The sequence below is a fragment of the Suricata suricatta genome, chromosome 17 (genome assembly GCF_006229205.1).
Source record: "Suricata suricatta isolate VVHF042 chromosome 17, meerkat_22Aug2017_6uvM2_HiC, whole genome shotgun sequence".
NCBI lineage: Eukaryota > Metazoa > Chordata > Mammalia > Carnivora > Herpestidae > Suricata > Suricata suricatta.
The window spans coordinates 39,688,209-39,758,091 of record NC_043716.1 but is presented as its reverse complement, the minus strand read 5'-3'; the positions used below and the strand labels follow the sequence as shown (position 1 = coordinate 39,758,091).

At 50.0% G+C, this 69,883-nt stretch overlaps 2 protein-coding genes across 8 annotated transcripts; one reads left to right on the top strand and one right to left on the bottom strand.

Annotated features, from left to right (window-relative positions):
• Positions 1-8,649: 8,649 nt before the first annotated feature.
• ETV4 (ETS variant 4) lies at positions 8,650-23,508 on the top strand. 7 transcript variants are annotated; one of them, XM_029926895.1, is made up of 13 exons: positions 8,650-8,812; positions 9,384-9,494; positions 9,677-9,770; positions 9,991-10,038; positions 16,928-16,981; positions 18,209-18,335; positions 18,760-18,921; positions 19,162-19,430; positions 21,271-21,345; positions 21,482-21,550; positions 21,700-21,872; positions 22,124-22,225; positions 22,598-23,508. In XM_029926895.1, exons 2-13 carry the CDS (start codon positions 9,435-9,437, stop codon positions 22,820-22,822), a joined length of 1,458 nt encoding a protein of 485 aa, XP_029782755.1. In that variant the 5' UTR covers positions 8,650-8,812; positions 9,384-9,434; the 3' UTR covers positions 22,823-23,508. The 7 variants fall into 7 exon arrangements, with proteins under 7 accessions (XP_029782755.1, XP_029782754.1, XP_029782759.1 ...); XM_029926894.1 differs by having other exon boundaries at positions 9,351-9,494; XM_029926897.1 differs by lacking the exon at positions 8,650-8,812 and adding an exon at positions 9,094-9,259 and having other exon boundaries at positions 18,778-18,921.
• Positions 23,509-25,638: 2,130 nt separating this feature from the next.
• DHX8 (DEAH-box helicase 8) lies at positions 25,639-58,470 on the bottom strand. The gene is made up of 23 exons (XM_029926879.1): positions 58,255-58,470; positions 53,133-53,218; positions 52,507-52,579; positions 52,025-52,110; positions 49,985-50,094; positions 49,229-49,594; positions 48,678-48,822; positions 48,140-48,343; positions 47,420-47,507; positions 45,110-45,207; positions 43,842-43,989; positions 42,237-42,418; positions 40,754-40,948; positions 40,270-40,455; positions 39,939-40,149; positions 39,175-39,356; positions 36,762-36,902; positions 33,130-33,285; positions 30,254-30,391; positions 28,761-28,889; positions 28,383-28,579; positions 27,749-27,928; positions 25,639-27,005 (listed from the first exon to the last, which is right to left on the bottom strand). Exons 1-23 carry the CDS (start codon positions 58,400-58,402, stop codon positions 26,786-26,788), a joined length of 3,669 nt encoding a protein of 1,222 aa, XP_029782739.1. The 5' UTR covers positions 58,403-58,470; the 3' UTR covers positions 25,639-26,785.
• Positions 58,471-69,883: the final 11,413 nt, after the last annotated feature.

The following is a 69,883-nucleotide window of genomic DNA, read 5'->3' as shown; positions in this document are numbered from 1 at the left end:
CCACCCACCACCAGGGTCCTTGACCCCAAAGCTAGCCCACAGGACGTGCTGCCTATCCAACATCAGCCCATGCCCAGAGAGCCCGAAGTGGAGGAGGCAGTGGAGTGAGGGTGTAGGAAAAGGGGGCGGCCCCGTGTGCGCGCGCACAGGCAGGAATGTGCACAGACATACAAGGAGAGACTGGAAAATGGCTTATCCTGTGAACTTGGCATTTACTACACATTATCTCTAGGCCTCACACTCATATAAGGTCATTGAAATCAAGAGCCAAGGGAGATCTTAATATCCCCATTGTACAGATGAGGATACTGAGGTTCAAAGAGATTCCTTGACTCACGCAGATGACGAAGCCAGTCAGAGGCACAACCAGGATTTGGATCTGGGCTTATCTCTTGCCCATGCCGGTAACCCCAGAGTCAGTCCCTGACTGTGCCTAGGGCTCCAGCAAAACAGACGGGCCACATATTTTCCCTTTATGTTTTCTTTTTAATTCTTAATGTTTATTTATTTCTGAGAGAGAGATAGAGTGCGAGTAGGGGAGAGGCAGGGAAGGAGGGAGACACAGAATGTGAAGCAGGCTCCAGGCTCTGGGCTGTCAGCACAGAGCCCGATGCAGGGCTCGAACCCATAAGCCATGAGATCATGACCTGGACTGAAGTCGGACACTTAACCGATTGAGCCACCCAGCCACCCCTCATTTTTTTCTTTTATGCTTTGGTATTAGTGGTCAGAATAAAAATCCAATCTTGTCTGAACTGCCTCTAAATTATTCCCTGCTTTCTATTGGTTGTATTTTTAACTGTTTGGCAGGTGGGACAAGGGACACAAGCCTTGTATCCGAACAATACACGGAGTGACCCCCAGAAGTTCTGGTCCTGATGCACACACACTACTGTTTCTCTGGCTGGGCCAGGCTCTGTGGGGATGAAGTTCTTTTGGCTGGTGACACACTCAGGCCTCCGTACTCACAATTCCACACCACTTGCGCAAACAAAGGAGAGGAGATTAATGTATGTGTGTGAGGTCTGTATTTGCCATATGTCTATATCTGTGTGATCCGGGTCACCAAGAACACACAAGAAAGTGAACACGTTGGCCACCTCTAGGAAGGCAAAATGGTTTGCCAGGACAGTGATGATAAAATCTCACCAGAGAAGGGCACCTGGGTGGCTCAGGTGGTTAGGTTAAGCGTCCGACGACTTCGGCTCAGACCATAATCTCACAGTTCACAGGTTCGAGCCCCACATCAGGCCCTGTGCTGACAGCTCAGAGCCTGGAGCCTGCTTTGGAGTCTGTGTCTCCCTCTCTCTCTGCCCCTCCCCCACTTGTGCTCTGTCTCTCTCTCTGTCTCAAAAATAAATAAAAACATTAAAAAAAACTTTTTTAAATCCCACCAGAGGATATTATGTCTTTGGGATTTTGTACCATATGGATGTCTTACCTATTCAAAGAAATAAATAAATGCTTTACAATGTTTACAACCTCATTTTAGGAGAAAACAACAGAATTCAATAGCTTCTGTTTTCAACTCTGAAGATGTACCTGGGACACACACACACACACACACACACACACACACACACACAAAAACCCCACAAGGGTCTGGTCACTGCCTTGTAGTAATGCAGATGGAAAAATACAGAGAACCAAGTTAAAACCTCACCAAATGAAATTCATGCAGAATGAGGAAGTCAGAAAAGGGAGAAGGAGGGAAGTGGGCAGAGATGAGACCGGGTACCAGCTAGGGAGGCAGGGGAAAGGGGCTCCAGAGAGGCCAAGTCCCTCCCAGCAGGAGTTTGCACAGGGAGGGGGAGGGCTGGGGGGACGGAGATTTAAAGAGAGAGGAGCCCCACAAATGATTCCTGCCCTTGAGATCCACCAGTAAATGGAAACAGAAGAAGGAGGAGCCTCCGAGAACCAGCCCCTCACACATCACTGGGACTTCAGGGGACCCTTCGCCAATCTGGGACTTGGTTTCTTTGTCTATAAAATGAAGGGTTTGGCCCAGAAAGATCTCCAGGTGCCTCGCAGCTCTAATATTCTCTGATTTGATGACTGCAGCCTCTGCAAACATGCATAAAATAGATTAGTTTTAAGCAGTAGTAAAAACAAAACTGAAAATCAGATTTATCATTTTAATTAAATATACTTTACATTCTCAATTTCTAGGGAGCAAAATGCTACCCCCCCCCATCAGTTTTCCCTTTGCAGGAGACATTCATGTCTGATGCGCAATTTAAGAAAATGCCGAACCACCCCCTAAGAAGATCCACAATTAACAAGACCCTAATAGGTATTTCTTTTCAGGACCATGGGACTCGTGGGAGGGGAGGGGAGGGGAGAACATAAAACGGAAATGTCAGGGAGGGGAGGGTCAGGTGGGGTCAGGGTGCGGAGGACTAGGGACCTGCTGCTAAGAACTACTTGCTTTTGTCTCCAGTCTTCTCTCTCTTCTCAGACGCGGTAGCTGCTCTTGGAGCTGGGTGGAGCTTGGATGGAAATCGGGAGCTAGGAGTTTGGCCCCCACCCCTGATGACAAAAGCGAATCGCTCTCTGAACTTTAAAGTGCTCGACTCTAAAATGGACCTAAAAATACCAATTGCAAGGAGTGCTGGGCAAAGGTAAGATAACATGTCTGAGAAGGCTTAGGAAAACAATAAAGTGTAAGGCGTGTGTGCAAACACCATATTTTAGAAATTCAAATCGGAATTCTGAATGTCTGGACCCCCCCCCCGCCCCCCCGTCAGGTATTGTGTCTTCTCAGCAGGCGCCCCCCTACCGTCCTTCCTCTCGCCACATAGTTTCTCCACCCAGGCACTTTGTTCCCACCAAGAGAGAAGAAAGCCTGGCTTCACCCAGAGAGAGGGTCATTTCCTGGGCTCTGGACTCCGTGGTCCCAGACCGTAAATTAACAAATGTGACTGTAAATTGCCAGATAAATCTGGGCTGCGGTCACCGGCTGGCGGGACAGACGAGGATCAACAGGAAAAGTAAATCTACAGCAGGAGCTCCCTGAGTCACAGTGAAGCCATAGGATGCCTCAGGGGCGGCCAGGGGCTGGGGGCAACCGAAGAGTTTCGGTTTCGGAAAATAAGAACACTCAGCAATAAAACCGGGGATCCCTTCCACTCTAACCCCCCAAAACAGTCCAGAATGAGTCGAGGACCCAGGCTTCTTGCCACGCCTTAAGGATTTGGGGCATCCCCTCGGTTGCCCATTATTCCTGATGACAAAGAGCAAATATAGACACTCTGAGAGAGACTAAGTGAAATAAACGATGTTTAATCTTTCAGAGGAGAAACTGCCTTCCTTTGGTAGAGCCCCGCCCAGCAGGAGCTGGGACCATTCATAATTCAAGTCTGCACGTAATTAAAAAGGGGAGCTTTCTGGACTCTGCTCAACTGGCACCATTTCCATTCTAATCCTTCAGGGTGCTGACATTTGTCTGTTTGTCTCTCTGTGACAAAAAGCGGAGTAGAAATCAAAAGAAGAAAAAAAAAATCTTTCCTGAAGCTCTCAGACAGGGCCTGAACTTGAGCTGGGGCATTCAGCCTGTAAGTAGAGGGTTGAAAGCTAAGTTAATGGGGGAAGAGACAGAACAGGACAAGGAAGGTTCTGCATGCCAGGGGAGTCCCAAACGGCCGCAGGGATCAAATAGGAAAAGCTGAAGTACCAGCACCTCTAAAAATAAACATTACTCTCCTAAGGGTACCCTTGGTCTCTCTTGGGCCTTCAGACTCTTCCCAGTATTAGGCTCAAGCTTTCTTCTTGGGATAATATTCCAGATGAAAGGAGCACATGTGTATTCAGCCTTGTTTAAAAATATTGAAATGCTAGGAGCCCCAGGAGGGCTCAGTCGGTTAAGCAGTTAAGGGTCCCACTTGGGCTCAGGTCATGATCTTGTGAATTCAAGCCCTGCATGAGGCTCTTTACCGCCAGTGCAGAGCCTGCTTCGGATCCTTTGTCTCCCACTCTGTCCCTCCCTCCCCTGCTCGCCTATGTGTGTGTGTATGCGCGCTCTCTCACAAATAAATAATAATTTAAAATGATTATTAAAAAGTTAGAAAATAATAATAAAATATTGAAATGCTAGGGGCGCCTGAGTGGCTCAGTCAGTAGAGCACATGACCCTTGATCTCAGGGTTGTGAGCTTGAACCCCACATTGGGTGTAAAGCGTCGAGCTTACTTGAAAATACATTTAAATACGATTCATTGGGTTTCTGACAAGTTCTTATACAGCTGCTTCAAAACGCGGCTTCCCAGGAGGAATCCTAAAATCAGTTCCTCCCAGGGATTGGCTTGGCCCCAAGGAGGTCACTGTGTCCATCCCTCTACTCCTGAGAATATCGCAGCTGCCACACTCAGATGAGGGTCCCGGAGACCTGGAACCTCCCACCTCAGATTCCAGACTTCAGGCTGGCGTTGATCACCTTCTATTTTTTTTCTTAATCTTTATTTTTGAGAGAGACAGAGACAGAGTGTGAGCAGGGGAGGGGCAGAGAGAGAGGGAGACACAGAATCCTGGCTCTGAGCCGGACTCGGAGCTCAAATCCACAAATCTTGAGATCATGACCTGAGTCAAAGTCAGATGCTTAACTGACTGAGCCCCCAGGTGCCCCTCAACCATTTTTAAGGTAACATATATTGACAAGATATTTGTAAAGATATCTACAATGAAAGACATTAACACAATGGTTTTTTTTATGTTTATTTCTGAGAGAGAGAGAGAGAGAGAGAGAGAGAGTGTGTGTGTGTGTGTGTGTGCAAGCATGAGGGAGCAGGGAAGGGCAGAGAGAGATCTGGAGCGGATTCTGCGCTGAGATCAGAGAGTCTGACCTGAGCTCGAACACACGAACCATGAGATAATGACCTGAGCCAAAGTAAGATACTGAATCAACTGAGCTACCCAGGTACCCCAGGTGGCTCTTAACCTGGAGGTGGAGGAGGTGGGGGAACCAGAGACCTGCTCTTTGAGGACCCTGCTGAAAGCCATGGCCCCTCTCAGCAAAGTGCCCCCACACACCCACGCAGCTAGCCGGCCTGGGTGGGTGGCGTGTCCACGGACCACGGCTTTAGAACCCCTGTGCTTTGGAGGGATCAATGTGAGCGCAGGAGAAATGTGAATCAAGGACACAAGGATGCCCACGAGTGGTATTTTGTTTTTGGTGGTCCTGACCCACCAGCCTGTGGGGAAGACGCCATGACTCCCCACTCCTACTGCCTGCCTTTGTTCTCTGGTTCATTCCCCCTGGTGATGGCTCGAGTCTGGGAGACACTAAAGGGACATGGGACACCCGTTGACCTGTTTATCTCATCCATCTGGCCTTACAGAGCTGTCTCCCTGGGTTACCTTCTGAGGTCCACCCCTTATGCCCGTGAGACTCTAACGGAGCTCTTCCAAACACTGAGGAAGCCAGGCCTTTGATAACATTTGTGTCCACCCCTGACAGTCAGGCTGAACAGATCACCCAGCGGCAACCCCCCCAACCCCCCACGACATTCTCTGAATGCCCTGGCTTCTCTGACGGCTCTGGGGCTTCCGGGTCTGAGCCAAGTGCCTCTCTTCTCATTCAGGGTTCAGCCCAGCTCTCGGAACAAGCCCCGGCTGCATGTATATGAACATCTGCAGATCTAAAAAACCCACACTGAACTTTTATAACTTACACTCCTGGGAAACAGGTCAGAGAAAGAAACATTTACCTGGGCAACCCCCTCCCAAGGCGTGTTGGGGGCGTTCCAGGGAGCATGTGGTGCTTTGTCCCCCCAAGAGGGGACTGTGAACATCCTTCAACTGAGTGTGTTCACGTGTCTGTGTCCTGGCTCCGGAGAGTCCTCCCACCAGCCTGTTGTGTGTTCCCCAAAGCATAGTCTCTGTGACAAAGAATCTGTTTTCAGTGTCCTCGGTCTGTGGAGTAGACCCTTTGTGTCGATGTGCGTTTGCAAGGTCTCAAATTCCTCATTTGTAAAAGGGAGAAGGCACCTCACAGGAGCACTGTGAAGGTTGTAGAGTTAATGCAGGTCAAGCACTGGACATGCCCAGGAAACATTGCTTATGGTGATGTGATTTCCAACAGAAACCTCCAGCCCCTCTATTCCTTCCTTTCCCGAACTATCTTAAGCCCTGGAAGAGACTCGAATGCTCCCCTTGGAGTTGTCACTGTTCGGAGCCTGGGTGTTGAAACAAGCCAGGCGACAACAGTGACAACAGCAGTGGTATTTCCTCTCACTAAGTCAGCCTGCTAAGCCAGAGCCAGAGGAAGGGCAGGGGGGTGGGGATGGCTCTCAGCCGGGACCCCAGATGGGGAACAGAAAGAACACACTCACTCTCCAGAGAGCACGGGACCTTCCAGAGAAATGCAAGAGCTCAGAACCAGAGAGCCCCCCTCAGAGAGCCCCTGCCTGGAGTGCCTGCTCTGGGACCCACAGGAATCTTCTTCATTGTCATAGAGACTCCATCAGAGCTGCCTTCCAGGAAGAATCCTCCGTCGTCCTCCTCCCCCACTGCTTTAGGCCCTAAGACACAAACTCCTCCCTAAGCTGGTTCCATCCAGCCCAAAGCTGGGATTTGCTTGGGCTTGTCTCTCCTTCTTTGGCAGGGTTCCTGCTCAGCTCGATTAGTTTGGTCTTGATTGCACCTATTCCCTGAACCAGTATTTCACGGGACTCTCACAAGCATGAAGCAGGCTGGGAGAGGATTTTAAGAGCCTGATGAGACCTCCTCAGGACCTGGGAATAGTTGCTTGGAGAAAACAGAGAGAAGTTTATTTTCATTTGCCCACAATGATCTCCTGGAATGAGTACTAAATAAAATAAGTAGCCCTAGGTGCTAGAGGTTTGGCGTGCTAGTCTGAGTTCTAACCCTGACCAGCCGAAAGAGCTTACAGGTATCACTCCTTTCTCTGAAACTCTATTGCCTCACCTGTAACGTAGGTGTTAAATTAGATGAATTTTGTGGTTTGTTTTAAAGAAACCCTACTGCCAACGTGGGGCTCAAACTCCCAACCCAGAGATCAAGAGCTTCATGCTCTACCTACTGAACCAGCTAAGTCCCCCAGGTAAGATGAATTTTGAAAGCAGACCCAACTGGCCTGGGGTTCAGCTAGTCTCTTGAATATATCACAAATAGGCAGGGGGCAAAAACAGGCACTCCTTTTTTTTTAATTTTTAAAAAATGTTTATATTTTATTAACATTTTTTAACATTAACATTAATATATTTTTTGAGAGAGAGAGAGAGAGACAGAGAGAGAGAGAGAGACGGAGCATGAGCAAGGAAGGGGCAGGGAGAGAGGGAGACCCAGAATCTGAAACAGGCTCCAGGCTTGGAGCTGTCAGCACAGAGCCTGATGTGGGGCTCAAACTCCCAAACCGTGAGATCATGACCTGAGCCAAAGTCAGATACTTAACCAACTGAGCCACCCAGGTGCCCCCCCCTCAGGCACTCCTTAAAGGAATGTATGCTCTGTAAACCCAGAGATTTTCTCAGAAAGAAGGCCTGGGTGGCTTCAAGTCCTGTGTACCCCCAGGGCTATAGCCTAAACAGCCCAGCTCTTAATCAGGAGTGTCTGTCACAGCTGCCTCCCTGGCACCCGGAATTGTGTCTGGCACAATAAAGGTTTATTGAATGAATTGGTGAATGATTAAGGAACAGAGACTATAGCCAGCTTTTTGGCTAAACTGAAACCAGTCCTACCCCCAGGTCATCAGATGTCTTGAGGCTTTTCTCCCTAAAACTCTAGGTTTGCTCTCAGGATAAGGGGAAAGGTAGCTCTAAGGGAACTGCACTCTCCAAAGTCCACGCTTGCGACCTCTGGTTTCTGCTGCAGTCAACAGAAAGTGGGTCACAGAACAGCTCAGCAGAGCAGACCCTTGAGGAAAAGCCCGGATTCCGTGGTAACTTACATTTATTGAGGGCCTACTGTGTATCAGCTGTTGTCACAAAGCTTTAACTCATTTAACGGTGGTCTCAAAACGCTGTACAGGCGAAGGTGGGGATTGGGGGCTGTAAGCCCCAGCTGCACTGAGTGACCGAGGCCAAGTCACCACCCTCACTGAGTTTTCATTCTCAATCTCTGTAAAGTGGAAACAATAGAATCGCTTCGCCAGATTATGGGAATGAAGTGAGCACGTGGAAGCGGAGTGCTTCATAAATGCTCGTTATTACTGTTCCTCTGGGCACATGTCCGCTCGCCTCCCTGCAGGGCGCACACACAGGCATGTTCACACTCCCACGTACACGCAGATGCAGAGACGTGTGCAGACGCCTGCCGGGCCATCCCGAGGAGCTCGCCGAGCCTCACGCCCTGGGACACCGCGGAACCCTGCTGTGAAGCCTTCGGGTCCTCCGCTTCGCTCCCTTTCTCTCGGCTCTTTATGAATGAACTCCGGCCGCTGAGGAGTTTATTTTTTTATGAATGGGAGCCCGGGCCGTGAATGAAGCCGGGAGCCAGCCCCTGCATCCTGATTGGGCCCCGCGTCTGGGAAACTCCGCCCCGCACGGCTCGGCCGGGCGAGTCTCCGGATTGGCGGGCGTGCCCGACCCTGGGGTTTCATTCACAAAAGTCAATGAAACAAAGGGAACGGGGTTGGGGGGGTGGGGGTTGGTGAGAGAGCCGAGGCCGAGGCAAAGGAAATGCACCAATCAGCGGCTCCCCCGGGCTCACAACTGTCGGCGGCGCCGGGAAAACTAGCGGGTGTGCGGGGGACCCAGGGCCGGGGCTGCCTAGCTCCAGCCTAGCCCCGCGGCCCTCGGTGAGGCCCCGGGGCGAGCTCTCGACCCCCCGGGGCTCCAACCCGGACGCCCCGGCCTTAGGTGAGGCTGCGGGAGGGGGAGGGAGGGAGAGCGTCTGTGACTCCTCGCCTCGTCGCCAACACACGCTGCACTCTTTAACCGCCGCCTCCGCTGATTCTAGGGCAAGGGGGTGGGAGGCGCTGGGATTCCGGGTTGGAGGGGGCGCGGGAGTTGTGGGCGTGCGAATGGTGAGCGCCTCACCCGCTGCTCCGAGCGCGAGCGCGCGCGCGCGCACACACACACACACACACACACACACACACGCACACATACACACACACACACACACACACACACACACACACACACACACACACGTCTTATGTAACCGAGCTTGGGCAGAGCAGGGCTGCAGAAAGCAGCCGAAACGCCGAGCCCGGCTCCCAGGAGCAGGTGGGACCTCCTTTTGAGGGAGGGGGTGTGGTGGCGGAGCTCAGCTCGGCAGGCGGAAACCTCCCCATCGCCTGAGTGAGTCGGAGAAGTTTTGCTGTCGGACCCAGAGCCTCGGGACTGCCCCTCCCTGCTGCCCTTACCCACCCCCACCCCAATGCCTTCCCAGGACGGTGTGCGAACGCAGCCCCCCCGCCCCCAGGTCTCTGCCCCCGCGCGGGGCCCTGGCCGTGCGGCCGGAGGGAGCGGCCGGATGGAGCGGAGGATGAAAGGCGGATACTTGGACCAGCAAGTGCCCTACACCTTCTGCAGCGTGAGCGCCGCGCCGGCCTCCACGCCCGCCCCCCTCCCTGCACCCCGCCCCACAGCCCCTTCCCCGCGGCCCCAAGGGGGTCCAGCGCCGACCGGCCCCTGTGTCACCCCGGGACCCCAGCCCCGCCCCCCAGCCCCAGGGGCCTCGGGGTGACTCGGGGGCATTCTTCCCCCTCCCCGCAGAAATCGCCCGGAAATGGGAGCTTGCGCGAAGCGCTGATGGTCCCGCAGGGGAAGCTCATGGACCCGGGTTCCCTGCCACCCCACGACTCCGAAGGTAAAGAGCCGGAGAGACAAATCGTAACCCTCCCCACCTCACACACCCCGAGGGCCAATCGTGGAGCCCCCTCGTTTCCCAAGAGTCCCCTCCAAGGGACTCTGATCATTCTTGGACACTTACCACCAAGGGGGGAGGGCCACCCGGCTTGCTAGTGTTCCCTCCCCTCTCGCCATCACCTCCACCTCACCTTCTCCAATTCCATTATTCACCCCCTCAGATCTCTTCCAGGATCTCAGCCACTTCCAGGAGACGTGGCTCGCTGAAGGTGAGTAGTTTTGTGACTTTTTTTCTATTATTGGGGTGAGGGATTCTCTGGAATTGGTATTCCAACCTAACCCACTTCTCTCTACCAGCCTCAAGGAGCTCTCCAAGCACCCCCTCCCCCGTCTTCAATTCCTACTCCCCGCTTTCCCCAGCGCCCAGTGTGGACACTTATATTGATATTTATTTTCTCTGCCCTGAGCCAGGCTTGTGTAACTAGGCCTGGGGATGAATCAGACCATTGTGTGGGGTATTTGCTTATTTGAATGGAACTTGGCCCCAGGCCCATTTTCCTGGTTGAAATTTTCATTTGCAAAGTTTGTTTGGCAGCAGACACCAGGCCAAGGTGTGTGTTGGTGTGCTGGGGGGGGGGGTGTCGGGGGGAGCACCTAAGCGACAGGAGGACGAGGAGAAAGAGCAATTCATTTTTGTAACCTGTGTTCTGGAGTTGCCAAAACATTGATTTTCACCTCCCTTGGTTTCTCCTTTTCCAACCCCCAGTGCTAAACAATTTACTGTCTGAGCCAAAAGCACAACAAAAGTTTAAATAATTCTTTTTTGCAGCACTTTGGCGGAGATTGCTCAGGGCTTCCCCCCAAACAGCCCTGATTGTAATTCTGATGGTGTGTGATCCTCCCTCCTCCTTCCCTCCTGAATACCTCTGCCCTAGGCAAATTCCCCCTGCTTTGGCTACGGTGTTTGCCGAGGGGTTAGCTACAAGTTGCCTGGGGAGGGGCCAGGAGCTGGGCTTTATCCGGGTAGGGCGGTGTGTTCTGAGTGTTTTGTGGTTGGATCCACTGGTGCGTTTTGGTGGGGCCTCAGGGTGTCGCTGGTGGGGTGGCAGGTAGAAGGCTTATGGTGTTTACACAGTCTCTGAAAGGGAAGGGTTAATACCCCCATCTTAGGGTCCTTTTATTTTAACCCTCTGAAAACCGAGAAAACACTGCCACTGGGAACCCCTTTCTAAGCCCTTTGCTTTAAGATCTTGCCATCCTTCCACCTGGGTATCTTCGGTGATTTTTTTTAGGCTTAAACCCAGCTCCTCTGGAACCATCTTTAAAAGTTTGAGATAAAAGGGAAAGACCCCTGACTGGATCCTTGGAGTGACACTGTCTGTCTTGACTACCATGGTACCCCAAAAATACGTGTATTAGCGAAACGACTATTTAGCACGGAGGAAACACTCAAGACGTTTTGTAGAATTTGTGGCCGAATGGCTGCATGGGTGCTAGAGGGATCTGGGCCGTTACACACATCTTCTCCAACTGCAAGCCCCACGTGCCCAGCCCTGAGTTACAACCAGAGTATGCCCAGTTGGCCCATCCTCCTCCCAAGGTTCCGAAGCTGGGCTGGAGCTGAAGAACGCAGGGGTGTCCGTTTCCACGGTCTCTCAAAGACTTCCTTTCCCAATGCCTGATTTCTGTCTGGCTATGCCAGGCTTCTTGTCTGTCTTCGGAGGGTCCCTGTGCTCGCCACAGTGGGCAGCTCCCAGGGCTGTGATGTAGGGGTAGGCTCAGAGGTTGGCATTTTGGCAGCAGCGGGTCCATTTGTGCCTGGTTCTGGAATGGGAAGGGAAGGAAAACGTTCTCTCAACCTTGGAAGCCCCACCCCTTGGTGGTGGGGGTCTAGAGATGGTGCATGTGTCAGCGTGAGGGCGAGTGTGTGTGTTCCCGTGCTGCTGCCCTGGGAGTCCCTGTACGTTTCAATCCAGTGGGTGGGGAGGTGGGGGTGGGGATCTCCTTGGTTCCCTCTCCTTCCTTCTGAGGGAGCAGTTCAGGCTCCCAGTTGGCGATGGATGGCCAGGCCTGAGAGGGGGATGCTGAGGCCACTCGCTCCTTCTCACTCTCTCTGCGGAGACAGATGCAGCTGCCGGGGCCTTGTCCCCCTGCACCATCCCAGCACCACCCCAGCCTTCTCTCCTGCCTCTTCCCGCCAGGTCAGTGACTCCCGAAGCCCAGGGGGAGCTTTGGGGTGGTAGGGAGGGGTCTAGCTTCTTTGGAAACTTGCCAGTGGTAGGGTGCGTCAGGAGGAGTGGGGCCTGGAGCCTAACCTCCCCCTCACAAGTTGGATTTTTTTTAAAGCCCCCAATTTGGAGAGAAGCAGTGAGTCCTAGTAGTGTGGGTGGGGCTGTGAAAAATTCAGGAGGTGCCAGGTTGGGTCCATGAGGATGTGGTTGTGGGTTCACGCTGGCATCCGGAATTATTTAGGGGTGAGAGTGAGTGGGGCTCTGCCTCTTTGGGTTTGAGGTTTTTCTAGACAGTAGCGGGGAGGGGGGGCGGTGAAATAAGGCTAAGAGGGTGTGTCTGTTTTTGGGGCGCCTGGTATCTGTTGAGTTGCTAGAAAAAGGATCAGGCTGCTGCAGGGAAACCCAGGTTCCGGCAGGCAGAGCCCAAGCTGTGTCTGGTTATGGTAAAAAATGTGCTGCTTCTGGTGGAAGGTTCCTTTCTGGGCTTGTCGGGAGCCTTCGGGAACCCTCAGGGACAATGACTTTGTTCTATTTGGTAGTAAGGAATGTTGAGGCTGGGTTATGTATGTCCTTTGTATAAGGCTGGGGTCTATAATGTAGTCTGTGGATTCTCAGCATCTGTGTGGGTAGGTTGTGGGGGTCCTTAAGTCCTCTGATATGGTGGGTAAAATTGTTAGGGGTGCACCATACACAAAGCAATGTGGATTTTTCTAGGAAGAGAAGATCCATAGCTTTTATGAGATTCTTAAAGGGGTGGGTCTGTCCTCCTCTTTTCAGAAGGTTTACGGGTCCCAAATCTTCCTCCAAGTTCTCCGGTCCCTTTGCCCTTTGGTTTTCCCCCTTCATTTTTGCAAGTCCAAAGAGAGACCCTAGTGTGTGAAGGGTGTGCACGGAGGATGTGTTTCACCCGTGTGCTGCCGTAGAGTAAAAGGACTTAGGGTGTGTGTGAATCTGTGTATGCACGCTGATACCTCAGCACGTCTGTGGAGCAAGATGGGGTTAATCCCCTCCTTCAGGTTTTCCTAGCTACAATGCCTCCTTCTACATCTTTCTGTCTCCTCCCCTTCCAGAAGGCTCTTGGGGACAAATGTCCCTCCATAGATAGAGAACTGGTTCCTTCCAGTGCAGAGGCTACCAGGGTGGGGGCAGGGTAAGGGTGAGCGACAAAGCCAGTGGTGACACAGTGGAGCAGAAGCCCCAGAGAATGCCTCCCCCCTCTTCTCCTGGAACTCCTAAAGAGGCCCCTTCACTCTGTGATTGCGCCCCAGGAAGGGGAGAAGGTGACGGGGCGTATATGGTGTAGGTAGGTGGCTAACCTGGGGTGAGCTTAAGCTGCTGGGCTGTTTTAACCGGGTTCTCTTGGAGCCCAGCCTGGGAGGTGCCCAAGCCCCTTTTCGTCTACTGACCCCCATATTGGAGGGACGATGCCTAAAATTCTCTCTCTCTGCCATTATGCTGGTGTGGCACTTTTTCCATCCTCTCCGTAATCATCTGCCATGTTCCCGAGCAGATAGACTCCACCTCCGTGCCAGGATGGAGTTAGGGGTAGACCCTGGCACACCAGCTTGGCAGCCAAAACTCAGCCGAGTCAACAAATAAATAAAATGGCATATACGCAAGACCAAATACGGTAATGAGAAATTCTCCTGCTCTCTAGGAACTCAGGGCTCAGGGTGACTGTGCCTATTTCTATCCCTGTGGACAGTCTCTGATTGAGGCCCTCTCCTATCCCTTTGGTTCGAGAAGCCAGTGTTCTGGGGAGGAGCCAAGAAGAGACTGGGGTTTACACCACAGCCCATTTTTGCTTTGGCCGATTTCTCCTGGCCTTGGGAAGAGGGTGGCATCTCTTTTGGGGTATGGGCTGTGTGCTGGGGGGGAGGGGCCTCCCCTGGGACAGCTGTGGAAGGAGGGGGTTCAGGTCAAACCTTCGGGCCTGAGGTGGGAGGAAAGGCAAGATGACCCCTAGGGCTCTCTAGAGTCATGTGAACTGGTCTGTGGCTTGTGACGCCACCAGGAGATGCCCCCAGCCCATTACCTCAGTGGAAACTGGCAGTTAATGAAGCCCCAAAGGGGGCCCAGAATGCGTCAGCCTCCCCCATGCTCTGCAGCTCCCCTGCCCTCGGGACCCTCCTTGCCTAGGTAGCAGGGATGGGAATGTCGCTTATCCTGCTCCACACCCCCATACTGTTGACTTTGGGGGTATCGCTGGTGGCTGGGCCAGAGGGCACATCCGGGATGAACTTGGGCAAGTTTTGCCCCTTCCCTTTATCTAGTGTTTCCCAAACCTGCCTTGCTCTTTTTTTTTTTTTCTTTGACAGAGAGAGCGAGAGCGTGAGCGTGGTGGCGGGGGAAGCAGGGGATGGGGGAAGGGAGAGAATCTCAAGCAGGCTCTATACTCAAGTGTAGACACTCAAAAAGGGGCTCTATCTCCCGAGAAGGTGAGGTGCCCCACAAACTTGCCCATTCTTAAGGGCCACCAGGGGTGCTTGTTAAAAGTACGGGTGCCTGGGCTTCAACCCCTGCCTATGGAACTAGATTCTCCAGGGTGGGGACCGGGAGTGTGTGTATGTGTTTCAGTAAACTTTATACCCAACATGGGGCTCAAACTTACCACCTCCAGACCAAGAGTTGCATGCTCCACCCTTGCTTCAGCCAGGAGCCCCGGGACTGGGTACTCTTTTTTTCTTTTTCTTTTTTCATTGTATTTATTTGAGATAGAACAGGAATGCGGGGCAGAGGGAGAGAGAGAGAGAATCTCAAGAAGCCTCTACACTCAGTGGGGAACCCAACGCGGAACTTGATCCCACAACCCTGGGATCATGAACTGAGCCAAAATCAAGAGTCAGATGCTCTAGGGACAGAGCCATGCAGGCGCCCCCGGAATATGTACTTTTAACATTGCCCTGGGGATTCTTGGTTTGGGTCAGTTTGCAGATGGTTGGCCTTTGTGCCTTAGCGGTGCTCCTGAACTGATACACCCTGCCTGTGTGTTTTGCATGTCCTACCCATTTATTTGATCACTTTGGAATAGTTTCCTGCTGACTTCTGAGTTCTTCAGCTGCTGGTGGCTTCTGATTCTTAAACCCTTCAATCCAATCCTTCTGTCAAGATGTCAGCTATCTAGGGGCACCTGGGTGGCTCAGTCGGTTAAGCATCCAACTTTGGCTCAGGTCATGATCTCACGGCTCATGGGTTCGAGCCCCATGTCAGGCTCTGGGCTGACAGCTCAGAGCCTGGAGCCTGCTTCGGATTCTGTGTCTCCCTCTCCCTCTGCCCCTTCCCTGTTTGCTCTTTTTCTCTCTCAAAATATAAACATTAAAAAACATTTTTTAAAGATGTCAACTATCTATAAACATATCTTAAGATACTTGGTACATCTGATATTCAAAGCAAGTTGGTGAAAAATCCTCCTGCCAAGCAATTGATAACAGCCTAAAGCATCCCTTGTGAGATGTGCTCCCTCTGGAGAGCACCTGCCTCTATTAAAGTTGTCCTATGTTGTGGGGGGAGGGGGAGGTCATCAGGGAGAGGGAAGAGCTGATTGGTTAGGATCTTTGCCACTCTTGCTCCCAAGTCCACAGTGCCAGCTCCCACCAACTGGGGATGGGATCGAGGTATATTTATTCACATAGTCAACAAATAAAGCAGTAAGTGTCTATTCTTAGCCAGACCCTGTTTTCTGGAGGCTGGGAATCATGAAGACAGATAAAGCAAGCCCCTGCCCTCAATGAGCTTCACTTTCAGGTAGAGAAGGTGGACAACAAACACATAAATGTAAATAAATGAAAGAGATGCAAATAAATGCAGCCAATGCCTCCGGCTGGGTAGCCATACATGCTAGGGCAAAAATAAACAAGGGATGCGATGGGGAGCCGAGAGAGACCACTTCATTGTGGATGGTCCGAGAAGGCCTCTGAGGAAGTGACAAACTGAGGCCGTCTCCTCCTGCCCTTTGTCCTTCCCAGCCATTCTCCATCTGGCTGTTTTCTCCATCAGTTTCCCCCTTGTCCACTCTGAGATCAATCTTCTTGGCTTCCACCACCACTTCACCATTGAGGCACTCTCTCCCTGGACTATCAGGAAGTTCTTCTTGGTGTCTACCCCTTCCCATCTCTGCTTTGACTATTCTGGAGGGAGGGACCCCGCTATATGCCCACCTGAAGGTGTTGGAGATGCCAGGGTAAGAACTAGAAATTAAAGCTCCAGCTTTAATTCCAATATCCAGGTTGAAGGTCATGGGTGAACTGCTGTTCTATTGCTGCCCAATCCCCAACCCCAGCTTCGCCCACACTGGAACCCTGGGAGGGCTTCTCAGACCTCCAAGCTCAGAAACCTTTCTCTTTGGCTGCCTGCTGAAGACGTGAGGCAAAGTGACCTGCCCGTGTCCCCAGCCACTTTCTCTCCCACAGTCCTCCTATGCACCTCTCTTGAACCACCTCCTTTCCTCTATTCCATCTTCTTTCCCAGGTTCTAGATTTCACCCAGGAGGCTGTAAAACACAGATTCCTGGGCCCAGTCCAGATGCAGAGTCTCCCCATGTTATTTCAGGTCCATAAGGATGTTCCTGCAATGCCTGCCCCTCCCTGGTCTGACTGCTTGGGAGCTCTGAGAGGGGCAGGGCTGCCTTCCCTTCAGGAAAATGGAGGGAATAAATACAAAGCATCTAGGAAAAGACTCTGGAATCTGCTCAGACAGGTTCTGGGAACTTGCAGCCTTCCAGGGTCTTCCAGGGTCTTAATGGAGCCTAGAGATGGAGGGCACTAGGACCTGGGGTGCGGTTGCCTTCTGTCCTAGGAAGGCTCTTTTTCCCCCTTGGGCTGGTGCTAATCTGCAAGGCTGCAATAATGGTGTCTCCCTGCAATAATAATGGGAGGTGCTGCCGTTGGTGGGGGGCACCCAGCCTCACCTCTGCCCTGTCTCTCTGCAGCCCAGGTACCGGACAGTGATGAGCAGTTTGTTCCTGATTTCCATTCAGAAAACTGTGAGTGGAGGGCCCTGGGTCAAGGGAGTGGGGGTAGGGGAGGGCAGGAAATGAGTCATAGGGGATAGAGAATCACAAAAGATCAACTTGTTCCCTCCTAAAGAAAAGGGAGAAGAACAGGGCTCCCCATTCTTGGGTTTGGACTCCAAGACCCAAGACGGTAACTGGGAGGTGAAGACCTTGGTCCAAATCCGGGCTTCCTCCAGCCCAGCTAGCTGTGTGACCTGCGAATGGATACTTCACCTCTCTGATCCTCCATTTCCCAGTTTCCAAAATTGAGGGGCTTGGACCAGTCCAGCAGGGTCCTATTCTACCTTTCTCCATTACTTTCATGCACCCAGGAGCAATTTGGCCCCGCCCTCAGGAGACACGGGGCAATGTCTGCAGATGTTTTTGGTTGTCACAACTGAGAGTGGGGTGCTACGGGCATCTAGCGGGTAGAGAGACCAGAGATGCTGCTAAACACCCAATAGTCCTCAAGACGGCCCCCCACAACAAAAATGGTGTGGCTCAAAGGTCAATAATGCACTGTCGAGAAGCCCTGCTTTACTGTTGGATACTCCAGTTTCTCAACTGTCTTCAATAAAATGAAACAGGGCACATATAATGGAAAGCGGCAGATAACAGAACAAGCCCCACACAGGAAGACAGACCCTCACATTTGCAGACTTGGAAGCAAATCTGGTCCGCAGACTTTGCAGCCTGGTGGCTGGGGTTTGCAGACCCAGCAGGGAACACGGGAGACTCCAGTGTTCTTCCCAGAGAATGAGGACCATGTGTTTAATGTTAGTCAGCTGACATGCAAGTGGGATCCTATCCAACCTCCACCAGAAAAAGAAAGGTTCTTTATAGCACCAAATAAGAAAACATTTCTCTCCCTTGGAATTTTCCAGGGCACTCAGGCAAACCACAGGCCTAACGTTGGAGGTGCTCTGTCCTCCTACAAAGGTGTTTTTTGGGGTGGTTGTATTAAGTGTTGGATTTTGGACCATTTCTTTGGTTAATATTGGACCTCAGCCCAACGTATAAAACTAGACATGGTGTCAACAGCCAAACTGTCCTTAAGACTGTCTGACCATGATTCTCTGAAAACTGAGACCCAGAGAGGGGCTGAGCCTGCGCGGGTCACCCAGCTGGCCCTCCAAGAGCAGAAGGTGTCGGGAGTTCGGCTGGCCTCTTCTGACCTGCTCTGGCCTTGTTCTGCCCCCCACCACCCCACCCCTGCAGTAGCCTTCCACAGCCCCCCCACCAGGATCAAGAAGGAGCCTCAGAGTCCCCGCACAGACCCCGCCCTGTCCTGCGGCAGGAAGCTGCCACTCCCCTACCACCATGGCGAGCAGTGCCTTTATTCCAGGTGAGCCCCAGCGTGGCCCTGGTGAAGGGCAGGGATGGAGGAAGGAGGGCCAAAGGCAGCAGATGAACTGCAACATAGACCACAGAAAGGATTGCTGAGCCCCTGTTAGGGAGCCCCATGGCTCAGGATTTCCTCTGAGGAAGCACGCAGCAGGGGTCTCAGGGCTGGGCAGAGCCTCTCCACCGGAGGAAGTCACTGGCCCACCCAGGGGAGAGGCGGAGAGGCTTCTCAGGATTCACAAAAGGAGAAATGAGTTCTCTTGGGGCCCCAGATCGCATGTCAAGCTGGGCCTTCCCCAGCACCCCCTACTCCTACTCAGTCCTCCTCCCCTGATCCCTGTGACTCACTTCCCTGGGGATAAAGGGTTCAAAGATGCTCGCCCAGCTTCTCTGCCCCCTCACCCCTGTCTCCCCCTCAACCCCAGTGCCTATGACCCCCCTAGACAAATCGCCATCAAGTCCCCTGCCCCCGGTGCCCCCGGACAGTCGCCCCTGCAGCCCTTCCCCCGGGCAGAACAACGGAGTTTCCTGAGGTCCTCCAGCACCTCCCAGCCCCACCCTGGCCACGGGTACGTCGGGGAGCCTAGGTAAGGAGGAGGCCAGGAGACGCACAGAACCTGTGGGCCTGGACCTCACCAGTTCTACCTCCATCCCTGAGTGTTCTCCACCTACCCTTAAGAGACCTAGTGTGGGGGGGAGGCAGGGAAGGGGTGATGTCGACACCCTACCCCCGACCCCCGTCCTGGTGCACAGAAACCAGAGCCCACTTTGCAAGGACCAGAAAGGCTCGCTCAAGTTAATCTCTTCTCCCCTCCTACCACACCCAGCTCTGTCTTCCAGCAACCCTTGGATATTTGCCACCCCTTCACATCCTCCCAGGGAGGGGGCCGGGAGCCCCTCTCGGCCCCCTACCCACACCAGCTGTCGGAGCCTTGCCCACCCTACCCCCAGCAGAGCTTCAAGCAGGAATACCTTGACCCCCTGTACGAACAGGCCGGCCAGCCGCCAGTGGGCCAGGGTGGCATCAGCGGGCACAGGTACCCAGGGGCGGGGGTGGTGATCAAACAGGAGCAGACGGACTTCGCCTACGACTCAGGTAAGACGTGCTCCCGGGGCAGGGCTGGTGGAGGAGTTTGGCGGGGATTGCCAGCAAGGGCGCCATGTGATCAAATGAACAGTTCCATGAAACTCAGAATGTCTCCCCAGTGTTTTACCACCCCCCACACCCGGTTACCAGTGCCTACACCCAACCCACCCAACCACCGAGTCCTTGCCCTCAGGCAGCTTGTGACTTCCTGGGAAAGTTGAGGCATTTCTTCCTGTTTCTCTTCAAGTGTTTGAGGTTATAATTACCTTACCGAGACCCAAGTGCTGGGCCAGGAGCATGAGCGTGTGGAGCTGGAGGACACAGAGATGGATAGGATGTCCCAGCCCCCACAGAAGCTTAAACGTATACACGGATTTGAGAGAAGAGAAATGCGAACCCGCAAAGAGCCGGGCTCAGAGTTCCCAAGTGGAACGCGGGGTGACTCTTCCGACCTCCGGGTTGATGGAGCTGGGTACCCAAGTAGGACTGCTAGTTCCACCTGGCTGTGCACAGGACTGAGATGCTCTCAGCCACGTTCATAAACAGCTAGAGTTCAAAGCCCCAAGTCCCCAGGAGGGCCATTCTCATTTAGGAGGGACCCAGAAAACCTGGGTTTCTATTACACCATCATCCCCCAAATTGGAGTTCATCTGCAAGCTTGTGTGAGAAAAAAATACTGAGGTTAGAGTAGGCTCAGAGCTGGCTAGAGCTTTCAAATTTCCCTTTTCCTAATGTCCAGGCTTTCAGGGGTAGGGGGATGAACCACACCTCCCCCCACCACCACCCAGAGCTGCCCCAGTGAGAACCAGAAAGGCACGCCTCTCCTCAAACCTGGGCTGAGTCTCGCCTGGCAGTGAGGTGGAGGAAGGAGGAGGGAAACGCTCCGGCTGCTGACCTTCAAAGGATGTAGACCGGAGGAGATCTGGTTACATGCCCTTGAACTCCTGCCCCTCCCCCTTCAGCTTCCTCTCAATGGAGTCAGGAATTCCATTCACAAAATGGAGGCATGAATGAGCCCACCCTCCCGCCTCCTCCCGGAGGTGTCAGGTTTCACCATCTCATTCATAGGTGGGAGTGGAGGTGGGGGAGGGCGGGAAGGGGCTGGGACTTGAACGGAGGCTTCACACAACCGCCTCCTCCAGGTAGAGTAGGGATATTTCCATCCCGGGAAGTGGAATGAAATGGGAGTGAATGTGCTCCGCTATCAGAAATGAAAAAACACGGCCCAGTGCCCACTGCCTTGTCCCCAGATACAGATGCATTCTGGCGTGCTCTTGCTCTCCACCTCCCTTCCTCTCTCTTTCCTTCCCTACCTACCTGCTGGTCTTTCCCCAGTCCCTGTCCTCCCTTTCCTCCCTCCCTAAACACACACACACACACACACACACACACACACACACACACACACACTCTCTCTCTCTCTCTCTCTCTCTCTCTCTCTCTCTCTCTCTCGGGGCTAGGAACCCGACCTGCTGACCGGAGGTTAGCCCATTCCAAGGGAGTGTTAGGCATGGACACTGAACCCTTTCCCCGGAGGTTCATCCCTCCCTTCCCTCCTCCCCCTAAACTCACAGGAAACAGCTGTTCCCTGGAATCTTGGGCCTTGTGCAACAGTTTGCCCGGCCCAGCTGCTGCCGGCCATGCCCTCTGGCCCAGACTTCAAGCTGAGAGTTTCAACCCTTACACTCCCTCTGGGTGAACTTGTCTTGGGATTTGGTGGTTGGCATGCAGCTGGGAAAAGAACCAGAATGCAGGCTGGCAGGAGGAAGTTCTCGAATGTGGGTAGGACGGCTGTCCCCATTGTAGCCCCCTGTAACATCATCCTGTCTTCTCTCCCCTCCTCTCCCAGATGTCCCTGGATGCACATCAATGTACCTTCACACAGAGGGTTTCTCCGGGCACTCTCCAGGTGATGGGGCCATGGGTAAGGCAGCCCCCTCCTCTCTGCCAAGCCCTCCAAGCTGGAGGAGGGGTTCCTGTGCAGGAGTCCCTCTGGACTCTCTGGAGGCTCATATCAATAAGCCCCCCATATCTGAGTGACCCCCAACTTTTTCCTCAAGGTTATGGCTATGAGAAACCTCTGCGACCATTCCCAGATGATGTCTGCGTTGTCCCTGAGAAATTTGAAGGTCAGAGAAGTGACTATTTATGAAAGGGTCAGGATCTTACCCATGCCTTCTGTGCGCCCCCCCGAGGATCACAGCACCACTGGGGAGGGGAGAAAGGGTTACTTGGAGCAAGAGCCACACACCTGACACCAGCTTTCTGTGTTCCCCAGGTGACATCAAGCAGGAAGGGGTCGGAGCCTTCCGAGAGGGACCCCCCTACCAGCGCCGGGGCGCCTTGCAACTATGGCAATTCCTGGTGGCCCTGCTGGATGACCCAACAAATGCCCACTTCATCGCTTGGACTGGCCGGGGGATGGAGTTCAAACTAATAGAGCCTGAGGAGGTGGGCCTCCCCATGTCCCCACCTCTCCTCCCAATGTGTCTGGGGCCTGGAGATCATAGAATCTGGGGATGTGGCACATGCCTGACCTGACCTGAATTCTGGTCAAACCTGCGTCTCTGGGCTGCTGCTTGGTCTGCAGGGCCAGCTTACTGTTTTGCACTAAGAATCTCAGGTGCTCTGTCTGACCTGCCCCCCATTTTTATCTGCTGAGCCAGCACCACCCTCCCAAACCTCTGTCCCGTTGTCCCCAGGTTGCCAGGCTCTGGGGCATCCAGAAGAACCGGCCGGCCATGAATTACGACAAACTGAGCCGCTCGCTCCGGTACTACTATGAAAAAGGCATCATGCAGAAGGTGAGGGGCCCAGGGCCGGGAGGCCGAGGGACAGTGGCGGTGGGAAGATGATGGGAGCGGGAGAACATTTCCTGGCAAGTTTGTGGGAGCAGCTGATGAACTGGTCAGAGGGAATGAGAAATCGTGGACAAGATTTCCCTCTCCCAAAAAAGTGCTAACCAGGAAGTGAAAAGCCCCAAGTGTGGAGCCACTGAGATTGGAGAACATGAACTATGCGGGGAGTCGGCTTCTCGGAGGGGCAGGCCTGGAAGAGAGGTGCGCCCCAGGCACACGTCTGCCGGGACCTGGTGCAGGGCTGCGACCCCTCCCCCCGCAACTCACATGCTGACCCGGAGGGAGCTCTAGGCTGACCCAGCCCCTTTCTTCCCACAGGTGGCTGGTGAGCGCTACGTGTACAAGTTCGTGTGTGAGCCCGAGGCCCTCTTCTCCCTGGCCTTCCCGGACAATCAGCGTCCAGCTCTCAAGGCCGAGTTTGACCGGCCAGTCAGTGAGGAGGACACAGTCCCTTTGTCCCACTTGGACGAGAGCCCTGCCTACCTCCCAGAGCTGGCCGGCCCTGCCCAGCCCTTTGGCCCTAAGGGTGGCTACTCCTACTAGCCCTGGCCGCTGTCCCCCTGCGGCCGGTGGGGCTGCCCTGTGTACATATGGATGAGTTTGGTGGTGGGGAAACCCTCACTCTGAAACCCGCAGATGTCTTTGGAGCAGATCCCCGCTGGCCCGCCAGTTGCCCCTGCCCAGGCTCTGAGCCGCTCATCAGAGTTGTTGGGAAGGAAAAGTGGACACCCTGCAAGTGCAAAGGTGGGGTCTAGAAGCTCCTCTGAGGGTGTCACCTCCAGCCTCTTCCCAGGTCCTGCATAGAGGCCCAAACCCCATCACAGAGAAAAGGAGACACCTCTCCCCCATCACAGAGAAAAGAGTTTGCTCTGTTCTGGGGGACAGAAGGAGCATTCCCACTTTATCCTTGTGGAGAAGGGTGCATTGAACCCCCCAGATCTCCCACGGGGGGCAGATGGAAGCCTGGATCCTGCACTCCACTCCAAGCTGTGACCCCGGCGGGTCCTGCTTGTCCATTCTTGGTGCTCTGTGTTTCCAGAGGCAGGGGGAGGCTGGAGTCAGGAATTTGGGGTGGGGGAGGGGCTGCAGGGTGGAGGCAGGGAGGCCTGGGTTCCTGTTCCTAGGGCCCCGTTGCCTCTTTTCTGCCTTTTCCTAGGCCCTGGCCTGGGATTCCATCCCCACCTCCACCACGTCTGCCAGACCCCAATAAAGGCCCCTGCTTCTCCTTAGTCATCCCGTGTTCTCTTTGCCACCATGGGAGAAGAACTGGGGTTGGAAAGAGCTCCAGCCTTGGGGCAGATGACCCGAGTTGGGGACCCGGCCCTGACACGTAACTTCCCTTTTGGATCTGGGAAAAGACAGTTCACCTCCGATTTTTTTCCTCTGAAAAATGGGCTCAGTGATACATCTGTTCTTTCCTCCTCCCATGATTATTACATCAGGATCCTGGAAATAATGGTTGAAGGATACTTTTATAATCTGGCCTGGTGACCCCCGACCACCAGGCATCTCTGCCCGGGCTGGAGCCGGATTGACAGAACTTGGCCTGTGGCTTCTGGGATGCTGCTCCTGTGACCCTGCTACCCATGTCTACACCCCGTGTGTCCCTCCCTCCTGCAGTGGCTACTGGTTTGTTTTTGAGGAAGCTGGGGACAAGACTTTGTACTGGAGGGTGTGGAGAATGGGGAGAGAAGAAAGGCACCCTGGCAAGAGGGTGTAGGGGGAGGCCGGAACAAGCCGTGCACTCTGGCCTGTGAAGGAAAAGCCCTAGATCTTCAGGGGAAGAACAGAACACAGATGCTCCTTGCCTAGACTCCTGGGGCCGTTCTCTGTGGGCGTGTGGGAAAGGCAAGGCTAAGAAAGTGGTAACACAGAGAGGAAGTAGAGTCCAGGTGTGAGGGGCAGAATGAAAGGTTCTAGACCCAGGCCCTGTGGAAATGGCTTCACAGGAGCCAGGCTCTGGTGAAATGTACTCTAGATAAACCACAACTGCAGCCCAAAGGCTGTGCTGGCCCAGCCCTCCTTAAGGCTTGAACAGCTTGGGTCCCCCCTAATTCCTGAGCCCTCAAAGGAAGGGGTCCTGGTCAGCCACGATGTACAAATAAAAAGCAACATTACTGGGGCACCTGGGTGGCTCAGTCGGTTAAGCGTCCAACTTCGGCTCAGGTCATGATCTCATGGTTCGTGGGTTCGAACCCTGCATTGGGCTCTGTGCTGACAGCTCAGAGCCTGGAGCCTGCTTCAGATTCTGTGTCTCCTCGTCTCTCTGCCCTCTCCACCCACACTCTCTCTCAAAAAAAATAAACCTTAGAGAAAAACATTTTTAATGAAGTTTCAAAATATATTTTTTTAATTACACATAATTTAATTCCACATTAAAGCCTATCACGGTGGGAAGTTGTAGAAGCTCATGGAAACCCTGAGGTCCTGAGCATGCGTTACAGGAGTGATGGATCTGGGTGAGAAACGGTGTCCACAGCCTGAGACGTGTGACCTCTACCCTCTGAAGTGTTTATTAACAAGATTCTCATCACAGCTGCTTGTTCAAATCCTTGACCTTGGACGCCCACTGCTTGGAGGCAGCCTATTCTAGCAACTGCCAAAGGGAATCTCTGGTCTGGATGAAGGTGAAGTGTGGACCCAGGAGCCTGACCCAGCAGCAGGGTTCACACAAGCCCCATGGGACGGACCCCCTCACATACACAAGCACAGACTCAGCACGTACACAGGAGCAGGAAACCCCTGCGTGAGGCCCCTGTGGGGTGGGGTGAATGGCCTAGAAGATTCCAGCTCCCTGCAGGAGACCTGCATCCTCTCCTGGGCTGTCATTCAATCTCGGGGAAATATGGTTTCAAGGAAGAGAGACAAGGGCCCCATTGTGTGGGAGCAGCAAGTAAGCCCTCCTTCCCAGTCTGGCCCCTTCCTCGCTCTGAGCAGGCTCAGCAATGCTGTTTCCTGATGGACAGTCCGAAGGTCAGACCTCAGCAAGCTTGATGTAGTAGAGGTGAACCCCCTTCTTGGGATAAAGGAACACCCACAAAGCCAGCATCCTTTGCTCACCTAACCCACAAAAGATGACTAGCACTGCTGTCTCTCCCCTTTGCCTGTTAAACATGTCCCCAACCTCAGCTTCGATCCCAAACCTACCCGTCCTGCCCCCAGGGGTATAACCACATCCTAGGTGCCATGGTCTTGGCGCTGGGCACTTAGTGGGGGCAGGCAGGCTGCCAAACCTGGAGTTCTTGGAGATTGGGGAGTTGGGTGCCCAGCCCCTGCTTTGCTCTCGGCCTTCTCCTCTGTAGACTCCTGCCTATGGCTCCCCACAAGGCCTTAGGGGTGAAAAAAGAGATCCCGTGCCCTTAATTACTCTCAAGTGTATTTAGGGCGGTCAGTTTGCTGCACAGCGACAGCCTCCCTTCTTTCACATACTAAAATGTCAAAGCCAGCATCTGGGGTACAGCTCTGTACGACGGGTCCAACCCCCGCAAAGGCTTCTCTACAAGCTCCACACCCAGACCAGCTTTCCAGGAGCTCCAAACCTGGCCCGGCAGCATCTGTCGGATGTGCTTCAAGGTCAAGAGCTTCCTCGGGAGCTGGGAGAGGGGCGCTGGGAGTGACCTTGGGCAGGGGGAATAAAAACAAAACAAAAGCAGTGATGTCCCTTACGTGTTCCAAAAGGAAAAGGGATGCGCTGCAGACCGCATGGCGTGCGGAGGGAGCCAGGGAGGCTCCTGTGTGCCGCCTGCTGCATCTGTAACCACTCGGGCGCCCAGACCAGGGCAGGGGATGTGGTTAATCATAGGACCACGTGGAGTCAGGCTGGGCTCGAGCGGGTGTCCAGAGATACGACTGCAGGCTTGGGCTGTGCATCACCTCCGAGCCCAGAGAGGCCCCAAGCTCTGGTTACAGGGGACTCTCCACCATGGGCGCCGAGGCCACAATCTCCCTACCCTGAGCTCAGGCCGATAGCCTAACCTTGCAGCTAAAAGAAACAGCCACAGAAAACCATTTATGTTTCCTTAAAAAAATAAATATTTCCAGGAGGTGAAGCGAAAGCACAGGGACTGGGCAGGGGCAGGAAGTGGGGCCAACACTGTCAGTGAGCTCCGTGGCTCCTTTCTCCAGAGTCCTAGCTCGGCTGTCAGGGCCCTGGCCGCGTCTGGGCGTCAGGCACCCGTGACTCCGCTGTCCCATCCTAGGGCTCCATGAGCTGCCCATCCTGCGGAGATGATGCCATGTGCTCCCACATGGGCTGCGAGCCCCAGCCGGCCCCAGCGCCTTGAGGTGTCCCGCTGGTCGGGACTGGGGCTCTGCTCAAACCAGGTGTCAATCCCTGTTTCTAGTTTTACCACCAGGGAAGACATAAGGAGTCCAAGTTACAAAATGACCAGTGGAGATATTCAGTCACTGGACAGCTGTATCCTCAGGACTAGCTTTTCATCAATAAAAGCGAGTCCTCGCCCCGGGGCACTGCTGCAGGAGAGGCAGACAGAGCAGGCCCGCCGCTCAGCGCCGTCGGAAGGCCCGGGATATTCTCCAAGCGTTGGGCTCCTCGTAGCGGTTGTACAAGGGTTCAAGGCGCTGCTGCTTCTTCTGCTTGCTTAGCTTGGTTGGGTCGGAGACCTTGAAGAAGGCGGGAGCGAACTCCACAAGCCACCTGGGGTCGATGGTGGTGACCTCACGCATGTACTCCTTCGTGGTCAGCACCAGCTCGTGGTACACCACCCTGCTCGGGGGACAGAGATTGGGCTCAGGCCTCCCATCCAGGCTCCACTCCAGTCACCGTGGTCCCTGGCGGGCCTCAGCTAGGCTTGCGTTTCACCCTCTTACATCCTCTGCCTGACCCCTTGGGAGACTGTGGTATCTGTTTACGACAGCCACACCCCAATACTGAGGAGTCTGCACACCTCTAACTACGAGAACGCTGTCAGGAGGCACTCTAGTCCCGGCTCTGGCCCTCACTGGTCAAGTGACAAGAAGCCAATCACATCCCTTCTCTGGACCCAGCTTCCGGCTCTGTGGAGCATGAGCGGGGGATTCAGGCTGTCTTCACAGGCTCTGGGGCCCTGAGGGAGGAGCCTCGAGGGCTGACACAGGAGCTGGCAAAGGCCACGCAGCACGGCTCTGCATCTCCAACCCTCCCTGTGTGGCAGCACTGTGGTTTCCTATCGGTTTGACACTAGGGCAGGTAAGGGTCCAATTTTTTTAAGTGTTACGTAAAAAAAACTTGGTTACACCATCTCCCTAGACGATCTCTGAAATCCCCCTTTGCTCTCACCCCTATGACTCTTTCTTTCATGTGGGTCTGATATCGTGCCTACTTCAGGCTTCCCCTGTTCTAGAAACAGAAGCAATGTTAGAGGAGACTGTGCTGGGCTGGGGACACCTACATGCAAAATGGCAGTGGAACTACAGGTCCTTTCTGTCCACAGCTGCCCCCAGACCCTGGCCCTGGCCCTGCCCACCTACCATTCCGGCTGTCTATTGAAGAGAGCACTGGAAGGGTGGATGTAGACCACCTGCTGGTCAATCAGTGTCCGGTAGCCCTCCTGCGGGTCTTTCTTGGCAGCATTCCGGAAGAATCCACTGCAGATGGCCTTTTGCACTCGGACCGTGGACTTGCCACAGGAGACCACATCCAGCTTGTGTCTAGCAGGGGAAGAGAGCAAGAAGGGACACAGATGTGGGACTACCCTGCATCAGAGGTTCTACCACCTTCCAGGATGATGGTGCCCGACACCCCCACCCCGGGTCCCCGGAGTCTGGGGTTCCCTGGAGACTGGGGTTCCCCTCTGGAAGAGGTACCCTAAGGCACAGCTCCACAGCAGGAAGGGTGGATGCAGAAAGAGCCAGAGAGTTTATTCAACTCTACCCATAATGTCCCAGATCCCTGTAAACAAAGCATTTCTCAATAACTAATAAGTCGGCCTCTGAGGAACATTCTGAAGTGATTCACAGCGACCCCCTTGCCTGGGGAGGGGTATAACAAAGAGGGAAAAGCTTATGTGAGGAGCCTGTAACTTCTCTCAGGTGCGCATAGCGATGGACAAACAGGACGGTCAGGCAGGCCAAACCCAAAGGGGGCGAAGTCGGCAGGCGGTACCTGTCCATTATGCCTAACATCTGCTTGCGGATATCCTGGGCCCGGCGCAGCGAGCGAGCCTGGATGAAGTTCTCATAGCACCAGGGGTTCGAGAACTTGTTGTTCTTCCAGGAGTTGTACACGGCCAGCAGGGTGAGGTGGTCCCCTTCGGTCTGGTGGAATTTAGCTTTCTTTTGATCTGCAAGGGCTTGTTTATCCTGCCAAAAAGTGGGACAGAGGATCATTTTCTGTCCAACAGCTACTAAGTAATCACCCAGCAGTTCCAGGGAGGCCTACGTGACCCTGTCAAGTGCCCGCAGTAAGCACTGCCGTGGCAACAGACTGACTTTACCCGACTTTGCCGCACACCCTCCCTGAATGTGAGTCTAAACTCCCTACCTTGGGCCTGTAGAAGACATTCTGCACAGACAGCATGGACACGATGGTCAGCATTTCCTCGCTGCAGCCCAGATGCACAGACATGATCAGCATTTTGCACAGCATTGGCTCCAGAGGGAATTCTGCCATCTAGAGGGAGACGGAGAAACTACAGTCGCCCTACGGTCCTTGCCAGCATCAGACACTGACTGGTCGGAGTGGGTAATAGACCACAGGACATTTGCTGAAGCATGATGACGTCAGTGGCCTTTCTCTATCAGAAGAATGTTGTTTTTTAATTCCCCAAATAAACCTCAACAAAATGTACGTGACCAAGAACATAACTACTGCTGGGACAGACGAGAATTCTGCAGATACCTTTTAAAATTTAGACTCGATAAAATATCCCAAAGAGGGTCACCTGGGTGGCTTAGTAGGCTGAGCGACTGACTCTTGGTTTCGGCTCAGGTCATGATCTCCAGGGTTTTTTTGGTTAGTTTTTTTGTTTTAAAGTTTTTTATTTTTGAGAGATAGAGAGAGACAGATGAGGAGGGTGGGGTCAGAGAGAGAGGGAGATACAGAATCCGAAGACAGGCTCCAGGCTCTGAGCTGTGAGCACAGAGCCTGACGCAGGGCTCAAACCCATGAACCGTGAGATCATGACCTGAGCCGAAGTTGGATGTTCAACTGACTGAGCCACCCAGGCGCCCCAATGTCAAGATTTGTATGTTTGAGCCCCGCCCTTGGGCTCTGCGCTGACAGTGCGTAAGCTGCTTGGGATTCTGTCTCCCTCTCTCTCTTCTCTCTGCCCCTCCCCAACTATTTAAAAAAAATTATTTTTTAAAAAAAGAAAAACGAAGGCTGGACTCAATATTATATCCTAAAGAGGGGCGCCTGAGTGGCTTAGTCAGTTGAGCTTTTGACTTCAATTCAGGTTATGATTCCAGAGTTGTGGGATCAAGCCCTGCATCGGGCTCAGTAGTGAGCGTGGGGCCTCCCTAAGATTCTCTCCCTCTCCCCACTCGCATGCATGTACATGCACTCTCCACCCTCTAAATAAAAAAATTTAATTAAAAAAAATATATATGTATCCTGAAGTAAAACTGTGGATGGAATTCCTTTTTCTGTAAAGAAGGAACAGTTTTAAGTAACAGGCATCAAGGGGCGCCTGGGTGGCTCAGTCAGTTAAGCGTCCGGCTTCGGTTCGGGTCATGATCTCACGGTTTATGAGTTCGACCCCTGCGTCAGGCTCTGTGCTGACAGCTAACTCAGAGCCTGGAGCCTGCTTCAGATTCTGTGTCCCTCTCTGTGCCCTCCCCTGCTCACACTCTCTCTCTTTCTCTCAAAAATAAAAATAAATAAAAAATAAAAATAAATAAAATAAAAAATAAAAACAGGCATTGAGAATTCTATTCAAATCTTATTCAGGGCCCCAGAGTTTGATTCTGCAAAGGGAAAGGAAGGCTGGCCAGGGAATCTCCCCAAAGGGACCCGAAGTGAGGTCTGTCTCCTACCCTGCGGCCCAAGCGAGTAAGCAGGCCCTCGTCATCCAAGGCCCCCAGCGTGTACAGCTGCTCCATGGCTGTGATCAAGGTTTCCATCGGAGGGGCATCCATGAAGTCAAAGGACAGCAGGTCATTGATGCCCATGGCCTAGAAAAGCAGGGAAGAAAGCATGTGATGGGAGGGTCAGCCCTGCCGTGTTAACGAGGTGGGGAGGACTTGTGTGCGGCTTTCCTGTTTCGTCTGTTACAAGTCGGAAGGCGTCCTCAAGGTTAGCAGTCACGTCCACGGCTGAGCCATGTAAGACTCAGACCAAGAGAAAGCATATACTTCCTCAGAAACTTTTTTTTTAACGTTTATTTGTTTTTGAGAGAGACAGAGATAGAGCACGAGTGGCAGAGGGGCAGAAAGAGAGGGAGACACAGAATCTGAAGCCGGCTCCAGGCTGAGTGTCAGCCCAGAGCCCAATGCAAGGCATGAACTCACAAACCGTGCGATCATGACCTGAGCCAAAGTCAGACATTTAACCGACTGAGCCACTCAGGTGCCCTCTCAGGAAACTTTTAAAATTGACCACTTCTTCAGGGTGTTTGGGTGGCTCAGCTGGTTGAGGATCTGCCTCTTCATCTTGGCTCAGATCATGATCTCACAGTTCGTGGGATCGAGCCCTAAGTCGGGCTCTGCAATGACAGCATGGAGCTTGCTTGGGATTCTCTCCCTCTCTCTGCCCCTCCCTTGCTCTTGTGCTTTCTCTCTCGAGGTAAAGAAACTTAAAATTAAAAACATATATTTAATAGTTACTGGAAGATGATTCTCTAATAAAAATTAAGAAAAATGGGCAAAGGACTAGAAGAGACATTTCCCCAAAGAGATTATAAGAATGGCCAAAATGCACATGAACATACGCTCAACACAACTGGTAAGTAGGGAAAGGCAAGTCAAAAGCACCATGAGATGCCATTTCACATCTACTAGGATGGCGAGAATCAGGCAAAGACCAAACAAGCGTTGGTAAGGATGTAGAGAAATTGGGACCCTCGTACACTGCCAGTGACAGCGTACGCGGTGCTGCTGCTGTGAAAAACGGTGTGGTGACTGCTCGGCAAGTTAACCACAGATCAGCGCAGGATCCAGCAGCTCCGCTTCTAGATGTGCCCAAAGGAACGGAGGGGCCCAGGCAGACAGCTGTACACTACTTTTCACAGCAGCACTATTCACAATAGCCGAAAGGTAAAAACCACCCATTCAACAGCTGAACGGGTACACAAACCCGGCACGCATGCACCGCGGAACAGTACTCGCCCTTAAGAAGGAATGGAATTCTAACACAGGCTACGACATCATCAACCTTGAAAACATTATGCTCAACAAAACAGCCCGGGTAGAAAGGACACTACCGCAGGATTCCATTTTTATGGAAATTCAGTTCACAGAGACCAGAAAGTGGAATAGTGGGGACCGGGGGCTGGAGGGAGCACAGGGGGAATGGTTTAGCCTAATGTGTCCCGAGCCCCTGTCTGGAATGATGAAATAGCCCTGGGAATGGACGGTGGTGAAAGCTGCGCACCACTGTGAATGTACTTAATGTCACTAAACTGTACCTCGTAAAAAGGTTACAAGGTAATGTGTTATGTATTTTACCACAATTAAAAAAAAAGACAGCACGCCAGTTTCTCCTGTCTCTTGTGTACATAACTGCCACTGTGTGCCTAAGAAATGCCTCACACCGTGCCAGGCGGTAAGGATACAAAGGTGACTAGCGTAGGGTCCCGGTTCTCGAAGAATTCGCGGTGGAGGATGCATGGACACAAAACCACAGTGACACAGTGCCATCTGCGTGCCTTGCAAAGAGTAGGCACGGGTCCATTTGTTAGCTGATGTGATGAATCACAGAAACGAACGAACGATGCATCTTCCAAGTGTGTGTGAGGCGGATGCGGTAGGACCTACGCCTTCTGTTTTTTTCCCCTAACGTGACTGTGACCATAAACACAGCAGGTGTTCAATAAATGCTTCTTGTACAAGTAGCAACGACAAGGAATTATGTGAGCAATCAGTGAGCACCGTGCCAAGGGCCTTTACCTGTATTATCTTTTATTTCCACGGCAGATACTATTAATAGCGCACTTCTGGAAAGGAGAGTATAGAATGGAGGGCGGAGCGGATCAATGTGCCAAGGACACAGAGCTCGGAGCAGAAGTTTGAGCCACATGCCGCTCTATTCTCACTCCAGAGACTGAAGCAGGGTTTTTTTCCTGGAGCTGTTTTAGTTTCTCCTACACTGAATAAATAATAAACTACACCCGAGCACTCCATACCAGCAGAGTGCCAGGGCCCCAGGGCAGCGTCAGGGGGCGGCGATGCCATCATCCGTGACATTATTCACGCAGCTCCCCCTGCCAAAAAGAGAACGAGGGTCCTCCCTGGGGACTGAGAGAGGAAGAGCAGTGATTCAGAATGAAACCCAAGCCCCCAGAGGGTCAGTCTGAAGCCAGCACTGCAAAGGTTTTGGACGGAGAGTCTTGCTTCCGTCCTAAAAGAAGGGAATCAGACGAGGATTGAAAGAAGTGTGCCTGTCTACAGTTTGGCACTAATTAGATTCTTTCTAATATCCTTTTAGAAAACGCGAACTAAAATCTTTTACAGCCAAATATCCTGCTGGTTGTTATGGGAAGAAGACACCGTGTGCCCGCAGCAGACCTGCCAACTCAGCCCCAGACCCACAGTGGAGGGGCCGGTAGCGCAGCCGTTCGCATCCCTTCCGAAGGGACGGGTTCCAGGAGGTTACTACAGTATTTAATGAGGTTCGTAAAACTGACATTCATTTACTACGGATGCAGGATCCAGACCATTCCACCAACCCATTCTAACGAGACAGTGATTTCTACCTTGAGCGAGAGCACGGTGCTCGCCAGGTTGGTCCGCTGGATTTCCGGCACGTTGGTGGTCAGCATCTCATCTCGGTAGGCGCGTTCTGTGTACAGCCTGTAACATTTCCCTGGGCCCGTTCTCCCAGCTCTGCCCGCTCGCTGCTTTGCCTGAGCCTAGAGGGGCGGGCACATGAAGGTAGCAGATCCGTTAAATGCTGTTTAACAGCTTTACCCAGGAAATCTGCTTTGGTGGGGGGGGGGGGGCACTGAGCAACTGGCAAAATCCGAAATGGGGTTTATTTTACTTCCTTTAGGACCATTTCTGAGACTACCGATGCTCGTATCATTCCCTCTCTAAAACTCAGCATTTCAGGACAGTCTGTTCAAGGGAGGCACGTACATTCAAGGTGAACGGAAGGAATATAAAGATGACGGAAATACACATTCAAAATAGTGTGGGTCACAAAAGAAAAAGCAGAACATGAAACAAAAGAAAAAGCAGAACATGAAGAACACCATCCCCACAGTTGTGACCAAAAATGTAAATGAACTAAAGAAATGTGACGTTAATCCTACCAATGATGACTCTTGCAGCTGTTTTATTTTTATTTATTTATTTATTTATTTTATGTTTATTTCTTTTTGAGAGACAGAGAGAGGCTGGAGGAGGAGTAGAGTGAGGGAGACAGAGGATACGCAGCAGGCTCTGCACTGACAGCAGAGAGTCTGACGCAGGGCTCAAACCCATGAACTGTGAGATCATGACCTAAGCCAAAGTCAGGTGCTTACCTGACTGAGCCACCCAGGTGCCCCTCTTGCAGCTGTTTTAAAAATAAGGTTGGGGGGGGGCGCCTGGGTGGCTCAGTCGGTTAGGTGTCCGACTTCGGCTCAGGTCATGATCTCACAGTTCGTGGGTTCGAGCCCCACTTTGGGCTCTGTGCTGACAGCTAGCTCAGAGCCTGAAGCCTGCTTCGGATTCTGTCTCCCTCTCCCTCTGACCCCGCCCCCCCCGCCATTTTGTGCTCTGTCTCTCAAAAATAAATTAAAAAAAACAGAATAAAAAATAAGGTTGGGAATCTCAATGACAGAAGGAAATGTTCACGCACATAAGTGAAGAAGCAAGTTATAAGATAGTACTAACTTTGTAAAGAAAAAAAAATAAATAACTACCAGAAGAGTAAAAATGCCCTAAAACTGAGGCTAACTCTAATAGTAGGCTTGCAGATAAGTTCTAGTTTCTTTACTTTAGCATATATCTAATGTTGAACATGTTTTATACCTTAATAATGAGGAAAATTAAATATTTAAACAAAAAATGCACAAAATGCATCCTTAGCAGACTAAGAGACTTGCAAACAAGAAACAAACATACAAAAAGATGGGCAAGAAAAACATCAAAATGATGGCAGTTGGCGGTAGTAGCTTTACGAACAATTTAAAATGTGCTCTATTTCCCCAAAATAATGTAATACTTCTCTGCAGTATTTAGGGGAGAGGAGCACTAATTTTTAAATTGAAAAGATACATAGGTATGGGCACCTCGGTGGCTCAGTTGGTTAAGTGTCCAACTTCAGCTCAGGCCATAATCGCATGGTTCGTGGGTTCGAGCATCGGGCTCTGTGCAGACAGCTCGGAGCCTGGAGCCTGCTTCAGATTCTGTGTCCCCCCCCGCCCCCCATCCCCTGCTCACGCTCTGTCTCTGAAAAATGAATAAACATTAAAAAAATTACCAAAAATAAAGAACAAAAAAAAGACAGTGACCAGCAAGTTGAAGAGGGCGATTTGCTGACAAAACCACCTGTCTTACAACAAATGGTATCAGGATTGGGGCACCTGCGTGGTTAAGTCTGACTTTGGACTTTGGCTCAGGCCATGATCTCATAGCTTGTGAGTTTGAGCCCTTCATCAGGCTCTGCACTTACTGAGCAGAGCTTCCTTGGGATTCTCTCTCTCTTTCCTCGCTCTGCCCCTCCCCCTGCCTCTCAAAATAAACTTTAACAACAAAACAAAAATAGTCTCGGGATTTTACAAATTCCGATGCGGGCCCCAAACCAGAGGCTACAGTACGAGGTCTCTAACCACTCAAGGGCAGGCCGGCAATGGCACACACTGGCGGACTCCACAGCATTCTACACACCTCTCTCTCCAAGTCAGAGGGCAAGTCAGCCAACTTCTCAATCACTGTCAGTTGCACCCGCCACACTGAGAAGTGGTGCAGGGCACACACACCAGGGGCCAGCCTCCCCCGGTTCCAATCCTGGCTCTGCCAGCTGTGTGACCTTGGGCAAGTCACTTAACCCCTCTGTGCCTCATCCTCATCGGTGGAATGAGGGTAATCACGACACCTACCACCGAGGGGGGATGCGAGAACGCAAGGAGTTCGTGCGGGTGCGAGCCCCTGGTGCCCGGCACTTACTGAGTGCTCCTCGAGTGGTAGCTACTATTACCTGAAGCTCAAAATGAAAACTGCCCTCTGATTTTTATGGATGATGAAAATCACACCTGCCTCTTATAAAATACGAAGAAAATATGAAAAAGCATAAATACGTAAAAGCTGCCGCTGGTAACCAGCAGCTCCACTGACACGTAACCCGGCGACCACGCTGACCTCATGCTCTTGGGCACAGGCACGCTCACGCACACTGGGCACCCGCGTGCACCTTTTATTTTTAAACCAAAGTTGGATTATGCTGCTCATGCCATGTTTTGGCTCACTTTTTCCAAATCATGTATCACCATTATATGCTGAAGTCATTAAATATAGATGTGCATCACCCTGTTAATGCCACTCAATACTCTATGGCGGGGAGATACCATCTTTTATTAAACGACTTTCTGTTTGGAGTTCAGCTAGAATTTTCCCAGGTTTCCTCTCATATAAATAATGCCTCGGTGGACCCCCCTTCCCCTCCCTCAGACCCCGTGCTCAGTCACTGCTGAACTTTCAGATGTGCTCCTGGAGGGGGAACTCTTCTGTTCAAAGCATGAACTTTTAAATGCTGGACACGCTGTAGCCAAAAGGCCCTCAAAGAGGCTGACCAGGTTATTCATTTTTAAATATAATTTGGGTAGGAAATCATTCCACAATTACCGAAGAAACACATTAATGTCTCATGAATTATCACTATCTCACATGCCTATGGCTAAGCATGGTATTTTAAAAACTACATTCTTCTATATTTTTATAACTTAGAGTGCTGAAAGTTAAAGTTTTCTTTTAAATTTCACATTTTATGAGGCTTTTTAAAAAATTTTTATTTTATTTTTGAGAGAGAGAGGGCAAGTGGGGGAGGGGCAGAGAGAGAGAGAGAGGGAGACACAGAATCCGAAGCAGGCTCCAGGCTCTGAGCTGTCAGCACAGAACCCGACACGGGACTTGAACTCATGAACCTCAAGATCATGAGCCTAAGTCGGATGCTTAACCAACTGAGCCACCCAGCTGCCCTTTTATGAGGCTTCTTTATGTTGAAACACTACCCTGCAAATTAAACACAAATGACACAAAAAAATCTCCCTCATCTCACAAAAGCACCAGTGCCTTAAAAGTTCATCTGTGAAAACAATGAAGTTCAAAATACAAAGCCATAAAAAATTTCAGAGAAACCCTAACTAGGATTTTTCAGGACAGATGTGGGTAGACACGGCCATACCTGAGAGATCGGAGTGACCACGAGCTGGTCGATGCCGGTCTTGGAATTGTAAACTTTCTGCTTCACAAACCCAGGGTCCACCACATAGTAGATGCCGTCAATGGTCAGCGAGGTCTCTGCGATGTTGGTGGCAATCACGACCTGCGGACAAGAGGGACGCAGCTGGATGGAGCTGCCCAGGCTCAGCCTTGAGGTGTGAAACAGGACACCTCACCTGGGACATCTTTCCGAAGGACCGTGTAGCGATCTCCCTCTCTAGAGAACTAGCTAGCACTTAATCTGTTCGGCTTCATCTTAAGGGTCAAGTTGGGGACAGAGTGGTACCAGAGTTGAAAAAGCAGAGGCCAATCAAAGCCAATTTCATTTGGTGCAAATGGCTACATATCTCATTTTCTAGATCCAACGCTGATTACTACAATTTTAATTTTCTGGCACCCTGGGAAAGCAGAGATTTCCTGGCATCACATGTGCCAGTGCAAAATGAGATTTTTCTTCCCCCATGGGGACATCTGGACTACAAAACAGGCTGTTTGTGTATGTGGAACGAGATTTTTCTTTCCTGATCATAAAAAGAACGAGGCGGCAGAGGAATTGCACGGTCTGGGTGTATGCAGCAGTGTGCACGATCGAGGAGGTGATTGGTCCCGGCCTGGCACTGCCACTGCTCTTCCACCCAGAGGTTCAGCCAATAAAACACAACTGCTTGGAAAAATCATTGCACCAGAACATCTCGCGGCAGGCCAGCACCTCACTGGCCCTGAAAGGCTTCCCCCGGCCACAGAGCTGCGGAGCCCTCTTCAAGAGATGTCCCCTCAGGGGCGCCTGGGTGGCTCAGTCGGGTAAGCATCTAACTTCGGCTCAGGTCATGATCTCACGGTCTGCGGGTTCGAACCCTGCGTCGGGCTCTGTGCTGACAGCTCAGAGCCTGGAGCCTGCTTTGGATTCTGTGTCTCCCTCTCTCTCTGCTCCTCCCCCATTTATGCCCTCTCTCTGCCTCTCAAAAATAAATAAAAGTTTTAAAAAAATTGAAGTTATTAAAAAAAAAATGTCCCATCATCACCAACAGAACAGAGGAGGAATTGCCATCTTTCCACCCCCTGCCCCCAAACCTGCCCCTCCTCCACGTTTCCCTCCTCAGCACCATCTTCCATCCGGCTGTCCAAGCCAGAAAGCTGGGAGTCCTTCCTGACTCCTCCCCGCCCTTCACCCCTACACCTCCACGCACCCACTGTGTCTTGTCCACTCTATCTCTCCAGTGCTTTTCAAATCCATCTGCCTTCCCTTCCTAGGAATATGCTCAAGAGAAACCAAAACATACGCCCGCACACAAACTTGTAAACAAATGTGCCTAGCAGAGTACTGCTCATACTAGCTAATGTGTAGAAACAACCCGAAAGTCCAACAGCTGAGGAACGGGTAAACAAAATGTGGTTATTTCCACTCTGAGGATGTAGACTATCATTCTACGACAGACTATTACTCGGCAATTAAAAAACAAACACACAAACAACGAAGTCCTGACACATGCTACAACATGGATGGAGCCGGGAAATATGCTGAGTGAAAGAAGCCAGTCACCAAGGACCACACAAGACATTGTTCCATTTGTCGGTATTTCTAGAAAGTGGATTCGTGGTTTCCAGGGGCTGAGCAGAGGGGTGAATGGGGATGCGCTGGGAGGCGGTGGCTGTTAAAATGGACGGGGTTTCTTTCGGAGCTCCTGACATTATCCTAAAAGCCACTGTACAGATAAGGGTTAAGTGCTATTATTAAAGGTATTAATGATCAAACAATTCTGTGACTGTACTAAGTCACTGAGTTACATCCTAAAGGGGTGAATCGTCTTTATATCTCGTCAAGCTGTTACTTTAAAAACTCCATCCGTCTCCTCTCCCCCATCTCACGCGACAGCGGTCAGCTCCAGCCTCGATCCGTGAACTATGAACTACGCAGCCCCTGAACTGGCCGCACACTCCTGCCCCTCAGGCGACCGCAAGCTGGCCTCTCAGAGCGAAGGTCCCACTGCCCGTCTTGCCTAGAGAACCAGCCACCTGCTCCTCAGGACTAGCTTAGACCCTTCCGTCGGCTAAGAATTCTGGGTCAGGGGCTCCCCAGCTCCCCGGGTATGCAGAGTCCCAGCAGCTCTTTCACGCCATACGTCTCCCAGGGCAGATAGAGGCCTGGCCTCACGCCACAGCACTGGCGTGTACCCCGAAGCCTGGTAGGTGCTCCAAAAGTATTTGCCAAATGAAAGAGAGGAAGGGGGAGCAGGGGCCACACACAAGATCCTCAGGCCTTAACAGACAGGTCGGACCATCTTCTAAGAATAGAGAAAACAAGGCTGGCGTCCACCTGAAGCAGCCCCACGGGGCCATGTGCGCCCCGCCCCAGCGGCCCATCTGCCCGGCGTTACCTTTCTGCTGCCAGGGGGAGCGGGGTCGAAGATCCGCGTCTGCATCTCACTGGGAAGAGCAGAGTACACCGGCAGGATGATCAGCTCCGGGACGTCCGGTCCCAGGGACTTCATCCGTTCGTACAGGATCTCACACGCGGTGTCAATCTCCTCCTGACCTGTCAGGAAGACCAGGATGTCCCCTACGGAGAGAACGTTTGCTTCTTGTGCGTGTGCTCCACACGAAAGCCATGGCGACACTAAGGGAACTCCCAGTGACGGAAAATACACGAGTCCGACCTCTAAGAAATCAAGAGGCTTTCATCTGTCCACGTTTATTCTGGCTTTTCATTTTTTCTCATTTTTCATTGCTTAAGATTCATGTCTGTGTTTCACATCATTTGTTCAGATCTTTACCGCCGCTTCAAATATGCAAGACTTAGGCTTACAGAGAGATCAACGTTTAAAAGACGCTTTTTAAAAGATGAGAGGGGCGCCTGGGTGGCTCAGCTGGTAGCATTCGACTTCGGCTCAGGTCATGGTCTCATGGTCTGTGAGTTCAAGCCCCGCACTGGGCTCTGTGCTGAGCGTGCAGAGCCTGGAGCCTGTTTCAGATTCTGTGTCTCTCTCCCTCACTGTCTCCCTCCCTTACTCGCACTCTCTCTCTCGACAATAAACAAACATTAAAAAAATTAATAATAAATAAATAAATAAAAGATGAGAAAAAAAGCTACCTGCATTAGGACTTTTGGCCTACGAGGAAAAAAAATTCTCCTTCCGCCTACCTGGTGGCTCCGTTAAATGGATCTGCATGACAGTGATCAAGCTGGCATCCAGATAATCCGTCTCGGGTTCCTTTGTGTACAGTATTTCCACCGGATATGTTCGACCTGGGATGGTGAAGATGGGGGCTTCGTAGAAATACTGAGAAAACTTCACCGCATCCAGCGTGGCTGAGGTGACAATCAGCTTCATGTCCTGCCGCTTCTGAACCGTCTGAAGGGAAATGCAATGTGGCTTTACTAAGAAGGACGAACCAGTAAGGCCCGGGGCCTCAAACCCAATTCCCAGGACTCAGTCCCCACCAGGGAGGAGAGCCGCCGAAGAGCACGTCACCTTCTTCAACAATCCAAAGAGCACGTCGGTGTGAATTGTTCTCTCGTGCGCCTCGTCCAACATGATGATCGCGTACTGTGTGAGGTCGGGGTCGATCAGGCACTCTCGGAGCAGCATCCCGTCCGTCATGTACTTGATGACCGTCTCTGGGCTGGTGCAGTCCTCAAATCGAATGGTGTAGCCCACCTAAAGCAGAACCAGAGCCGAAAACCTAGGCACCCAGCTCTCCTGTCTGCAGTCCCCGGCCAGGACTGCAGCCCTGTCAGACGGCTACCTGAAGTCTCCAGAGGTAAGAATTTGAGCAAGATGTGCAGGGACTTCCTCCTAGTAGAATCTGCCTTGGACTTGACCCTGAACACATCGATGACAACGAGAACCCTCCCCTCCCTCAGGAGAAACCTGAAGACAGGCAGCACTATAGACAGAGATGTGGGTCTTTACAGTCTTTTTAGGCATTTCCTGAACAACTCCACTACCTGCTTACCTCTTGGCCTAAGCAACAACCAAACTCCTCCGACACTCTCTTGGCCACCGACATGGCGGCGACCCTTCGGGGCTGGGTACACCCAATCTTGCCCCGGGAAGTGTAGCCCGCCTCCGCCAGGTACTGGGTGATCTGTGTCGTCTTCCCAGACCCTGTCTCCCCAATAACAATCAGGATTTGATTGTCATGGACAGCCTGAAAGCAAGAAAATATAAATAAATATGGTCACCAAAACCTCCCACACATCACCACGGAGGAAAATGATGTTTACGTTCCAACACTAAAGAAGAAAAGGGGGATCAATTAATATTCCTACGGTGAGATCACAGAGCTTAAACTATTTTTAATGACGCGTAGAAAAAAATATTCATGGTGATTTTCTACGGGCAGTGCTCTTCCTTAAGTGCATGTAGAACTTAAAAACTTGAAACTTTTCTTGTATTCTTGAAATGACACAACTCTATTTTTTATAATTTTATTCGTTTTCTCAAATTCATAAAAACATAAAGTCAATGCTAAAAGCATACAGTTCCGCTCAGATATCTCTGATTTTACATATTTTAAGTACTACATGCACATGGTTAAAGAATTCAATAGTACATAAAAAAGGCACATAAAGCGTTCCTTTCCGCTGCCAAATCTCCCTACCCTAAAAGCCGTCTTATTTCTACACTGTTTATAACAGCAAAGGATTGCCACCAACCTATGTCTATTAATACAGGACGAGTTACATCAGCCAGAGCGTGTCTACGTAACAAGCCGCCACCACCACTCACGCCCCCCGCCCCCCAAGAACAATTTCTGAGCTGGGCTGTTAACGGGAAAAAGCAAGATGGAGAGCATATGCTGCCATCCAGAAACATAGGAGATACGTAAAACATGGAACGTCTGTGTTTGCATGTACATGTATGTATTTGTACTTCCTTGCGTACACTTGAGACGGCGCTGAAAGGATTTGCTGGGAACTGGTCAACTCAGTTGACTGGGGAACATCCGTGGTCTTAAAATCCAATCTCCAAAAAACGGAAATAGGTACCTAAACCAGTCGTGCCCATATGGGTTCACTGGTCAAGCATCCCCATTTTTCTTACTGACCAGAGATGTTGGTCTCGCCCACCTGGAACTGCTCTAGGGGCCACCTGTTCAAACAGGTTTATTTCATCAGGGGGTGGGGGTTGGGAAGGAGGTAGGGGCACCTGGCTGGCTCAGTGTGTGAAACCTGCATCTCTTTATCTCGGGGTTGAGAGTTCAAGCCCCATGTTGGGTATAAATTCCTTAAATAAGCTTTAGAAAAACAATGTACAAACTAATATATACGTATCTATTTTAAAATACTTGGAAACGTTCTGGGTTTTTTTTCCTTCTCTTTAGAAAAGCCACTTCAAATGTACACATCCCCGTCCAGCTAATTTCAAACATGTCACCCTTCTTTCAGAAAACGCCGCTGCTCCTGCCCCGATGCGACATAAAGGGGGCTTCTCACCTGGACCAGCTGCTCCTTCAGTTTGTATATGGGCAGGCTCTCTCTCTGCTCAATGATGGACATCTGGGTCTTTTTTCCATAAGAGGCTTTGTTGCCCCCAAACGCATGCTTCTTCCACTCGGGAATGTCATTGGGCATCATCCCGATACCCCTCATATTGGCAGCAATCTGTCTGCCTTCCGCTGCGAAGAGGAACAGACAACTTAGTACTCTCCTGAAGCGACCTCAGTGCCCCCAGCCTCAACATCCCACAAATCCCATTTCTCCAGCTCATCCCCCCTGTCTGCTACCTCTCGGTTCAAGCCACCATCCCGTCTCCTCCACTAGAAAAGTCCCGTGAGTCAGCTCAGGGGTCTACGCTTGCCCATCCGATCCGCTCCGCAGGGCACCCTCAAGAATGCTTTGGTACTGCAACTCTGATCACGCCCGTCCCGTTTGGAACCTGGCAACACTCCCGAGTGGACTTTAGAACTGAGCCCCAATTCCTAATGCCGTCTCGAAGGCCTGGCCACCCCGCCTCATCCCCACCACTCAGCCGCCGCTCCAGTCCAGCCTTGCGGGTCTGCTTTCCACCTCGCGGCCTGAGCCCAAGCGCATCCTCGGCCTGGAACGCACGCCCCACCCCCAAGCCCCACCCCGGCCCCTCTGATGACCAAGTCCCATCTACCCTTCCAGCCTCAACTTCCTCAGGGAAGTGACCCATCCCCCTGTACTTCTTCGTGTACCACTAGTCGTGATTTAGTTAGTAATTTGGTAACTGTTAGACTAATAATTGATTTTACTTCAAAGTGTGGCTCAACTCCCCAGTTGCCTAACACATATTATTAAAAGCCTGTTGTGACTATAGCGAGCAATTGCTTACCATTCACTGCACCAAGAATTATGTGAAAAGGGGAGTTTCAAAGCTGTATAAACTTTAGCATAAAAAATTCTTGGGGTGCCTGGCTGGCTCAGTCGGTAGAGTGTGTGACTCTGGATCTTGTGAGTTTGAGCCCCACACTGAGTGCGGACATTGTTTAAAAATAAAATATACTTTTAAAAATCTTTTTTCTTTTTTAGGTAAGCTCTATGCCCCACATAGGGCTTGAACTCATGACCCTGAGATCAAGAGTTCCATGCTCGACTGAGCCAACCAGGCATCTTAAGCATAAAAAATGCTTAAGTTATTCAGAAAAAAAAGTTAGTCCAATGATCTGACCAGGGTTACTAAAACATTTTTGGTTTTAAAGAGGGGCTCTTGGATGGTTCAGTAGGTTAAGCATCCAACTTAGGCTCAGGTCATGATCTCGCAGTTTGTGGGTTCAAGCCCCACGTCGGGCTCTGTGCTGACAGCTCAGAGCCTGGAGTCTGCCTCAGATTCAATGCCTCCCTCTCTCTCTGTCCCTTCCCTGCTTGCGCTCTGTCTCTTTCTGTCTCAAAAATAAATAAACATTAAAAAAATTTAAAAACCAAACAAACAAAAAACATGCTTTAACCAAAGGGAAAAATCCCCAAATCACCAAAGCCAAGGCTAAACCTTTAGTACGTGCTGCCAGCGCCTCTCCCTTTGTACCTGAAGGCTCAGATTATTTTTGAAAAGTCCACACCCCCCCACCAGGGTCTTACCATCAGGCAGAGGATCCACCCAGTGCTTGTTGAGCCCCATGGGGATGGAATCCATCTCAGCTTCGCGCTGGGCCTGCTTGAGTTCTCGCCTCTCTTTGGCCAGGGCACTCTGCATCATTGCTGCTTGAGAGAGGGAGCCATCTGGGTTCTAGAGAAACAGAGGACAAGCAGCGTCAGAATGAGATCTCGGCATGCATTAAACGGCCAGGAACTCAAATGTAAATGCTGAGCCGCTTGAATCTAAAACATGAGACCCACCTGGAAGGATGTACCATACTACACTGGAGGCACTGGGGGTGTTGGTTGATGAGAACCCCATGAGGGATGGGACAGACAAGAAAGGGGTAAGAATTCTTCTGTGTGGTCCCAAGAACCAAAATTAAGACCAACACAGATGCCTCGGTGAGAGACTTCGACCCTACTTAAAGAAGAGCTAACAGGGGCGCCTGGGCGGCTCAGTAGGCTGAACGTCTGACTTCGGCTCAAGTCATGATCTCGCCATTCCTGAGTTCAGGCCCCGCGTCGGGCTCTGTGCTGACAGTTTAGAGCCTGCAGCCTGTTTCGGATTCTGTGGGTGTGTGTCTCTCTCTCTGTCTCTCCCCCACTCATGCTCTGTCTGTCTCTGTCTCTCAAAAATAAACATAAAAACATTTAAAAAAAACAGGGGGTAGGAATAATGTGATCCATCTGAAGATGGAATGGCTCTCCTTAAGGGTTGGTGAGTTCTCTGTCACCAACAACGTCAAGAAGACAGAAGACCACAGGGGAAGAACACCGCAGAAGGACACAAGAGAATGACAAGCACTGCATGGGTGGCTGGGCTGGGAGACCTCTAAGATACCCTTCTCCAAACCCAAAAAGTTATCATAACTTTCCTCGAATCCTCTTCACAGCTCTGCCCTCCACAGTACCCAGCTTTCCACGGAGGGCAGCCCCATTTGGTCAAGTGAATGCTTCAAAACTGCCTTTGAACGTGGAAGGTAATTACCCAAGCCCTGAAGGCAAGGGCAGAGGCAGTGACAGATCAAGCACTCCTATTCCCCTCTTCCTTCCCCAAATACAGTAAAATGAAAGCAAAAGAATTAAAAAGGCAAAAGTAACAAAGCCAAGTCAATCACCCTTTAAAACAAAAATACTCTCGACTCTGACCAACAGTCAATACACCTTCTAGCCTGAGCTCTGCTCACATGGACGTCATAGCCTACTCTGAGAAACCAGTGACTTCAGGAAAAGAAGGTCACCTGACGCAGAGTCCCAGCGTTTCTCACCTTAACGATTTTGATAGGGCTCATGTCCATGCTTTGCTTGGTGTGCCCTCTCAGGAATGGGGGCTCTTCCTCGACCAGCTCGATCTCAAGATCTTCATCTAAAAGTTCCCCCCAAAAGAAGAATTAGCAAAAAACGAGAGAGAAATAACCATTTTCATCAAAACAACTGGTTTCCATGGGCACCGGCAATCTTTATCAAAGATGGTTCCCAAGGTCAAAAAGACAGCAAGCCAAGTGAAACTAATGGAAATGGCTGTTTCCCCTGCCCTCCAGGTGTTTCTGAGCACTTATGTTCTGGCCTAAGAACGGACTTTCAAAAGAAGTTACTGTAGAAAAATGTGGTCTAACATTCCAAATGGTCCTAGGTATTTTCCACCCAACTTCATTATGGAGTAACTTAGCCCACAACAGACTGGCAAAAAAATTAAGTCAGACAATTGGGATAATTATCAACTGTTGTCAAGAATACAAGGCAAGGGGCGCCTGGGTGGCTCAGTTGGTAGAGCCTGAGACTCTTAGGAGTCTTAGGATTCTAAATTTGACCCCACGTTGGTCATAAAGACTAGTTAAAACTAAAATCTTTTTTTCTTAAATGATCTTAATGTTTTTTATTTGAGAGAGCAAGTGAACACACAAGTGGGGGAGGGACAGAGAGAGGGAGAGAGAGAATGCCAGCAGGCTCCAGCTGTCAGCAGAGCCTGACACAGGGCTCAAGCCCTCAAATCACAAGATCATGACCTGAGTCAAAACCAAGAGTCGGAAGCTCAATCAATTGGGCCAATCCAGGCTCCCCAGAAATAAAATATTTAAAAAACAAACAAAAAGAATTGTAAATTGAAACAAAAACTTTAGAGGTGCCTGGGTGGCTCAGTCAGGTAAGCGTCTGGCTTTGGCTCAGGTCATGATCTCACGGTTCGTGGGTTCGAGCCCCACGTCGGGCTCTGTGCTGACAGCTCAGAGCCTGGAGCCTGCTTCGGATTCTGGGTCTCCCTCTCTTTCTGATGCTCCCCTGCTGGCGCTGTCTCTCTCTGTCTCTCAAAAATAAATAAAAAACATCTAAAATTTAAGAAAAAAAATTTTTTAAAGAAACAAAAACTTTAGAAACAGCCCATATATCCATCGAAAGTAAAACAGATACACTGTGTTAAGTTTCCACACAGAAAACACTACACCAGCAAAAACGAAGTACAGCTATAAAAAATCATCACAGATAAATATCAAAAGCATGATCAGAAAAATAGGAATTAAGTTCAAAAACTGACCAAACAAGACAATGTTTAGGGACAGATACACAGATAATAAAATGTTAAAAAGAAAATTATAAAAAGCAGGGAAATAACACAAACTTTACAACGGTGGTTACCCAGAGAAAAAAGGAGGAGGACTGAAGCAGAGGGTGCAGGTAAGGGCTCGTAGCTGCTGCTGAGATCCCACTTCAGCGGGGCGCCTGGGCGGCTCAGTCTGTTAAGCGGCTGCCTCTCACTTCGGCTCAGGTCATGATCTCACGGTTCCCGGGATCAAGCCCCAGGTCATGCGCTGTTAGCACAGAGCCTGCTTGGGATTCTCCCTCTCCCTCTCTATCTGCCCCTCCCTAGCATTCTCTCCCCCCTTTTCTCAAAATAAAGAAGTAAACTTAAAAAAAAAATACATAGGAGTTCATTTACCACTATTACATAAATCATATGTCCCATTGTTGGATTTATTTCACAATCTTTAAAAGTTGTTACGAGACTGAATGAAAAGTTGGGTCCAGGGCAACTCAGAGGTTACTAGTTGGATCCAGGGTTCAGAACCATTACTAAGAATATGAGATGAAATTTACTCCCCAAAATACAATTAGAATTTTTTACATCCTGAGTGTGTATCATAACCAAGAAGTGTAACAATATATAAACATCTGTCAGAAAAATGAACTTTCAGGTGGCTCAGTTGCTTGAGCGTCTGACTCTTGATTTTGGCTCAGTCATGATTCCAGGGTCGTGGGATCAAGTCCCGCTTTGGGCTCCACGCTCAGCACAGAGCCTGCTTAAGATTTTCTCCCTCTGCCTCTCCCCCCCACACGTGCGCTGTGTCTAAAAATATAAATTAAAAAAAAAAAAGAAACCAATTTACACCTTAAAAAAAAAGAAAAATGGGTTTTCTGCTTCGAGCTAGAGGAGCCCTGGCCCGTGCAGGCACTGAGCGGTTAAGACGTAAGAAATACAGGCGTTAAGGCGCGAGGTCGGACTACACCTAAAGCACCGTACCCAGCCGCTCAGCCTGCCCGCCGCCCTCCTGACCACCCGCCTGCTCAACCCAGTGGCTAGTCACCTTCTTCGTCATCCACTTTAGGGAGAATGCCGGTCTCCTCATCGAAGTCCGGAAACTCTTCTTTGGAAAGGACATTGGCTGCAATCATCTAGTGAAAGGACACAAGCGACATCTTTAACTCGCTAGGGTCGAAACCCTACTTTTGTCGGCGTTAGCACAGGGGTTCCTCAGAACAAACCGAGGTTTTTCTCTGCGCACCGGGACTGCAGGGCCTCTAACATCACAGATCTCACCCCGAGGGGGCAGGGCTCAAGGGTCGCGTCCCAGGAAGAACTATCTGCCCCGTCCCTGGTTCCGCAGCACCGTGCACATTCCCTGTTACGTAACATCCAACTCTGACAATGTTTCCAACTGTCTCCCGCCCCTGGACCTTGAGTTCCTCAAGGGCGAGGAACCGTGATACACGGGTCCGTCTCCTGCCCTGACGTGTACGGAGGAACAGGGGAAACAAGAATAAACTCACACGGCACTTAGCACACGCGGGCACTAACCTAAGCACTCCACCTCTATTGCCTCATTTAATCCCCACGGTGCCACAGTGGTCCTGCTCCACAGATGGGGGCACTGGGGCACAAAGAAGCCGAGTGGCTCGGCTCAGGATCCCACGGCTAGTAAGCGGCCGGAGAGGTCCCCCAGGCCGTGGAGCTCCAGGGCCCGCACTCCTAAGCACGATGCTACACGCAGAACGGCCGTGTGGCCAGACAGGCAAAGGGCCCCGACCTGTTTGATCTCCCACTTCTCCGGGTCAGAGATTCGGGTAAGGCGCTTGCGCTCCAGCGAGTCGTCCTCTACTTCAGGGGCGCTGACGAGGGAGAGGTGAGTGGGTCTGTCTGGATTCCTCATCGAGGTCTCCTCATTGGTCTCCCCGACAAGATTTCGTCGTCGATTGGGGTTTAGATCTTCCCCAGTCTCCTGATCCACATCCTAAGGCATACAAAAGAAGGGGAACTCACTCACTAGCTGTCGTCTTCTGTTTCTTTGGCCACCAGATATGGAAACGGGCACCTGGGGGGTTCAGCTCGTTAGGCATCCGACTTCGGCTCAGGTCATGATCTCAAGAGTTCGTGAGCTGGAGCCCCGCATCGAGCGGGCTCTCCGCTCTGAGTGCAGGGCTCGCCTCAGATCCTGTCTTCCTCTCTCTCTGCCCCTCCCCAACTCGCATGCACGCACGCACCCACTCTCTCGCTCTCCCAAAAATAAATAAACATCCAAAAAAATTATTTTTAAGATCTGGAAACAGACTGGGTATCTCACCTACCTTCATGCTCAGACTGGTCTTGGTCCCAGTGAAGGACAGCACTTTGACTTTGACCCTCTGGCCTTTGCTCACCACATCAGCCACATTGGCCACACGGCCTTCCCGCCGGAGTTCGGAGATGTGCACCAGGCCTTCCCAGCGCTTCCTGGGGGAGAGTCACATACATCTGGAGCATGCCTAACATACCTTGACCCCAACCAATTTCCACCCTGTTGGAACTCAACAAAAGGCAGTGGTCTTAAACTCAAAAACTCAAGAGAAAAGTACCAAGAAGATGGGTTACAAAATAAAATAGTATTGCCATCCTCCCAAAGAAAAGACATGGCGCTAAGGGGTACAAATTCTCATGCATCTCAGTGACAGGGCAGCTCTCTTGAAGGGAGAGTAAGGAATGCGTGGCTATACATCATTTCATATAAAAAGTCAAATTCTAACAACTTGACATGGCTGATTTGATTAAAGCGACATTAATCATAACTTGAAAACAGGAAACTCCCCAGTGATAAGAGAAACTATGCCCATCGCAGGTATGAAAGATCACCACCCAATACCTTAATCCCTCCAGTTGCACGAAGCAGCCAAACTGCATGATGCTGGTAACTTTGCCGTTGTAAATGTCCCCAATGGCAGGCTCTTCCGGGGGAGGGCGGTCCACATGTTTGTCCCGCCATCTGTCCAGATTCCTCTCCCCATACTTGTCCCGGTCTTTCCTGTCTTTAAGAGGACTCTGACTTCTGCTCCTAGACCGGTATCTAGACTTCCCTTTATTCCTCTCTCGGGTCCTAGAATGCGACGGAGAGCGGGACCGGCGTCTCCTCTTGTGGTCTCTATCACGATCTCGCTCCCGCTCCCTGTCCCGCTCTCGGTCACGGTCACGGTCGCGGCTCCGGCTCCGCTTCTTCTTCTTTGCTTTGTCTCTGTCACACCGACAAACACTTGTTTTAAAAAAGGAACCAGCCCAATGTCATCTCTGCCTCCCCAAGCACTCAGCATGGTGCCACGCATGGGTCAGGTACCTACTAAGTGCTGAGTTGAATTACTCTCTTTCGGACATTGCTGCAGGCCACTAAAGGATGAGGTCACAAATATGCCCAGCCTCCTTCAGCCCTGATTTCTACATTATAAACCTCTTAGCATTTGCTGCATAAATACTCTTTCCAGGCAACAACTGTTAGAATAGATCTAATACTACGGTACGTGGCCAGCCTAGATCCTGTATACTTGTCCCAAATTTTGCTTAGCTAGTCCCCAAAACTCAACTACCACAGCACCCTGAACCTGCAAAGGACAGGACACACAGGACGAACCGGTGCTCAGCATCTCTCTGCTTCTCCTGGCCCGCTGCGCTGGGCATTAAGGCCTCCAGTTCTTTCAGGACGTCCACAGCGACCTTCACGTCATCCTCATCCAGCATGGTCTGCAACACCAGAGGCCGGCCAAGTTAGGAGGGGAGGGGGAGAAGCGCATGCAAGAGTCTGTGTTCCGGGCCATCTACAAACCTGACGGCCCCTACATCACTGACCACTCACGTGAAGGAAACAGAAGCGGGTAGAGATTTCCAGCGCAATTTGAGAGAAAGGCAGAAGGAATGTGCAAAGGCTCGTGGAAGTCAGTGCTACATCTGGCAAATTCTCTTTGTCCTTAATACAAGCCTATGGGGCGGGGGGCAATTAGCTATCATGCCCTCCTGTGAAAGCACGCAAGAGAGGGTTATAAATAGAAAGTAGATGTTCAAATTTTTAAAAAGTAGATTTTTAAAAAAGATTTCTTGGCAATTTTTTAAAAGAATTTAAAGAATGCTTTTTAAAAAAAATTTTTTTTAATGCTTTTTATTTATTTTTGAGAGACAGAGAGAGACAGCTGGAGCAGGGGAGGGTCAGAGAGAGAGGGAGACACAGAATCCAAAACAGGCTCCAGGCTCTGAGCTAGCTGTCAGCACAGAGCCCGATGAGGGGCTCGAACCCACGAACCATGAGATCATGACCTGAGCCAAAGCCAGACGCCTAACTGACTGAGCCACCCAGGCGCCCCTATAAAGAATTTAAAGAATGCTTTTTAAAGAATTGCACTCGCCTCCCCCCATCACCTGCTCTATTTTTTTCCATACTGCTTATTGTTACCAGCCATATTACATACTATGTACTTGTTTACTGCCTGTGTCCTTCCCACTGAAGGAGTTTACATGTTTATTTTCTGCCCACCCCAATACTATGATGTAGTCTCCAAGAGCACAGATGTTCTATCCGTTTTGTTCACAGCTGTATCCCTGGTACTCAGATCAGGGCTTGGTACACAGTAGCTGCTCCATAAATACTTGCCAGAATGAAATTTAAAAGTCAAAACACTTAAAATTCGACCTAACACGTAATAAAGCAAAAAAATCTAACTTCACACATCAGGTGTCTGTTCTAGAACCTTGTTTCATAGGCCTAATCACTGCTTCCCACAATTCTCAATCCCATTTCCCTCAAATATTGTTCTCTGGACTCCTTAACACCATACCACGCACAGTACACGCTCAGGGAGTGACCCAACACGTTCAATTTGAAAAATGTATTACGGGGCACCTGGGTGGCTCAGTCAGTAAAGCATTTGACTTCGGCTCAGGTCATGATCTCATAGTTTGTGAGTTTGAGGCCTGCATCAGGCTCTGTGCTGATGGCTCAGAGCCTGAAGCCTGCTACAGATTCTGTGTCTCCCTCTCTCTCTGACCCTCCCCTGCTAGCTCACACTCTCTCTCTCAAAAGTAAATAAACATTAAAAAAAAAAGGGGGGGGGCACGCCTGGGTGGCTTAGTCGGTTGAGTGTCTGACTTCAGCTCAGGTCATGATCTCACGGTTTTCAAGTTTGAGCCCCGCGTCGGGCTCTGTGCTGATAGCTCAGAGCCTAGAGCCTGCATCAGATTCTAGGTCTCCCTCTCTCTCTGCTCCTCCCCCACTGGCGCTCTGTCTCTGTTTCTCTCTCAAAAGTAAATAAACATTAAAAAAAATTTTTTAAGGAAAATTATATTACAACGGGGACTCCTGAGTGGCTCAATCAGTTATAAGCGTCCAACTCTCAACTGCGGCTCAGGTCATGATCTCGTGGTTTGTAAGACTGAGCCCCACATCAGGTTCTGTACTAACAGCATGGAGCCTGCTTGGGTTTCTCTCTCTCCCTCTCTCCCTCTCTCTCTGCCTCTCCCTGGCTTGTACTCTCTCTCTCAAAATAAATAAATACACTTACAAAAGAAAAATATATTACAACGAACACAAACTTAAAACTAGTAACTAACGAGACACAGAAAAGGGCCAGGGCTCAGGGGAAATACCCCGTTAGAAGAGACATTCTCAAAATGGCATCAGTACCCGGACAGAAGGGTTGTCTGGTTGGCAGAGCACTGGGAAGAGCTCCTTCAGCTTTTCTTTTCCAGTTTTGGGTTTAACGACGGGATCTTGTGTCATCACAGAGCATAAAGGGTTCAAAAAAAAGGGGAGAGATTTGATATTCTTAATGGTTAACAAAGAACTTCAGCATCAGACCTGCATCAAACTAAAAACAGAACATGGCATTTTTCTGCGTATTATTCATATACATTACTCTACACATAGTTTAACTTTCTAAAAATAACATCCATTACACACGATGCGGGCCTGCGGGGGCAGGGGCGGGGGGGGGGGGGGGGCGCAAAGGTACATCAGAATTCACCTGGTTACCTAAGTTTACGTCCTTTGGAAAATTTTACAAGAATGTGTCCTTGCTCAGCAGCTGCCGAGAGGGACAGAAACAATTCACAGGACGCTCGCAATCTGGACCATTCTGGAGGCGGAGGCTCGGCCGCCCTACTCACCTTTGCTAGTCGAAGGCTTTGCGGGAGGCCGCATGGTCTGTATGAGCCGCAGCAAGTTACTAATAAGAGAATCCTTTGAAAAGAAAACACAAATTATGGGCCCCTGAATCAGTGCTTGAAAGCTTGAAAGGTGTAAGGCATGGCTCGCCTTACGGGGTGGCTGCATCGCGGAACGCAGCCGACTGAACACATGCAGCGCGGGGCTCAGTCTGACGCGGCGCGAACCCAGCCACGCAGCTCTGGATGCGGCTGATATTCGGGGGCTTTCCGGAGGGGAAGGTAATTTAGTTGCCTTCAACCATTTTTATCTTCCACCGTTTAGAACTACCTCCAGAACCTACGTATACTCTTTCGTTTTTGACTTCTGGATTCACAGAACAAGGATGGAGACACTCATAAAGACTTCATGATGGAAATCCCGCCCGACTTTCCTAGAGCGGCGTCACAGGAAATCCGGTTTTATCACCACTGCTCGGTGGCATAAAAACATTACACACCTAATGGGTGCTTTGACTGGTAGGTACAAATTCTCTCCTTTCTCTAGCAAAATCCTAGCTTAAATCCTACCAAAAATTAAATTCAGTTGGGGCTTTAAGACAAAATAGGAGTCTCGGAGGTACACGTACCGTGAATTCGGCGCCATTTTTGACCAGAGAAGCCTTAAAAGTATCAAAGGTGGTATTTTTCTCCGCAAGACTGATCACAAATTCAGCTGCAAACGAGAAAAGGGATTAAAACTGGAATGGAGACGAGCAAAAAGTCATTTTCAAGTACATTAAAAGCAAAACCAATTAGCCTTTCCAACAGTCATAAAAACCAAAGAGCGCTATCCAGTGAGGGTAAAGGAAGAGAATTTAGAGTGCCAAGGTTATCCACGTATGTTCTAGTTAAGTTTTAGAAAGAACAAGGAGATACCACCACAAAATGGCTCCTGGGGCCGTCAGCGCATGTAAGGAGCACACCTCGCCGTCCCAGATGATCTCCTGCGCTTCTCTTTTTAAAATTTTTTTAATGTTTATTTATTTATTTTTGAGAGACAGTGTGAGCAGGGGAGGGGCAGAGAGAGAGGGAGACACAGAATCTGAAGCAGGATCCTGGCTCTGAGCTGTCAGCACAGAGCCTGATGTGGGGCTTGAACTCACAAACCATGAGATCATGACGTGAGCTAAGTCGGCTGCTTAACCGACTGAGGCGCCCAGGCACCCCAATCTCCTGCGCTTCTCACGAGACCACTAGCTGTGCACGTTGCGACAACCTCCAGAGGTAACAATGTCCAGGAGCCAGAGCCCCCCCCCCCCCCCCCCGATAAAAGCACACAGTAGGATGCATTCTACAGTTTCTGGAAGGTCAGACCCAATCCACGTATGAGAACCAGACGGCTGCTAGATGGACAATCTCCAAGTTGATAAAACACTTACTTGCTCCCCAAATTTTTCACTACAAACCTGCCCAGTGTTTGAAATTTCTTTTTCTTTTCTTAAAGATTTATGTTTTGTTGTTGTTGTTGTTTATTTTTTGAGAGAGAGAGAGAGAGACAGCGTGAGCAGGGGAGGGGCAGAGAGAGAGGCAGACACAAAATCCAGAGCAGGCTCCAGGCTCTGAACTAGCTGTCAGCACAGAGCCCAACACGGGGCTTGAACTTGTGAATCGTGAGATCAAGACCTGAGCCGAAGTCCGACACTCAACCGACTGAGCCACCCAAGTGCCCCGAAATCTCTACTATTAGAGCTACTTATTAATTAAGAGACTTTTCAGGAGAAAAGCACATTTTATTAGGGGCTGAGATAATAAACCTCACACTGTGAGCCCCACAAGAAAATTTTAATGATTTCATCTGGATTTTAAACCTAAAAAAAATAATAACAACACGGATCACTAACATAAACAAGTGCTACCACACCGCTCCCATGCTGGCATGTGTCTTTACTTTTTTGAGGACACTGAGTAAAAGCTAAATGCCACCAGGCTCCATGGACATAGCCTACGCACCACGGGTTAGTGACAGCAACGCCAGTGGTTAAGACTTTCCGACCACCTACTACACGCCAGGCACATGCTAAGCCTCACGACACCCTCATCAGTAGGTACCATTACTGGCCCTATTTTGGGCTAAGGTTACTGGCCCGAGGTGGCTAAGGGTTTGAGATCCTGACCTACCCAGTAATAGTTGGTGGAGTCAGGCCTGGAACCCAGGCAATCTGACTCCAAAGCCCACATTCTGCAGAGAACTGTGGAGGGAGGAGGAGTCGGTCACGTGGTGCCCCAGCGGTCAGCGGCAGCTTCGCACCGCAGGTGCTGTCATTCGTCAGCGCGGTTTCTTGTTCGTTAATTTTCAGAATTATATGGGGGCATCATTCAAGTAACTGAACTATCAAAAAGGAACTCACAGTTAAAAACAAGTTCATTGGGGAGCCGGGGTGTCTCAGTCAGTGGAGAGTCAGACTCTTGCCATAGGCTCAGGTCATGATCTCACAGGTTTGTGAGATCGAACCCACATCTGGCTCAGAGCAGACAGTACGGAGCCTGCTTGGGATTCTCTCTCTCCCTCTCCTGTCTGCCCCTCCCCTGTGCTAGCTTGTGCTCTCAAAAAAATAATAAATATTTTTAAAAAAAGGAAATTGGGGCGCCTGGGTGGCTCAGTCGGTTGAGTGTCCAACTTTGGCTCAGGTCATGATCTCGTGGTTCATGGGTTTGAGCCCCACGTTGGGTTCTATGCTGACAGCTCAGAGCCTGGGGCCTGTTTCAGATTCTGTGTCTCCCTCTCACTCTGCCCATCCCTTGTTCACACTCTGTCTCTCTCTGTCTCAAATATAAATAAAAACATTAAAAAAAAAAAGAAATACATATTTGGTCTTCATCCCCTCACCAAGCACAGCATTCCTAAAAACCCTGGAATTTCAGGAAGTGTAGAGTGAAAACGAACGGTCTTTTGCTATAATAAGAAGATGATTTTAGTAAAGCCCGTAGGTAATGTCGTTTGGGAGCTGGGTACCAAGGAAACCAACCACGTGAATACAGGCTGGCACTTTTAGCCCCACCCCTGACCTCCAGAGAGGGGAGAGGGGCTGGAAATCGAGTTGGCTTACCAATGGCCAATGACTGAATCAATCATGCTTCTTATTAATAGAGCCTCCACAAACCCCTGAAAGGACTGGGTTTGGGGAGCTTTGGGGCAAGTGAACAAGTGGAGGTCTGAGGCAGTGGGGCACTCAGCATGGAAGCTCCTCGATCTTTCCCACCCACCCTGTCCTATGATCTCTTCCACCGGGCTGTCCCTGGCTTATATCCTTCTACAATAAGCCAGTTATCCGGGAAGTAACCTGGTTCTAAGTTCTGGGAGCTGCTCTAGCAAAGTAATCAGATCCAAGGAGGGGAGTCGTTGGAACCTCTGACAACCTGGACTTGCAAATGGCAACTAAGTTTAGGGTGAGGCAGTCTTACAGGCCTGGGCCTTTAACTGGGGGGATCTGATGCCATCTCCAGATAGACAGTATCAGCATTGAGTTCAGGGTAAGACACCCAGCTTAGTGGTACTGGACAAAATACACATCATAAATGGTGGGGGTGGGGGGTGAGTATGCTTGGCTGGTTCAGTGGGGGAGGCGTGTGACTCTTGATCTCTGGGTTATGAGTTCGAGCCCCATGTTGGGCATAGAGATTACTTAAAAGAATAAAATCTTGGGATGCCTGGGTGGCTCAAGTCAGTTAAGTGCCCGACTCTTGATTTCAGCTCAGTATGTGATCTCCCCGTCCATGGGTTCAAGCCCCGCGTCAGGCTCTGCATTGACAGTGCAAATCCTGCTTAGGATTCCCTCTCCCTCTCTCTCTCTGCCCCTTCCCAACACATGCGCGCTCCTGCTCTCTCTCAAAATAAGTAAACTTACAAAATTAAAATAGGGGCTCCTGGGTGGCTCAGTTGGTTGAGTGTCCAACTTCAGCTCAGGTCATGATCTAGCGGTTCGTGAGTTCGAGCCCCGCATTGGACTCTGGGCTGCCAGCGTGGAGCCTGAAGCCTGCTTTGAATTCTGTGTCTCCCTCTCTCTCTCTCTGCCCTCCGTGCTCATGCTCTGTCTCTCAAAAATAAATATGTGTTAAAAAATTAAAATAAAATCTCTTGAAAGTGAATAAAATATACTGGCAGAGGGACAACTTCCTAGGTGCCATACGGTACCCCTGTGAAAAACAACTATCATCCCCATTTCATAGACGACAAAAAGAGCTTCTGACAAATTAGGTATCTTCCTTGAGGTTACACAGTCTAACTCCCCGGGACCCTTTCTGTCACGTACCCCTTCCCTCGCATCTCTCCAATTGGTGACTTAACTTCATCTTCAATTAGAAAATAGAACAAACAGATGTCTCTCCCTTTTCTTCCTTCCACCAATCCCTAAACCTGTCCGCATCTACAACCAATTCTCTATCCTCCTTCCTACTAAGGAAGTGGGCCATCTGGTTCTCAAGTGGGCCACCTGGCTGGCTCAGTCAGAAAAGCATCTGACTCCTGATCTCAGGGGTCACGAGTTCCAGCCCCACACTGGATGTAGGGAATTGTTTAAATAAGGCTTTAAGGGCGCGTGGGGTGGCTCAGTCAGTAAAGTTTTGGAGCTCAAGTCATATCTCACAGTTCATGGGTTCGAGCCCCGCATCTGGCTCTGCGCTGACAGCTCAGAGCCTGGAGCCTGCTTTGGAGTCTGTGCTTCCCTCTCTCTTTCTTCCCCTCCCCTGCTCGTGCACTCACTCTCTCAAAAATAAATCTAAATGATTAAAAAAAACCTTACTGGACCAAGCATCCTTGTGCCTCTCAAAGGTCAATCCCTCCACTCATGCTCTTGATTCCACCCATCACTTTGCCTTCATAAGGACTCCACTTTTCTGTGGCCTTAGCTCTAGGCCCCTCGCCTTTCAGTTCCTTGGTTTGGGTTTTCCACATGTAGTTTGTTGCAAAACCCCAATCAGTGGTTGAGAACCATTAAAGGCAGACTTCGCAAGAAAGGCTAACATCTGATATGTGATTTTGAGGGGATTACCTAATTAATTAATCAGGGCCTTGTTCTCTTTTCTTTTTTTAAATTTTTTATGTTTTTATTTATTATTGAGACAGAGAGAAACAGAGCATGAATGGGGGAGGGGCAGAGAGAGCAGGTGACACAGAATCTGAAGCAGGCACCAGGCTCTGAGCTGTCAGTACAGAGCCTGATAAGGGGCTCGAACCCACGAATCAGGAGATCATAACCTGAGCTGAAGTCGGCCGCTTAACCAACTGAGCCACCCACGCACCCCAGGGCCTTGTTTTCTTAATCAAAACAGATTATTATTATCTCAAAGGGTCGCATGAAGACCAAGTAAGATAATAGAAGGAAAATACCGGGAAAAACATTTGGCATGCCAATAAATCTCGGCCATTATCATCATCATTACGCTGCGGCGGCTGCTGCTGTTGTTATTAACGTTATTTAGTTAACTAGGACCTAAGGGAAAAAAATTTTTTAAATAAAAAAACAGGGAATAGGAGCGATAGGCACTCTGGGTTTCACTGACAGCTGTGGGCAATAGTTTCTAAACAGCTCGGCTTGGAAAGTTCTCAAAGGGGGAGTGCGGGGGCACAGGCCGAAGATTCCCTGGGACCAAGTGTCTGCGACAGAGAAAAAGAGACTCATATGGACTCACCTACTCGGCGCATCAACCCCATTTCTCCTTCGCCTCCCTCGACCCTAAGCCCAGTGGCCGCAGGGACCTCCCCGAGCTTACCCAGATCCTTGTCGTTGATCCCCAAGTGATTGTCCAGCTCGGTGCAAACTTTCGACACTAAAGAAAGATATTCGAGTTTGGCGAGTTCTTCCGCGGGGCCTAGCTCCGTTCCGGTCACAGCCCCCGCCAGGGCCACAGCCACTGCCATGGCTACAGCGGCTGCGCCCACCCTGCTTTACCGCCGGGCTTCCGAGCTACTCCGGGCCCGCTCCAGTTTTCACTTCCGGGTCGACGCAGGTCCCTTTTGTTTACAGTAAATTGAAAACTACAGGAACTACCCATGACGCAACAGAGAATCATAGAGATCAGACAGGAAGTGCTTAAGGAAGGGACGGCCAAGTGGGTTACTCAGTGCCCCGGCGGCGCCCTCTACAGGTCATCCAGCTTCTTGCTCGGCTCTCAGACCCGGAAACGGTCCCTCTGAGCGCTCTCCCGCCCAACGTCGGCAGAGGGCGCCCATGGCCTGCTCAAGGTGCGCGGGGGAGGTCCCGCGCCTCCAGCACGCCTGCTCCTGCGCTTTTACAAAATGAACCCAAACACGAAGTTTGGAAAAGGCAAAACTTTACAGCGGTCCTCTGTATTATCAGGGCTTTGCCTCTTCGTGGCTCATAACTATGTCAAGCGATTCTGTAGGCGATAGTCTAGATGAGGAAATTGACACTTCTGCTATCTAGCTAAATGACATTGGGCAAATTAATCTTTGGAGCCTTAGTTTTCTCATCTATAAAGCGTACCACTCTTGAGTTCAGCTCAGGTCATGATCCCAGGGTCATGGGATTGAGCCCCCTCGTTGGGCTTATGTTCAGTATGGAACCTGCTTAAGATTTTCTGTCTCTCTCCCTCTGCCCCTCTCCCCCACTCACAATCTCTCTCTTTCTCTCATAAAAAATAATTTAAAAAAATAAAAATAATTTTGAGTGGCTCCCTTGGTTAAGCGTTAACCATTAAGGATATTCCCACACCACACTGCTCTGTGTGATGAATGAGGAAATGAAGGCACTGTAAAGTGAATGACCCTCCAAGCAAGTAAAAGGGAGGAAACTGGACCCTTTGGCTTTTAGCCTCAGGCTACATTACATTTGTGCCTTTGGACTCAGTCCCCGCAACATCTCAGCGTGGGCTTGGAAATGGCAGAGGAATTTCTGGAGCTGTAATTCTCACTGACTGCAAGAGCTGTGTGTTTCCAGGTCCCCTAAGGATTAGTACTGCGCTGATTCTTTTTCCCCATGAATGGAAAGGAAAATCCCTCAACGTGCTCAACTTGCCAGTTTGGAATTAGGATATTAGGGACTTACTCCATTCGACTTCCTTTCTCTGTGCTTCTTGGCTTTTAAAAAAGGTATGTTTATATTCTGCTTTTCTCCGATATTTAACTGGAAGAGGGGAAAGCATAGAGTCTGTTTTGTCTTAAAATCTCTGGGGAAAAGGGCTATAAACCCACAATGGGTAGTACTAGTAGTAAATACTGTAAGAACTTCTAGAATTATTTGGGAGTTATTGAACATACATCTCAACAGTAAATAGGAACAGAAAAACTTACTCAATTTTATTTACATAGGCATGTTTCACGACAGCAAGTCTGTTATGCAATATACGTATTTCCTGTAACACCAAGGAATTTTTCTCAAAGCCAAAGGAAAAGAAATAAAAGCATAGATAATGGAACTTGACAGCCCAGACAGAGATGCATATGGAACCTTCCTTCTCTTCAGGGACACTGAATCAGGGGCTCCTGGGTGGCTCAGTCAGTTAAGCTAGCAGCCGACTTCAGCTCAGGTCATGATCTGAGTGGTTCGTGAGTTTGAGCCCCGTGTCAGGCTCTGTGCCTGCTTGGGATTCTGTGTCTCTCTTCTCTCTCTGCCCCTCCCCTACTCACACTCTGTCTCTCTCACTCTCAAAAATGAGTAAACTTTAAAAAAAAAGAGAGAGACAGACAGACAGACACTGAATCAAATGCAGTACAAAAGTGAATGCATTAATGCTAATTGTCTTTTGGTTGTTTTATATATATATATATATATATATATATACACATACATATATGTATATATATATAAATATTACAGCAGATACAATTAATTGTCCTTTATTATTATATTGCTCCCTTGCAACCCTTTTAACACAGCCATGACAGTTCCCTGTAAATAATTTAACTTTACCAATATATATATGTGTGTGTATATATATAAACAAATAGTCTATGTTTAGCATGCTTCACCATCACCTATTATGGGTAAGAAATAATTTCCCACCACCCTCTTCGTAGTAGCTAAGTCTTTGCATTTATGCCTGTTCCCAGACTGATACATGTGTTCAGCCCTAACCTCAATTCCCATATGATTTCTGCTCTGTCCCAGAGACTAGTCACAGCTTCTGGCATTTGGCTAAGAAGGTATATGGGGAAGGTAGAAAGCAGAGCAGGGGAGCCTGGGTGGTTCAGTCGGTTGGGCATCCGACTTCAGCTCAGGTCATGATCTCACGGTTCGTGAGTTCGAGCCCTGTGTGGGGCTCTGTGCTGACAGCTCAGAGCCTGGAGCCTGCTTCTGATTCTGTGTCTCCCTCTCTCTCTGCCCCTTCCTTGCTTGCACTCTGTCTCCCTCTCAAAAATAAATAAACATTTAAAAAGAAAAAAGCTTCTTTAAGAAAGCAGAGCAGAAGGTACTGAACCTCTTAGCAACTCTAGATCAGATGGGGGAGGGCAGAAATCATCTAAGTGTGTGTAGCTGAAAGCTGGCATCCTCAGGGAAGTCGGTGAGAAAAATCACAGGACTTCCTGTCACCAAAACTAAATGGTATGGTCACAAGCAAGACAGCCCCAGCTTTTTCTGCTGGGGGAAACTCAGATCTCAGGAGAAACCCCTCTGCTCTGGAAGGCAAAATCAGAATGATTTGCTTCTAAGCATACAACTGCACTCCGCTGTCACTGTTATTAATCCGGGGGGACTTCAGACAAAATGGCGCCTCCCTCACTCCTCCACTGGGGCCCTGACGACACCCAAAGACATTGGTGAACACGGCCTGAGCCCCTGCATCCGGGCCCCCCCTGAGAAGGACAGGGAGGGCCCCAGAGCAAGTGAAGTACTGAGATTTCCCCCCCCCCCGACTTTTCCCCCAAATTCTTCTCCAAATCTGAATCAATTCATCCAAACACGTATTAAACATCTACTTTGTGCCTGGGCACTGTGGTAGGTTCTGGAAAGGACCATTAGGGGTCTGGAGGGTGGTGGGAAACTATCAAGGAAGAACTAGAATACTCTAAATGCTGCACTCGGGGCTGGGGGCAGAGCTGTGTTTATAACTCTGGTGTCTCTGCTGCCTAAACATGAGGGCAGGTGAAGGGAAGAGGAAAAACAAAGCAGGTCTGATTGCTCCGCGCCATCTGGGGGCAGCTGGGGCGGGGGGAGAGGGGGAGACGGGCCGGGCCGTCTCCCAGCGCAGTTTCTCCTGCTGCCTTCCATTATTTGTCAGCCTTATCTTTTCATGCCCAGGCACGGCTTCCATTTTACCCTAAGCCCCCGACCTCAAATTCTCTCTCTTATTAAACTATCAACATACCATAAGTAACAACTGATACTTGGGCTGCAATTCTCCAAATCTTCATGGTATTGGGCAAAAAATATTCCTCTTCAAGTGGTTCTTTCTTGGGGCGCCTGGGTGGCTCAGTCGGTTGAGCGTCCGACTTTGGCTCAGGTCATGATCTCATGGTTCGTGGGTTCAGGCCCTGCGTCGGGCTCTGTGCTGACAGCTAGCTCAGAGCCTGGAGCCTGCTTCAGATTCTGTGTCTCCCTCTCTCTCTGACCCTCCCCTGCTCACGCTGTCTCTCTCTGTCTCTCAAAAATAAATAAAAAACATTAAAAAAAATTTTTTTTAAGAGGCTCTTTCTTGAGGTGCCTGGGTGGCTCACGAAGTTAAGCGTCCGACTTTGGCTCAAGTTCACCTCTCATGGTTTACAAGTTCGAGCCACACATTCAGCTCTATACCGAGAGCTCAGAGCCTGGAGCCTGCTTCAGATTCTGTCTCCCTCTCTTTCTGCCCCTCCCCCGATAGCACTCTTTCTCTCTCTCAAAAAAAAAAAACATTAAAAAAAAAGAACCTCTTTCTTTTTCATCACAAATTTCCTCCTTACTCACTTTACAGCCTTTTTAAAAAAAATCAGACATCTAGACACCCTTACGATGTGAACTTTGTAAAAAAAAAAAAAGATTATTCTCCCATTTCCACCTCCTCACCTTCTGTGAGAATAATAAGGTGATAAGGAATTTTCACATATTTATTTATGAGTTAGTCATCCTTTAAGTGACCCTGCTCAGGATCTAATCCATTAAGTGACCCTGCTTCTTAAACTTAATTAAGATTGCTTTTCTTTATTTCTTTAAAATGTCTTTATTGTTTTTTAGTTATTTCTATACCCACAGTAGGGCTCGAACTCATGATCCCAAGATTCAGACTCACATGCTCTTCCAACTCAGCCAGCCAGGCAACCCTAGGTCAGTTTTCTTTTAAAAGAAATGTTTACAAGTCACCATGAGAAGTATGGGCAAAAAGTGACAAGTTACATTGGGCTTCTTTTTTCTCTAGTGATATTTTTTGCAGCCTCTGGTTTCTGTTTGAGGTAATTCTTTAGGAACTTTTAAGGCCTCAGGAGAGATGCAAAAACCAAGCCCCACCAGGCAGTGCATGACTGGGAGGAGACCAGAAGAAAGAGGGGCTGACATTCTCTTTGCAAGCCAGGCGTGTAAACATTTGTCCGGGGAGTCCGGGACCAAAGACCTGGGTTCATGTGCATGCTTTTGCCACTAACTCAAAAGAAACTGCTCTTCTGGAAACTTCCGTTCTTCCCTCTGCCGAGTGAAGGAGGATAAGTTCCCAACATGGCCTCCATCCAGAATCTGGAGTGCCCCGCAGAGTCAGCTACCCGAGCCGCCGTCCCGGGCTCTCGGGGCCCTGAGCCTCAGGTCGAAGAGCTTTGGCCGTGGCAGGAGCTGCTGCCTTGCACCACTGTAGCTGCCTCTCGGCTTGGCCTTTACGGCAATTATGGTGATTTATGCCTCCAGAGTGAAAATTAGCAATCTGGTGAGGTAACTAAAAATGAATGCATCTCTTCCTAGAGTTCACTCCACCCAGCTGAGCCACCAAATGAAACCAGCATATGGGGCAATTAGGGAGGGTCCAGCTCCTGCTTCCAGAGCCCTGCAGGAGGAGACAGCCGCCGGATCACAGCCCCTAACGACACTGCCCCTCCGTCGTGCCCCTGCTCCTGCTGTAAACACCAGCCTGTGATGCCACCTTTCAAAGCCATTTGTTCCAGGACAAGTGACTTGGCCCTCTTTTGCAACAAATTGGCTGAGAGAGGGGAAGTAAGGAAAAACCTCTATCACGTGGGCATGTGTGGGGCAAAGTATTATTTCTTCTTAGTCATAGCTTTGCCTTTACATGACCCAGGAAGATTCTGATCTTTCCTAACTTCCCCAGCCCACCCCATAGAAGTTACATAAAAATATGGGAAAGACGTAGAGATCTGATATTGATTGATCGTGCTCACCGCTGAGCACATGCAGAAACCCCCATTCTGTGTTACCCTCGCGGATGTGGATCCACTGGGGCTTCCCAGATAACAGAGGTTGGTTGGAGTCACACTGTGGGCTACGTGGAAATTTGGATGTAAACGCAGTATTCAAGCAAGTATAACTCATGAAGGTTTAGAGTTGGAAGAGAGTTAAGAAATAAGGTCATCAAACTCACTCTCAGCTACTGAGTTCATTGGTCTGAGTGTGACCTGGGCATCAGGATTTTGAAAAGCTCCCAGAGGAGTCTACTGTGTGGCAAAGGTTGGGGGGCCCTGCCCTAATCCCTCCTGCAAGGTTTCTCTTGTCCCCACTATTGACACTTGGGGCCAGGATCATTCTTTGTTGTTGGGGGTTTTCCTACCCATGGTGGGGTGTTTAGAAACACTCCAGGCCTCTACCTACTAGAGGCCAACAGCATCCCCTCACCCCAGTTGTCACAAATGTCAAAAATGTCTCCAGAGATTGCCAGATATCCACCTGGGAGCAAAATCAGCCTGGTTAAGGACCGCTAAAGAATGTCTTCAGTTCCCACCTTCTGTGGCCTGTCGGTAGCATTGTAAAAAACCCTCTTTTTATTCTTTTTAATGTTTTACTTTATTTTTGAGAGAGAGACAGCATGAGCAGGGGAAGGCCAGAGAGAGAGGAGACACAGAATCTGAAGACAGGCTCCAGGCTCTGAGCTAGCTGTCAGCACAGAACCCAACGTGGGGCTCGAACCCATGAACTGTGAGATCATGACCTAAGCCAAAGTCAGAAACCCAACCAACTGAGCCACCCAGGTGCCCCTGTAAAAACTGTCTTTAAGAAGACTCTCCTTACTTTGGCTTTCTCAACCCTGCTCTCTCTGACTCAGTATGCAAGGACATGTTGATGGTCAAAACATGTTTACAGAATGGATCTAGACATTGCTCACATGTCTTTTGCTCGCCTTCTCTTAACCGGTTATCTGCAAGGGAGACAAGAAATGTGACCTGCATGATGGCAGCCATGTCTAGCTAAAGCCCGGGGTTTTGATCCTATCGTACTTTCAGGTCCTGTCTTTTTCCCACTCCCCCTACCCCTTTCCCACTGGCTGGTCATGCAAATGTGGTAGTGTTGAGCCATCTTGGACCATATGCACAAGGTCAACCCCAGTTGTTATGTGACAGAGAAAGAAATACACTTCTAGGGGCACCTGACTGGCTCAGTCAGTAGAGCATGCAACTCTTGATCTCGGGGTTCCAAGTGTGAGCCCATGTTGGGCATAGAGATTACTTAGAAATAAATCTTAAAAAAAAGAAATACACTTCTGTCTTGTATAAGCTACTATTACTTGGGCATCACTATTATGTCAGCTGAACCTACAACCTAATCAATTCAGATTCAGTCAAGTTCAACTATCACTTCCAGCAACTCTCAGATCTACATCTCCAGCTGCTACAACCCTCCTGAGCTCTGAGTCCACAATTCAGTTGCTTAATTAGAAGTTGCGGCTTGGGGCGCCTGGGGGAGCTCCGTCAGTTGAGCATCCGACTTTGACTCAGGTCACCATCTCACAGTTTGTGAGTTCGAGTCCTACTGTGCTGACAGCTCAGAGCCTGGATCCTGCTTCGGATTCTGTGTCTCCCTCTCTTTGTGTTTTTCTCCCACTCGCACTCTGTCTCTCTCCCTCTCAAAAATAAATAAACATTAAAAAAATTAAAAAAAAAGAAGTTGCAGCTGGATATCCAACTAGGACCTTGAATTTCGTGTATCAAAACCGAAAGTGTCACGCTGCCCCCTCCCCCAACCCCCGCCACTAACTCTTCCTGCTGTTCTCCCCAGTGCTGCTTAAAAAGCATCCCAGTCTCCAAGTCACTCAGGCTCCAAACCTTAAAGCATGTCTGAGTCACCCCCCAGGAGTCCATCGCAAGGCCTTGCGTGCGGTTGGCACAAAAGTGTTTCTCAAGTTGAAAAGATCAAGTGGCTTGCCCAAAGCCACACATCTAGTTAGAATGTTTTTCTATATGATGGAGGGTTCGCATTCAGAGGACAGACGATTTCCTGCCTTTTTTTTATTGGGTTGACAACGTCATGAGGACACAGACTTCTTAGGACAAGGTTGTGATTTGAGAAATTCGAAACTACAATTTAAATAAGTGTTCTGCTATTCTGAGCTTTCGGCATACCGTGCACTGTAATTATATTCGTGCATCCTTGTAATATAAGATACAATATACACATTTTATATATTTTCATGAGCTAGACGTGAATCTTCACCCAAACGTGCTCTAGCCTGCCTAATTCATTGTGGGCCAGAAAGTATCTCAAATACTGAGATATTTTTGCAACTAAGAATCATGGTGGGATCCTCTGGGCCACTTTTAAGCAAATTAGAGGATAATCAATATTTGAGCCATATGAACTGCTTTTGGAATTGAATGTCTGTAGCCAGCCCCTTTTGTGAGCCTGTGATTTTTTTTTTTCTTTTAAGATTTTTGAGCTAGAGGCGCCTGGGTGGCTCAGTTGGTTAATCGGCCGACTTCGGCTCAGGTCATGATCTCACTGTTCGTGGGTTTGAGCCCTACATCAGGCTCTGTGCTGACAGCTCAGAGAGAGAGAGAGATTCTGTGTCTCCCTCTCTCTCTGACCCTCCCTCGCTCATGCTGTGTTTCTCAATAATAAATAAAACATTAAAAAAATTTTTTTAAGATTTTCGAGCTATAGAAAAAAGAAAGAATCCGTATTCATTGAATATCTACTTAGGCATGTGGCTAAATGCTCTAGGTGCGATCATCACAACCCTAGGAGGTAAGTAGGCACTGCAAAACACAGGAAAGTGGGGAGACAGACAGCAGGGCCATTTGGCCTCAAATGATGGGGCCTCTGATTTTCACTGCTTTTCAGAAGCAAATCTGAGCGCAGCTGGCTTGAGCCTTGAACTATATCCTCCAACTCTTTCTAAAAGCCATTTGCCCCCAGTTGCCTTGGCCTGGCCTAGTCACTCACAGCTGAGTGTAAATGTGACCAGGAAACTACCCCTTGGCCACTTAGGAGAGAGTGCTCGTTAGTATCACTCGGCTCACAAGGAGACCTTTCTTACAAGGAAATATGCTCTTTGGGGATCTTCTAGCCATTTCTAGGAATATAAAAGAAGAACTGATATGCATACTCTTGTATATTGCAAATTACATATATAATAATACATATTATTCATATACTTGCTTATTATGATTTTAAATTTCTGATTCATTAAAAAAACTATTCCTTATAATTTTCTACACTTTGCCATTCCTTTATTCATTTTATTTCTTTTTTTAATGTTTATTTTTGAAAGAGAGAGAAAGCAAGGAGGAAAGGGGCAGAGAGTAAGGGGGACAGAAGATCGTAAGCAGGCTCCATGCTGACAGCAGAAAGCCTGACATGGGGCTCAAACCCACAAACTGCAGGATCATGACCTGAGCTGAAGTCAGACAATCAACTGAGTCATCCAGGCGCCCCTCCCTTTATTATTTTTTTTATTTTTAATGTTTATTCACTTTTGAGAGAGAGAGAGAGACAGACAGACAGAGCCATGAGTTGGGGAGCGGCAGAGAGAGAGGGAGACACAGAATCTGAAGTAGGCTCCAGGCTCTGAGCTGTCACCACAGAGCCATTGTAGGGCTTGAACTCACAGACCTCAAGATCATAGCCTGAGCCAAAGTCGGACACTTACCTGACTGAGCCACCCAGGCGTCCCCCTTTATTTGTTTTAAACCTGGTTTACATAAAACAGAAAGATTTCACATTCGATTATGTTCTTTTATGCCTACACCAGTGCTTTTGGTCTTTCTGTGCATTCTGTAAGAATACACTTCAGTTTGCATTTTTTAATACTCCCAGAGTCACATTAACCATTTTTTAAAGTATTGTTTAATTAGACACTGAATTCCAGAGTTTAGGTATTACCCAGGAAATAAGTTGTTTAAAGTAACTGCTTTGGGGCACTTGGTGGCTCAGGCGGCCAAGCGTCTGACTCTCACTCTCAGCTCAGGTCTGGAACTCGGGGTCTTGAGTTCAAGCCCCGCATTGGGCAGAAGTAAAAGTAACCACTTTACATGCTTTTGGTATGTGAAAGTAAATATTGCATGTCACCAAGTTTCTTTGTATTAATACATTAAAGATTTTCTGCCTTGTCTCATTATTTTTCAGCCCCCAGTACTAGCTAGGTCTAAGTACAGGGTGGAAGTGTCAAAATGTGAGGGCTGTAGACCTCACTGTGGCTTTGGACGGTGTCATTAGTCTCATTTTACAAAAGAGAAACTGAGTCTCAGAGGTGAGATGCCTCGCAGTGAATTTCCCAGATCTCTGGAACTGGTTTTGTCTCTGCTGCGTGAAACCCTCCGTCCCCAACCTTGCCACATTTGATTGGTCTAAGACCAGACACCTGACCCATACCAGGCAGTCCAGCTTATTTTCTAGGATATTTGAAATTGGAATTGAAGGAAGAGACCAGGCCTTCTCTAAGAGTAAAGTTAGCATCCACGAGATGCAAGAGTTACCAGAAACCTTGATGCCTTCTCTGCAGAGAAGCCCAAACTTAAAGAATAAAGCCAAACACATGAGAGAGAGAGAAAAAGAAAAAATCCAGAGGCGAGAGTGACCTGGAGGCATTTAAGTCCCTGACTCCAGTTATCCCTTACTTTAGATGTTCTCGGAACCTTCCACTAAATCCCCGTTTGCCTAAGCCTAGTCAAGTTGCTTTCATGCAACTGGTAACTGACGAGTAAAGAGGCCAGTTCCAGGAGCCGACTCCTGAGCCCATGCTCTTTTGGCTACAGTCGATCAAGTTCACCTGATTGCTCAGAACTTGTCCCTGACAAGGTGGGAATGAGCAGTACAAAGGCACCAAACCCAGCCCGTCAACTTCACTGGATTCACACGCACATTCAGCTTCAATCCCCCACAGTGTGTGGGAACCTGACGTTCCCACTGAGGTTGTACATTTAAAAATGACACGTGCACCTAAGGGCATGGGCTTGGCAGGAAATGTTACACTCCTAGCTATGTTTCTGCACTGGACTTGGGAAGCCTGGTGAATAATCAGCCCTATGAAGCCACACCCAGACAACCTCATGCAGGCTTGGAAGAATGGGAAGGGGAAACAGAAGAAGTAGAAAAATCTGAATTCAAGGCAAGATAATAGACTTCTCCGTGGTTAAATGCTTTGCTCCTTTCCAGAGTTCTTTCCCATGCATTATCTTGGTTTGGGTCCCAGGGCAACTCAAGAGGGATAGAAAGCAGGTGCAGTATTAACCTACACTTTACAGAGAAGGAGACTGAAAAGATACCTATCGCAGCATCAGGAGCATAGTAGGTGCTCAGTAAACTCATTCATTCACTTCCTGCACTACTGGTGGTCAGTAGCCATCTGATGAATGAAAAATGTAGTGCAGGGGCATGAAGTGACTTGTCCCATGTGACACAGCTACTAAAGGGCAGAGGAGGCACTTACCCTTGGGTTGCCTCGCTCTGCCCTTGACTATAAGAGAAAGTGAGCATTTCTGACCCCTTCGTGAATTCGCATATGCAAGTGCAGAGACCTTGCTTCCCCGCTGCGCGACAGGCTTGCCACCTGCAGAAAGTTCTTCAAATAAATGCTTACTGGCTGTAGAAATGCTTATGCCTTCTAGCACTGAAAGCTCTTCCTTCTCAAGCAAGCAGTTTCTGAAACCCAGGGCTCCAGAAAAAAAAATACTCCAGAAAAAAAAAATAAATAAAAGAGTGATTACTGCAGGAGCTAATGAGCGATTTATGGATCAAACATACAGTCTCAATTCCCTTTTTGCGACCCTCAGTGGCACGTGAAGCTAATTGGAGGAGGCAGAAAGGCCGTTCAGGGCCCAAGCTCTGTAAAAGCAAGGTGAAAACCCCAGCTTTCTACAGCAGGCAATCCCGGTGGCAGGAAACGTGATTTCTCCCGCGGAGCGCCTCAAGATGATTGAGGCCTGTCAGTGCTCTGTTCCCTTGTCACCAGAAGAATGTCCGGGCAGAAATCACATGCAGAAGTTAGATAGAAATTTAAATGGGGCTGGAGGCGGTGCTGTCACTTGGGGCATCTCCCC

What these genes read in the sequence shown, in the direction of transcription:
- DHX8 (XM_029926879.1), bottom strand. Translation starts at nt 58,402, where the DNA reads ATGGCAGTGGCTGTGGCCCTGGCGGGGGCTGTGACCGGAACGGAGCTA. An exon ending in GCCCTATCAAAATCGTTAAG is followed by an intron (nt 43,990 to 45,109) that starts GTGAGAAACGCT and finishes CTGTTTCTCTAG; the next exon opens with AACCCAGATGGCTCCCTCTC. An exon ending in TCTTTGGATTGTTGAAGAAG is followed by an intron (nt 40,150 to 40,269) that starts GTGACGTGCTCT and finishes ATTTCCCTTCAG; the next exon opens with ACGGTTCAGAAGCGGCAGGA.
- ETV4 (XM_029926895.1), top strand. Translation starts at nt 9,435, where the DNA reads ATGGAGCGGAGGATGAAAGGCGGATACTTGGACCAGCAAGTGCCCTAC. An exon ending in GGAGACGTGGCTCGCTGAAG is followed by an intron (nt 10,039 to 16,927) that starts GTGAGTAGTTTT and finishes GTCTCTCTGCAG; the next exon opens with CCCAGGTACCGGACAGTGAT. An exon ending in AACTAATAGAGCCTGAGGAG is followed by an intron (nt 21,873 to 22,123) that starts GTGGGCCTCCCC and finishes CGTTGTCCCCAG; the next exon opens with GTTGCCAGGCTCTGGGGCAT.